The sequence below is a fragment of the Cibotium barometz genome, chromosome 54, assembly GCF_041138505.1.
Source record: "Cibotium barometz isolate CiBa-2024 chromosome 54, ASM4113850v1, whole genome shotgun sequence".
Taxonomy (NCBI): domain Eukaryota; kingdom Viridiplantae; phylum Streptophyta; class Polypodiopsida; order Cyatheales; family Cibotiaceae; genus Cibotium; species Cibotium barometz.
Window position 1 is genome coordinate 15,813,983 of NC_141099.1, and position 72,089 is coordinate 15,886,071.

At 39.3% G+C, this 72,089-nt stretch overlaps 1 protein-coding gene across 2 annotated transcripts; it reads left to right on the forward strand.

Annotated features, from left to right (window-relative positions):
- Window positions 1-27,205: 27,205 nt before the first annotated feature.
- LOC147607890 (putative glucan endo-1,3-beta-glucosidase A6) lies at window positions 27,206-30,784 on the forward strand. Of its 2 annotated transcripts, none has more exons than XM_086789920.1 (3): window positions 27,206-27,462; window positions 29,025-30,317; window positions 30,425-30,784. In XM_086789920.1, the coding sequence occupies exons 1-3, from the start codon at window positions 27,318-27,320 to the stop codon at window positions 30,460-30,462; spliced, it is 1,476 nt and encodes a 491-aa protein (XP_086646046.1). In that variant the 5' UTR covers window positions 27,206-27,317; the 3' UTR covers window positions 30,463-30,784. The 2 variants fall into 2 exon arrangements, with proteins under 2 accessions (XP_086646046.1, XP_086646047.1); XM_086789921.1 differs by having other exon boundaries at window positions 27,406-27,572.
- Window positions 30,785-72,089: the final 41,305 nt, after the last annotated feature.

A 72,089-nucleotide genomic window follows, 5' to 3' on the forward strand; every position in this document is an offset into this window, starting at 1 on the left:
GGATGTGTATGTATGGATGTGGATGTGTATGTGAAAGAATGGATATGGATGTGTATGTGAAAGAATGGATGTGGATGTGTATGTGAAAGGATGTGATATCGATGTGACTGAATAAATGAGATGTGATGTGATGTGAATCGGGATGTGAATGAATGAGATGTGATGTAAATGTATGATATGGGATGTGAATGGATGAGATGTGAATCGGGATAAGAATGAATGAGATGAGATGTGAAATGAATGAGATGAGATGTGATGTAAATTGAGATAGATGTGAAATGAATGAGGTGTTATGGGTTGTTAATGGGTTGATGCGAGTGGATGAGATGTGATGAGAATAAATGAGGAAAGATGTGATGAGATGGAAAATAATGTGATTGGATGAGAATGGGTATACATATGAATTGGATATGGATTAAGTAATGTGGACGGATATAAAACAATGTGAAAGACGAGAGTTCATTATAGGAACTTTACTTATAACTTGTTTTTAAATGACTGTTTTATGTCAAAAATGCTGGGGAAGCATTTTGACTGTCTTGTGAATGAGGTCGTGGTGACCTAACTGATAAAGTTACAATAGCTGACGGAGAGTCAACGGAGGACATCTCGCGTAGCAAGGTCGACCAAGGTCTTGACTAGCCTCGGTTTGATTTAAATGGTGAGCTTTCGGTACGGTGGATGAGGGACCAAGGAAGCGACCTATGAGTGAAGCGCTAGGTCACTTACTACGAAGGATCCTAGAGGGTGTTGACCATACGGTGCTCGGGCTCTAGGTCGCCGAAGATACCCACACGTGCATCGGGGAAGGTATTGGAACAAGGAGTAAGAGTTGTTTTCTGAAACCGGGCATGGATTTGACATTGTTGGTCCTCAACGGATGAATCCATGGCTCTTTTATATGGAGCTATTGGTTGATCTTGCTGATCTTCAACGAAGATTCTATCTTGATTTTTATAAGTGATTATATTGTCGGGTGCTATGAGCTACGAACTATTGAAAAGGCCCTGAGGGACAGGTGGTGAGCGTTCTGGTTGCCAATGATGCCATAGATGCACCGATGAAGGAATTGGAAATTAGGATTCAACCGGATATTTTGGAGGATTATGATCAGTGACACTATGGTTTCATTAAATGATTGTTTTAAAGATAACTGAATCTGTGAAAAAGGCAATTTCATATTGGTTGTGTAAGTGGTGTGACTGGCATTAAATTTGCATGAATATCCGGCTAGGGGGCCTGGGAACTCTTTTCCCTGGTACCCAGGACAAAACCTAACCAAATTCCTAATTGGATCCCATCACTACAGTGGTTGGGCGGTTGGCTAACCCATGGGACTGTAGGCTGGACTGATGGTGGATCCGTAAAATGAGACTCAATTCTGTTATAGTACGATAGATGAAGTAAATCCCAGATAGTAATTGTTCTATGGAAAAAGAATCAACGGCTGTGCCTCTCGATGGGGAAAAAAGCGTTGGTTTCTATGATCCAAGTGCAAGCTTCTTCCTTGATCTGACCAAGAGACTCACAGGTTTGGTCGGATTAGTTTGGCCAGTAATGACCCTGACTACGTTAGAGTAAAAATATCCTAGAGGAATCGCCCGTGCTTTCTGGGCGAGGGAAGTTTTTTCGGGTTTGATTTTTGAAGAATCGAGGGATTAGCCTCTTGTCTAGATATCCGTGGTGGGCGAGGCCCTGAGTGAGGGATCTTGCCCCACACAAGGAGTGCTACTTCTGCCGATAGCACCCCCGAATCGGTTGCGCGGAGGGGGCAGGGGTCTTTCATCCACCTGCTTACAACATACTACGAGAGAGGCAACCTCCTGCTCACCATTCGTCGGTGTGCGCATGGTCGCCAGACTACTCCGCCTGAATCGCACATGCCCTCACTCATGCCACAAGCTAGGCCTCATCCACAAGGACATAAAATCGCAAAATGTGTTTCTGTGTGACGACGACTGCGACGACTGAAGGAAGGAGGGGAGGATGAGGAGTTCCTGTCGTATTTTGGCCTCACCACGTACATCCTTCTAGGGTAGAGCCTCAACGACCCTATAGGAACCTATTGCTCTACAAGGCCTCTAGGTCACTACGACCAACGCGCCAATATCTGGAGCCTTTATGAAGAAACAACACTTTTTCCAGCCCTAAAAAGGGATTTTTTTGGATATCTTATATCTTATATTTTTGGAGGTTTTTTTGTCTTGGTTGTTGGCCTACAGCTTTATGGTGATCGACCAACACCCCACTTCACTATATATAGCATTGCCTATACCTCATCATTCATGTACCACTTCATCACCATATCAGGTACCATCTGGCCGCCTATATAGCAGGGGCTCATATCTGCATTTTCCTCTGCTGGTTCAGGCCGCCTTTTGTAGGGCTCACATCCCAACCTTACATCAGGCTATTTCATGGCGCTTACATCAGGCCTTCTTCTGCTCCACATCTGTGTTTTACTTCAGCATATGTTAGTGCCTACATCAGAGCATACATCACGTTACATCACCGCTTTGCTTCAGCAGTCATCTATGTTTTGCTACAACATACATCAACACTATACATCAATCCACATCTGCGCTTACATCAGGCTTATGTTAGGGTTTATATCAGCGTTTACGCCAGCCTTCTTCAGTGCATACATCAGGGCTCACATCTGTGCTTACCTTCAACATATCTTGTGCGTCTTGGCACAACCCTCGAGACAGCAGCCCTCTCTACTACATCGGGATAGCAACCCTCTCTGCTACATCGGGATAGCAACCCTCTCTGTTACTTCGGGACAACACCCTCTCTGCTACATCAGGACAGCAGCCCTCTCTGTTACTTCGGGACAGCAGCCCTCTCTGTTACATCGGGACAATAGCCCTCTTTGCTATACATCGGGACGACAACCCTCTCTACTACATCGGGATGACATCCGTCTTTGCTACCTCAAGACAGTAGCCCTCTCTATTACATCGGGACGGCAACCCTCTCTACTTCAGGTATGCAGCACCCGTGTCATCAGAGCTAGCTCCACTCAGGATGTCAACCCTCTCTGCCTTCAGGTACGTAGCACCCATGTCATCAAAGACTACACCACCATCATTGTCATCGATGTTACCTTTTTCCGCTACCACTATCACCTTGGAGTGCTTTGCCTCACATTGACGACGCAAGCCTTTGTCATTGACCGTGCTTTAGCTTTGACGTCTTCTCTGCTTCAACACTGGTCTTCTTTTTGCTCAGAGTCACCTCTCATATGAGGGCTCTTGTACATATCTGCACTCACCCTTTTATATATATTCACTCACATATTTCATGCTATGTGGCTTTACTATGATCTCTCGTATATCTAGTCCTTCCGTCCTTTTTCCCTCACATCCTCGACATTGCCCCTCACCTCCTTCTCACCAGCTTGCTACCTTTCGTACACATGTTGAAGAAAACCGCACCACGGAAGGCAATGTCTACAAGGCCATCCTCCATAATGGCCTCCACCTTGACTCATTCATCTTCTCTCCTGGAACCTGTAACATCCTCACAGGTATGCTCTGCAAGGACCTTGCATGAAGGCTCACCCTAAAGAAAATCTTGTAACATCCATGGGTTGTGTGAACATTGCTAACCAATTCTGCCTCAAGTTCAACAACTTCCCCGATATCGTCGTCTTTTGTCCTTGTGTTCACCTTAACACTTATCATGTCGCCCAAGAGCTCGCCGATATTGTGCCATGTTGGATCATGCCGTAAAACTACCTCGCCCACTGTAGATCTATATCATCAAGCTCAAAAGCGTTGCCCATTCTAGATCCGAATGATACTAGGGCTCAAGCACCGCGATTATGCTGGGCAAAGATAGATCCACCTGTACCACCTTGATGCTCTACTTGTGAAGCTGTTCCATGCCCCCTCTTCTGTGCCCCACACTCTAAGTCATCATAGTGTTGCGAGCCACCATCTATGCCTTTCGTCATTGTGGGCGGCATGCCCACAGCACCACGTGCCCAGGCGCTCAGATCTACTAGTTTGAATTATCTCGGCAATATTCATGAAATTCTGGGAATACATTAAGGCGCGGAAGCTCAAGGTACTTCTCTCTCTTTCTCTGTCACTCTTGCTCAAGCCCTTTGGATTTGTTAACCTTACAAAATGATTTTGCCTAGAACTACTATTGCTGGTTCTGTGCCGATGAACTGCTGTGTTTATGTATCCCCATAGTGGCCATCCTGGTGGAACGCATGTTGTGAAGGGTACGACTATACCATTATGAAGCCACAGCCGTACCCTTCTCAACAGATTAAAAAAATGGCAATGCTTGAAATACTAGAATGAACATGAATTTGAAAGCATACTTGGAAACAATTCTAGACTGACATTTGTAATCAATGAGCTTGAAGCCTATTCTTATGTTTGATGGGGATTCAAAAGTACCTCACAAATTAGAAAATTACAACTTCTTTACCATATTTCAAAATGAGTTTTGTCTCATGAATCAATACATAGGACTAATGGCCACCTTCAACACTGAAGGTGTTTTGGTCCACTTTCGATATTGAAAGTGTCATTTGGGAAACGGAGGAAGGGCACGTTCTCCTATGTTTATAAAATTTCAGAGAGGATTGTGCCAACTCTTCATCATACTTTATGTATGGTTTTTTTTAACTTCACTCACACAAACGAGCACGAAAATCCTATGACTTGATGAATGACGTGTAACTCAGATTCAAACGTGGTAATGAATTTGGAATTATCAACCTTAAGATGTACCCGAAGATCTCTATCGATGTCCATCCTCGATGTCCATCCAATCCTCATGTCAAATATAATCATAGTCTTGATGTTCATGCTCGTTCGAGCTCTATAAGTTGTTCATAAAAAATTGAGAAAGACACACATACGAAGAGGACATGTTGTAGAAATGGTATGGGTTGTAGTGTCCATATTCATTAAAGCAATTCAAGATGTTTATACGTGAACGGAAGGACACATATACGTGAATGGAAAGACACACGTTCTTTCAAAGTATGTTGACAACACAGAGGTGCAAGCAATCAAGAGGATAAGGGTACCCAAGCATTCTAGTTGATTGATATATGCATCCAACAAGTATAGATATTATTTGTTGGGCATTTCCTCAGTTTCTGAGTCTTCTACAGAGCTTATTTCCTCATCCTCTTCCTCTGATGTATTGCTATCCTGAAATAGGTCCCTTCCCTTGGCCATATCATACCTAATCTGCCTCCTTACATGCTAGTCTAGCCCCAAGACCAAGTGTCCTCTCCACCTGTCCTATCGTGCCCTCATAGCAATCAACCATGGCCTCCCAAAGGATGAGTGGGTAAGCCTCTAACTTGTTGGCTGGCATCACATGTACATCAGACTCAACCTCTTGTCCTAGTACATTCACCTATAGATCCTTCACAATCCCTAGGTATCTGACCTTTGCATTGTTGGCCATTTTGACTCTAAATTCAGAGGGTGCAGCTATCTTCAATCTCAAGGCTTCCATTGTCTACTTTGTCATCACACATACCTGTGCACTAGCATCTATATACACTTTTGGGACTCTGTGGTGATTGACCCAAGCATCCATGATTGGCAAATAATCTTTATCCCCTTTCACTTTCACCACATTAATCTAGCTCTCTTCCTTCCTCTCTTTCCTAGAGCTTCTAGTGCTGACCAACTTACTCCAAATTCTCCTAAGTTTGGGGCATAACTGTAAGAATTGGGGGGAGGTCAAAGTGGGTCCTTTTTGTTGAAGATCCATTGTCAAATCATAAGGCTCCTCATGAGCACCTAAGGGGAAGTCATGCATGCCAATATGTCTCTTGGATCTGGCCTTTCTCTTACCCTCCTTTGGATGATCTTCTACCTGCCTCCCCTTCTTCCTTCTGGAAGGTCCTGGCTCACCCTTAACCATTGCCCCTCTAGTCCTCTTATTGGCTAAGATATCCACCTTTTTATCCACCCCAATCAGATTCATCTCTCGCTATCTAGGACCATTCCGTAGCTATTGTGGAGCTTGTGGTACATGGTTTGGCATCTCCTCCTCCCTCCTGACATCCTTTCTTTCCTCTCTCCTAGGTGGCATAGGGTAGATGTCACCTCCCATCCTCCTGAGATAAGAGCAGTGAGTGAGGAGAAATATGGTCTCTCTCTATGCAGTTGAAGCACTGCACATTCATATTAGGTCCTCCTCTTCCCCTATCTCTCCACCCATGTCCCCTATCCTAGGAGCATTCCTGCCCCCTTGCATAAGATTCAAATTTAGGTTCTCTATCTGCTGAGTCAAATAGGTGATTCCTTGCATGAGTTGATATGGCTACTGGAACCACTAGAACAACTCTCCCTTCTTCTGATCTTCTCTCCTTGGGCATGGCTGGTCTTCCTTTAGCCCTTTTCTTCTGAGCCATCCTCTGTAACTTCAATTCTTTCTCCCTGGCAGATTTCAAAGCTTCTTCAAAAGACCCTGGCCTCATTAGTTCTACATTCTCCCTCAGGTCTACATGGAGAGAGTGGATGAACATGTCCTTCTTTAAGGAGAGCTAGTAGATGCTCTGCTCCCATGGAGTTTGTCCCACCTACCCCACAAATCTTCAAAGTGATCTACAAGCCTGTCAAAAACATCAAACATGTTATGCTTTAAGTTTTGAATTTCCTGCCATAAAGCATCAGGGGATTCACTCTACTTGTAGTACTGCACCAAAGCGACCTTGATATCCTCATATGTCTGCCCCTGGGTTGGCTGGGCTCTCCATGCTTGAAACCATCTTTTAGCATCACCTTTCAACAACATAGCCAACAAAGTCATCTTATCATCATCCCCCTCCTTTACGAAGGGTGAAGGCTATAAGTTCCAAGAATTCTTCTAGGTCTTCACCAGCATGGCCATGAAACACTGGATATGTCATCATAGCAGCCATCTCAAGTGGTGGGAATTTCTCTAAGCCTACAAGTAATCTGAAGGATACTTTCAAAGCCCTCCTCGGTGGGGGCACCAAGACAATGATAAGACTAGGAAATCTGCCTCTGTAGCCCCTATCCACTCTTCTAAGGGAACCACAACTAAGAAAAACCCCTATTGAGACACTTTTCTAGACTCCAAGATCTAACTCCAAACAGTCCAGCCCTCTTCTATACCCAAATTCCAAAACAAATCCACCACCAAAAATAGCTTAAAAGTCCTTGTTTTCAGCCCTATTGTTGACACTCCTCCCAAATCCCAAGTGGCCCAATCTCCCAATGGAAGCAAGTACTTGGTGGGGGCTTCAAATCTGTACCACCCTCACCTAAAGACTCCTTCTCAGCTTTGAGTAGAAGGTGCCAGAAGATGGCCCTAGACTCTAGGTGCACTCAGCCCAAAACTGTTAAAATAGCATGCAGGCCTATTTTCAAGCTGGTTGTTAACCCTTCTTCTAGACTCCAAACCCAGAGCAAAATCACTTCTAGTACTTACCTTGGTCTAGCCTTAGGCCCAAGGTCACCTCACCAGACCCCGAATACCCCTAGCTACATCATCCCTTGAGAAAATGGCTGCTGCTGCTCTGCTGCTGCAGATTGCAAAGCAGTATGAGTAAAATGAAAGCAACTCTACTTCCAAACTCTTGCAAACACCCTTTTAGTGATTAAAACATTTGAGCTTCTGTTCAGGCATCAAGACAAATCACAATAAACAATGCAATAGATACACAATGGAGAGAATTTAAAATTCTTATTTCACCAAAGAGGTATAAGTGATGGTGTTGTCCACCCTTGCGCTCTCAAGTAGAGCTTAGATGGCAATCTAGATAGACTCTGGATGGAGTATATGTACAAAGTGTAGAAGGGGGTGGATACTCACAAGCATTGGATACCTTAGCTCATGGCAACCATATCCATATATAGCAATGTAGGCGATGTGGTAGACGCGTATACAACGAGGGCGGTTACACTGCATAGACACGGTCACCGCCTGTGTATCGCCTGTGTATCAAGAACGCAGCCCACCGACGGTGGTGACCACCGCCCACTAATGATGGACCTAGTATCCGAGGGAATATTTTAGGAAATATTCCTCATACAGACGCCAACTAACACTCGTACCCCTGACCATCTTCGATGGTCCTCACAATAATGACCCCATCGGCATCTAAGCCGAGGTTCCCACTAAAGACATATGCACCATGGCTACTCCTCATAATGGGGGCCTATAAAATGTGCATTAGACATCAAAGTGAGATACATGCTGAGAGGCGGGCATTGAGTGTATACTAACATCCCCCTTCAATGTCCATGCAAAGATGAACTAGGTTTTTGGCCCAACGCCAAGTCGATGAAGATGATAAGTGAGCTGGTCCTTCCTAAGAGCCTTGGCGTAGTTTTTCTCTATAGAGAAATACTCAAGCTCCACTATCTCATCCTGTATTAGCTCCCGCACTTAATGATACCGAATCTCAATGTGCTTCGTGCGAGCATGAAACGCAAGGTTCTTGGAGATAGCCATGCAACTCTGATTGTCGCCCCACAAGACTGTGTAGCCTCCCTGATCTGAACTCCCATGTCAACCAAGATTCTCCTCAGCCATACTACCTCACACGTAACAAAGCAAGCTACCTTATACTCAGCCTCTGTGTGGTGGAAGAAAGTGCCACTGTAGGTTGCTTTTTGCTGGTCCAAGAGAAAGCACTAGAACCAAGCGAAAAACAATATCTAAAAACTGATTTCCTAGAATCATAATCTCATGCTCAATCTGAGTCACAATAACTTGTCAGAGTGTCGCCCATGCTGTAAGTAATGCCATAATCAAGAGTACCTATGTGATGTACCTTAGTACCCTCATCCCTTCCTTCCAATGTGTTACCCATGCTGTAAGTAATGACATACTCAAGAGTACCTGTGATGTACCTAAGTACCCTCATCCCTTCCTTCTAATGACTCTCGTGGCTTGTTGGAAAACCTGCTCAACACACCAACTGTGAAGCTGATATCAGGTCTAGTGTTAGTGAGAAAAATCAAACTCCCCACCAACTTCTGTACTTCCTGATGTCAACAAGTGATGAAGAATCCTCTGCAGAAAGCTTCATGTTCACTTCCATTGGCGTAGACACAGGCTTGCAATTTATCATCCCAAATGCTTTGAGAATCTCCCAGGCATACTTTTGCTACAAAATGAAGATTTTACCTGACTCTTTCTAGACCTCAATCCCCAAACAAAAATGCAAAAGACCCAAGTCTGTCATCTCAAACTCATGGCTTAGCATATCCATTGTATTCTGGATCATCTCTCTTCATTCTCACCCGAAATGTTTAAGTCATCTACATACAAGACAACCAAAAAAAAATCTCTCCATGCCTTTTTAGAACATACAAGTTAGCATCAGACATAAGCACTTCTTATAAACCCAATTTTTTTGGAAAATTGGTCTATCCTGTCATACCATGCCCTTGGGGCCTATTTCAACCCGTACAATGCCTTCTTTAGCTTACAAAATTTGTTTTCTGATCTGGGCATCTCAAAACTTGGTAGCTGAGCTACATGTACCTCCTTCTTGAGATGGCCATTTAGAAATGATGATTTGACATCCACGTGAAAGACTGGCCACTTTTTGTGAGCAACCAAGGCAAGTACCGTCCTGATAGTTGTCATACGAGCTCTGGGAGCAAAGGTTTCATCAAACTCGAAACCCTCTACATGTGCAAATCCCTATGCAACCAACCTAGCTCTGTATTTTTCAAGTGAGTCATCAGCCTCATACTTAGCTTTCTAAACCCATTTGGTACCAATTACCTTTCTGTTTGGTGGTTGGTCAACTAGCTCCCAGGTGTTGTTCTTTATGATGCTATCATACTACTCAAACTGCCTTGCAGCTTTCCACTTTGGATTTGCTAAGACTTCATCCAAGGTGGCTCAATCCTTCACTGTTCCCATTATCTCAGCCCCATCAAGGCCATATTGACAATGAGATCAGATGCTCCTCTATTCTCCTTGATCTGCGTGGTCCATCTGCAGAAGATTCTGGCTTCTCAAGTACTGGATTACACTCATCAAAGAGCTGTTGTGCCCACTCTGGAAGTGGCTTTCCTTTTGGTGCAGCAGCAAGCTATTGTGATGTGTGAGAGTCTTCATCCTCTAAAAACTCCTCCTTGAGAGGAAATCTGACTGGTGGGTTGGTGGACTATTTCTCTGGCTGATGATAGAGTGGATGGACCTCCTTCCTCCACTGAATGTGGTTGTTTTGCAAATACCACATCTCGGCTGGCCACAATCTTCTTTGCCTCTGTATCATAGAGCTGATATGTCTTCGACTCTTGACTATATCCAAGAAAGATACACTTCTTGATTTTGGCATCTAGCTTGCTCCTTGATGCATTTGGAATATGCACATAACATTCACAACCAAATGTTCTGAAATAAGAAACAGAAGGTTTCTTACCAGTGTAGGCCTCTTGAGGTGTAACATCCTTGAGTGCAATTGACTGATTTAGCCCAAAATGTATTGGGAAAACCCTTTTCCTTCAACATGCATCGAGCCATCTCCATGATAGTTTGATTGTGACATTTTACAACACCATTTTGCTGAGGTGTGTGAGCAGTGGGGTGAGTTGGCACTTGATGCCATTATCCTTGCAGTAGCTGTCAAATTCCTTAAAAGGAATTCTCCTCCTTGATCTGTACGAAACTTCTTCACCTTCTTTCCTGCCTCATTTTCCACAAAATTATACCACTGTTTGAACTTGCCACCAAAAGCTTCAGCCTAGGGAAATAAACCCACATCTTCCTACTGTAATCGTCGACTAACAGCATAAAGTAAGAAGATCACCCAATTGCAGTAGTAGACATTTTACCACAAAGATTAGCATGTACCAGCTCTAGAGGAGTCTTTGCTCGATTGCTACTTTCCTGTGGAAATCGGCAAATCCATTGTGACCAAATCGCTCGTGCCAAAGCTTGCTTGTGCTCTTATCTGCAGACACTATAAGGGCACTTAGCTTGTAGAGATTGTTGTGCCTTACTCCTTTGCTGAGACTACCTTGCCAACAGCATCTAGAATTTCTGCTTCAGTTTTCTTGAAGCGTACTTCAAGCCCACAATCTATCATCGCAGCACCAGAAACTAATAGTAGATTTCTCTTTATCTAGGGTACATAGAGTACACCTGACAGCTTCTTCTCTTGACCTGTAGAGCTGCCACAAAAGATATGGTTCCAGACCCTTCAGCTGGACATTTAGCATTATTCCCAATAACAACACTGATGGGTTCTTGTAGAGGCTTCCATGAACTATATCAGCCCTTCTTACTGGCCATGTGTCGGGCTGCTCCACTATCCAAAATCCATGAATCATCAAAAATGGAGCCTGCAAAGATGAACATACCTCTTCAATGGTGACCCAAAGTTCAAGCTCGGTCTCGACATTGTTGATTGACTCCTTTCCCTTCCATGAAGACTTCAAGGTGTCGTTCTTCTCGTTAGCCTTCTTCTTTCTACAGTCTTTAACAATGTGACCCTTCTTGTTTACAGTAATAACAACTCCCTGAAACTTCTTCTTCTTTGGCTTCTTCTTCTTCTCATCAGAAGATGTCACGCCTTTTCCTTTAGCATTGGCCAAAAATGCAACATCACGACTATCGCGGATCTTCTACCGCATCTCCTCCTCAAGTAGCATAGCACTAAATTCTTCAAATAATAAAGATGGTACTCTAACTTGAGTGTTTAGTGATGTAGCCAAGCCATTATACTTCTGTGGAAGAATTCGAATGCATCTCTAGGCCAACTCCTCACTAGTGTGTGTAATCTGTGCAGTAGCCAGATGACAAGACTATCTTCTTCTCAAAAAAACCTACCTACTACCACAAAAGGAGAGGACAACAACGATGATGAAGATGATGATGATGATGATAAAGACCCCTCCCCCAATGGTGCCACCCAACCCCAGGGACCTAGCCCCCTCGGCACCCTTATCAAGTTCTCGCTCACACAACCATAGAGACTCCACTGCTCAACCACCCACCACCGCCAAACCCACCAACATCTACTTGACAACCCCACCCTCCACGCTAAACTTACCTCTGGCATTAGCTTTCCACCCCAAGCCTCCTCCTCGACCACCCTTCCTCTCTTTCCTTCACCACATGCCACCCCTCCTCACCTACCCTCACCACTATAAAGAAGAATGTAATCTCTATAGCTATGGTGATCTTTAGAGAGAGAGAGAGAGGCTATGGAGGAAAGGAGTGTGTGTGTGTGTGTGTGTGTGAGAGAGAGAGAGAGAGAGAGAGAGAGGGAAGGAGTGTGTGTGTGTGTGTGTGTGTGTGTGTGTGTGTATGTGTGTGTGTGTGTGTGAGAGAGAGAGAGAGAGGGAGGGAGAGAGGGAGGGAGATATGGAGGGAAGGAGTGTGTATCATTCATTGTTGATTAGCTAGGTTGTAAGATAGGGAAAGAACCACGAGTCAGTAAGATGTGGACTAGAAAAAAATGATATTTTCTTTCATTAACACAAGACTTTTAATATAGGCTTCATACATCAATATCCTTTACAATCATTGGTGCCACTTGGCCATTAGTTTGCTCCTATTGGACCCTTCAATTCCCAACAAATGCTATTAGACCCTTTTAGACAACCATTCCATTTCCTCTCATTCCACTCGTGCTCTAGTGGTCATTAGCACCTCTAGGTATGCCTACATCACTATTTCAACACCCCCATTTGATGTAAGCATGGTCAACCATACTTTGAGAGATGAAAGTATTCCCCTTATTGACCACTTGGGCCTTGCACTATGGTGTCACTTTTGGGTGTAAGATTCTTACAACATAAGATGATTACAAAGATAGACTGATAAGTCTTAAGCTGTCTTGGCGTACATCAATTACATCATTGGGTTGAACATTCACATAATTTGTAGACCAACAATTAGATTCATCCATGACCAAATTTGTTACATTTCTTATATTGAGGCGGTAAAATTTCTCTATGTGGCCTTGAATGCCACAAAAGTCACAAGTGCTTCTTGATGTTGCATTTACTCATCCTTGTCCTTTTCATTTTATGTTGCTAGATGCTCTACCTCCTCTTGAAATAGAAGGCCCACTCAACATTTGATGTAGAAGTTTCACCTGCATTCTTTAGTTTGGCTTCTTTGTCAAGAAGAGAAGCCTCTATGTCATGCATTGAGAGGTTATCCATGTTTAGTAGATATTACACAAGGTCACTATACCCTTCAATGTCACAATTGGCTAGGAGAATGGCTTTGGATTCATCTTCTTCAAGCTTTTTATCTATGGAAGTAAGCTGTTGCTTAATACTCCTACTTATTTATGTGACTCATCATATTATCATTAGATTTAAGATTAAGATTGTATAGTTATATAAGTAGCTTAGCCTTAGAGTGCTTAGATGTAGTGCCAAAAATCATCTCTAGTTCATCCCATGCCTCCTTAGCATCAGTAATACCTGCAATGTTATGTATTACTTCATCCCCTAATTATGAAGCTATGTATTACTTCATCCCATGCCTCCTTAGCATTAGTAATACCTGCAATGTTATGTATTACTTCATCCCCTAATTCCAAAGCTATGGTGCTTAAGTCTTTCTCATTTCTCTCAACCCAAAGTTCTCCCATATTTTCCTTGGTTTGTCTCCCTTTGACTAATCCCCATAGGTTTTTTCTCATAAGTAGTACATAAGCTTAGATTGCCAAGTGTAGAATCCGAAGCTGTTGAACTTATCAACCTCAATAGTAGGTGCCATAGGTTACAATGTTCTAATGGTTGAGAAAGGAGTTTAACCAAGGTTAATGTAGTGTTTATGCTATTTAGTCTTGAAATTAAAGGAAGAATTAATGAGGCAATGTAAGGTAGCTTGCTAAATAAGAAAAAGAGAAGGTATGGTACCTTTTGAAGACTTGCCAATCATTGGTATAGTGCAACCTAATTTGTGCTAATCTCGTGCACCACTACCTTGGGATTGGAGGGTTTGGACACGATTCCTTGATTAAACCTATCACTATGCACGAAAGCTACTGCTATAAGTAGAATCCAATGCTATCTTCAATGCTGCAACAACAACAAATTGATATCTGAGATTAAGGTCGCCTCAGCTTATCTTCAGCACAATAGCAACAACAAATGGAGGCCTAAGATTAAGGTCACCCCAGCTTCATAGTCTATAGGTGAGTGTGAAGTTGAGGGCAAATGAAATGAAGGGAAAGTGACGAAGAAATGCTATGGAACTAGGCTCTAATACCATGTAAAGAAGAATGCAAGCTCTATAGATATGGTGAGATTGAGTGTGTGTGTGTGTGTGTGTGTGTGTGTGTGTGTGTGTGTGTGTGTGTGTGTGTGTGTGTGTGTGTGTGTGTGTGAGAGAGAGAGAGAGAGAGAGAGAGAGAGAGAGAGAGAGATAGAGAAGCTATGGGGAGGGAAGGAGTGTGTACTATTCATTATTAATTAGCTAGGTTGTAAGATAGGGAAAGAATCACGAGTGAGTAAGATGTGGACCAAGAAAAAATGATATTTTCTTTCATTAACACAAGCCTTTTAATATAGGCTTCATATATCAATCTCCTATACAATCATTGGTGCCACTTGGTCATTAGCTTGATCCTATTAGACCCTTCCATTCCCAACAAATGCTTTTGGAACCCTTTAGAACAACCATTCCATTTTCCTCTCATTCTACTCATTCTCTAGTGCTCATTAGCACCTCTAGGCATACCAACATCCCTATTCTCTAATACCACCCTCACCCCCTGTTTATATTGGCTTGGGCCCATCAGCCGTTCCCCCATGACAAACCCTCTTTGTCAACATGCCCACCCACCCTCCTTGATGCCTTGCTTGGCACCAAAACATCTACCTTGATAATCCCTCCCCATCAGGAACCCCCAGCCTCCCTAATCCCAATCAATATTCCCATGAAGGAAGGTGAAATTCCCCCCATTCACCATAGGACCACGATGAGGTGGATCCCCCACTCAATCCCCTCAATTGGCACCGAGTTCAAATAGGCCATCTGCATCCTGCTTGGCTGCTCACTTCACCAAGTGGTTCTTACCAAGGTCACCTATCATATGGACATCCATGTCCTCAAACTTTACATTGATTCCAAGTAGGATGCCTGGAAAAGGCAGCACCCACATGGCCCAACCAAGACAACTGGCCCATCACTTTTAATCTTATGGGTGAAAAACCTCGATTCAGTGGCGCCCCTTCCTTCTCTGAAGCCTCACATCTGGGCTAAGTACTATAAAGCCCCATGGCACATCTACCGCATACCTCCCCATCCAGTACTGGTGGGCATGGGAACTGTTCTGCCAAGAACAAAAGTAGAACCCAAAGATCCAATTCAACTCCCCATGGTTTAGCCCCCCCCCCCCCCCCCCCCCCCTTCCGACAATTCGAAGAAATCATGATCTCTTGGATGATAGCCTTCAATGCCAAATATGAGTAGGTGCCTGATCTAGCCATCATCACCACCATCCGCTTATTTAACCTTATCATCACCTTATTGGCCAAGTTCCCTACATGGAATCACTATGATGAAGGAGCCCAAGGCCTCACATTCGACATCAACAAAGGCCCTACACTCAAGAAACTCTTTGGGTATTACGAGTGAATACAGTGGATGCCAGCTTTCCATTTCTCTCCCCAATACCCCATTTGTGGTATGATTTCGTTTGCACCTACCCCCTCTACTACCCCCACTAAGCTTCATTGATGGTTTCAAGGATGTACCCAAATTAGGGAGGGGAGTATATTAACCACAATGGTTAACATTACTCCTACTATTTTTGATCAACAAGGTGGAAGCACTTCATGTAACTCATTTTTATGTAAAAACTGCGCTAAGTGCTTCATGTAAAAAGATATGGGATGACCAAGATTACAACATGTGTAATGTCGACCATGAGCTAGAAAGGGCCTAGATGTACGTAGAGTTAGATAACTAGTTTTGGGGCCCAATTGTCAAATGGGTAGCTGACCATTCTAAAAATTGAGCTCTTGTATAGAAGTGACTTGAAGAAATATGAAAAGGATACAATGCCATTATCACATTTGAGCCTTCTTCTTATTCCCTCTTTCTCCCTTGTGTAGGGATGGTGGTGAGCTTGTGTGTTGATGCATGCTTGCTTTCTTGATTGTATGTGTGGTTTTGTAGGTGATTCTCTCTATCTTCTCTCCATTCCCTTCTTCTCTATCTCTCTCTCTCTCTCACCCTCCTTGCACACATGAAGGCATTGGCGTAGAGGCTAATTTTTCCATTGCTCCTTCCCTCTTTACTCTCTACCTAGCACATGGAAGCTCCACTTGGGTCACACAAGTGGTGGTGAAGTGAGCCCCTAGCAGCTTCACATTACGGAGTTGACCCTTTTAGGGTTCGCTAAGTGTATGTTCTTAAACCAACTCTTAAATGTTCTCATGTCTCCTTGTCCCCTCATGCAAGATGAATGTTCATTTTGGTGAACATTCAAGATGAATGTTCACCAACTCTTAAATGTTCTCATGTCTCCTTGTCCCCTCATGCAAGATGAATGTTCATTTTGGTGAACAGGAATACTTGCATGGGAAGGCAAAAGGGATTGAGGCCCTATCAAAAATTAATGATGAAGAGGAAGGTTAATTTACATCTTTTTGGCACAACCATTGGGTATATAATAAACTTAAAGGATTTAAGATGGCCTACCTTTTATACTGAATGTAAGGGATAACATGTAAAATAAAGCAAACAATGTTTTGGAAATGGACGAAAGAAAAATGAGATTATATTAGAAGAGGAGTTTTTACAAGCAAGTTACATGGTATGGTGTATGGGATTAGAGTTTGAGATTAAGGTGGTTGAGTGATTTGCTAGATTGTGTTTTTTGTAGGATTGTTGGAGGGTGATGCATAGGCTTACAAGAAGTGGTGAAGGGGGAGGGGGGGGAAGTTGCTGGGGGCGATGAATGGCAAGTTGAATCGAGTGCATTAGGATGAAGTTTACAAGGAGGGTGCTGATTCCTTTGGTGTGAGCATGTAGAGAATTGAATGACCTAACCAATAACAGTAATTGGTTCCAAATTTTGCATTGATGCTCTTATTATTTGTCCATATGTGGTCTATAGCTGATTGGTGCATTGTGGTTGGTAAAGTGATGTGTTGTGATATGTTGTGAGGAGCCAAGAAAGATGTGAGAGATGCATATGTTTTATGTGAGAGATGCATATGTTTTTGTCAATGTTGAAATCGCCAATGAGGTTAATTTGGTGTTGTGTGTTGAATCGTTGGAGAATGAGTTGCAGTAGTCGATGAAGAGCACGATGAAGAGCACGAGGAGATGATGTTGGTGATCGGTAAATTGTTGCTATTTGGAGTGATTATTGGTGTAGTCAATGAAATGAGAAGAAATTGTTGTGATGTTATCTTGTTCTTGGCTATGCGATGATTTCACTTTCAAAACTGGATCGTAATAAATTGCAAGACCGTGGCCATTGCTTGAGGTGATGATATTGAAATTTCCTAGCTTGATGTTTTCACCTGCATGCAATCTTGTTTCTTGGAAGCATAGAATAATGATTTATCGCAAAGTATGTTGTCTTTGTGTTGTCTTAAGGACATTGTGTTTAAGGATTGGATGATTATGTGTGAGTGTTTGCAAAGGTCCAACTGATTCTAGAAGCATTCCCATTTTCGTGCATGTTTTTGTATGGCGATGAGTTTGTGCCTCACGAAGGTCCTCTAGAAGGTCATCAAAGTTTGTGCTTATGTATTTATCAACAAAAAGTGCAATTGCTTGGTTTGTGTCCTTATTCAAAATTGGAGAATTTTTAATCCATAGTAGGCCATGATCATGTTGGCTTCCCGTGCTTTGGAATTCTATGACAAAGAAGTGATCTTGTAGTCTACCAATAATGGTTTCTTTAGATGCCGAGTTTTTTCATTGCTTCGAAGCGATGGACATAGTAACGTGCACATGTAATGGGATCAGATTGGATGAGTCGTCGTTCGTAATGTGCCAACTATCTCATCAATTTCTCGATTGGGTTCAAAACTTGCAGACAATCAATCAGATCTCTCCATAGTCTCTCAGCTGTAGAAAAAGTCACTAAGATTTTTCTTGAGCTTCTCTTTGAAGTCAAGAGAAGTACGCAATGTCACAAAGTCTCTATAGTCTATCTTAGAGGCTAGAATTTTCTCTATAAATTGGTGTCACGAATGACATCTCTTGTGAGGCTAGAACCTTTCAATTTGTCTTTGCGTAGCCAAACCCAAATTGATGACAATACTTTGCTAACCATGACTTTCACAATTTTGAAGAATAAATTTTCAATGTTTAAAGCAAACCGTCTATCACTATGCGTCAATTCCCATTTCGCTCTGTCGGTTGGTAGTTTTTCATTGCGTACTGATGGTATTTTCTTTCTTGGCCAAAGAACAATGTTGGGAAGCATAGTTCTTCACAATGTGTATCCTTGAATAGACTCAAAGGTGGAAAGCCTTCACATGGCTCAATGTGAATCATTAAGTTGTTCATGTCTACCACTTAATGTGAAGAGCAGAGTCCGCGGACAATGTAATCAAAAAAGGGCTCATCATCCTATCCATCGATGTACTCATCATCATTGTGAAGTTCGTTATTTTCAAGACTTCGTTGAATGAATGTTATGTGTGCCAACCAATTATTGTTGAGAGAAAAGTTATTCGCACGATAAAGAGGTGTAAGGAGTAATGCATTCAAGGCTGACATTTTTCTAAGAGGGCAAACATAGCCACTCATGTATGAATGATTGTCGGATAACTTCCTCTTTATTCCAATCAAAATGGATGCTTCAAACTCAAGAAAACGTGGAAGGACACATTGAGCTCTCTCTAGATCAGCCCCATCACATTGACTATTGTGCCACATAAGCCAAGTTGTCCGTTGGGTGTGTGAGCTCACAAATGTACGCAAAAGGTATTCTAATCGATATCAAACACGCCTCAATTTGATTCAAGTTTTTGACACTTTCAATAGATGTATTAAAACCTTGAGTCGCAAGTGAAGTGAAAGAAGAGATCGTATTCTTTTTCAAGCTCTTTGCACAGAATTTGCAAATTCCCAATGAGTCTTTGTTAGAGTGACCATTTGTCTTGCTTTCCACCAGCATAAAATTGAAGGGCACATAGCAAAGTTATTTAGCAAATGCAAGATGCAGACAAGAAGAACATTTATGTGAGGGTGTATCTTGTATGGCTTGTAAATAGGTTTTAAGGGAATGCTTCATTTCCATGAGGTAGCTTCTTTAGCTTGTAAACTTTATTTGCAATAGAGCTTAAGCTATGCAATGAAGAGGGATGCATTCCCAAGAAAATGTTAGATATCGCATTTGTAGTGTTTTCAATGTTGGCAATGATCAAACGTACAAGCAAGTCTTCTTCCTCCTTTGACCATAGAATTTGTTTTTGTTTATCTTTATTTTCTTTCACTCCAACAAAGCCATAAATTTTATCATGCAATTGAAGAAGTATCAAGTGGTGCGTTTTCGCTGCCTTTGTTTTTTTTTTTTTGCTGAGATTGATCAAGTTTGGCTCACTACGCACAGAAAAGTATAAGGCTATGTGCAAGCTTACTTTAAGGTTACACGCAAAGACTTCCAAGACACTCATTACTAGAGCCAAAGAATTTGTCATTGTGTGCACAAGTGAATGAATTTGAAACAGTAAAAATGGATAAATTTTCATTGTTTCACAATGCAACAAAGAAGAGAGGGTTGAAAAAACAGTCAAATCTTTCTCCACATAAGCTTGAGACAACCATTGGACCGCAAGGCTTTTGAACTCTTCAAGACACAATCTTGACTTCACTATAAAGTGAAGTGCATTGAAAAGACATGTATTCAATGGAAACTTTGAGTAAAAGTGAAAATCAATAGATATAAGTCGTAAAAAATTTAAGTCTATTTCACAATCATCCATTTGAAGTCAATATTAGGTAATTTGGGAAAAATCTCACATTTTGGGAATCAATTACTCCATATAGTTTTGGACATATCTTAAACATACTAACTCCAAATTTGTCGGAGATCATAGATTTAGATTCTACTCTTCAAGATCTTTCCGATGATATGTCACATGAGGGGGTTTTGACAAACTTTTGGACAAGTTCACCGTGCTCCCATTTTTCAAATAGGAATGGGATTTTTCCCAAATTATCTAATATGGTGTTTTTGGGAAGTACAAAAATTAAAGAGCTGATTATACCACTACAATAGTACAACGGTGATAGATAGCTATGGAACAAAAAGATTGTATTTCAAGGCATCTAGGATGTAGAAGGAGTCGAGCTAAAACCAATTACACAACCTTGATTGTCAACCAAAAATGAACCCACTGGAGTAATTTTAGATAGTAACACCCTAGTTAGAATAGCATTTTTCTAGTAAAGATTCACAAGAGAATCTTCAAGCCTAAACACTTTATCAACACTCTCACCAATCAAGGTCACATCAGTAGCTAGTCCACTAGGTAACAATTCGAGCTTGAAGAGAAGCCACTTCAGAAATATCCACAGCTTTGCCACATTCGAAGCAATAGCCACCATCCGAGAGCTTGTTTAGCTTTGTTTGCTTGTAGATTGCACACTTATTTAAAATGAAAACTCCATTGAAGTTTTTATCTCCAAAGTTTCAAACACCTAATGAAAACGCCAAGTAAGATATATACACATAGAATTTTCATTCCATGTATTTAAGCACTGACTTTTACCTCTTTGCCATATCCCATCTCAAATATTTGAACATGAAAGGCAGCCTCAAGCTTGCGTTTGCATCTATCTGCAAAAACAGGTGTCAAATGTCAATATTTCGAGCGACAAACATGACAATTTCACCTCTTTAAAACTGGTCAACCATTTGATGGTAAACATTTTTCCTTTTGTTCACGAAGGTAAGCTGCAATGCAAGCTTCTTGTGAGACATTTACAAAAAAACTACATAAATATTAAGCATTGAAGAGACTTACAGTTGCCAAATCCATTGAGGTTAGACCATCTGCAATGGTTAATTGCTCAAAGTTACCAATACCTCTACTCTTTTGAACTTTTTCAATTTGAATGACAACAAAGCCAATGGTAGCTTTCAAGGTAGGATCACTTTGGGCTTTAAGAAAATAGTTACGAATTTGTATTTCAGGCACAAATACTAAAAATAATTCAAAGGGCTTAGCCTTGATTATGAAAGTAGTAGCGTCAACACACAAAGAAAAAGCAACACTACCCCCATCATTGGCATTTTTAGGAACAACAGTTGCACCTTCTATGCGTATACATGCATTTTCTTCTATTTTGTCCATAAATTTTTTAATAAACCCTTCACTAATCACTAAGGTTATAGTGCTAAAGCCCTCCCTATCAGCGAGATTAGCTTTTAAGTATTTCTTATAATCTTTCATTGCCTTAAATGTACCATAAACATTCATCACCCTACCCTCAAAAGCAAAACGAAGGCTACTATTAGTAATTTGTGAGATACTAAGAAATGGAAGAGATAGAGAAGACTTGGCAGAGATGTGAGGAAGAATTGAAATCAACTTTGATTTGCTTAGCTCCTCACTAGCTTTGCACACTGCAACACAAAGTATAAATCATCATTTGGTTTCGTAAGGATTATGTGAGAATGAGGAGAAAGAGACTTTACCTTTCTTTCGTTTACCACAAATAGTTCCCTATTTACTTTACGCTTAGAATATTGATCTCTCTCTTCCTGAGAGCTTTTGAAAACAATTCCTTCGATTTGTGGACAAGAAAGCTGGGGAACTTCCAAGCACACACAATCAGACTTCAGACACCATTCACAAGTTAATAATGTCGAGGGAGAATGCACACTATGTTCATCTTGCTCAATAGCTTTGGAAGAAGAAGTGGCAGAACTGTATTCTAAACAAAGAAAAAAAAGCTAAGCTTTTTCACATAATAGCCTAAGATTCAAATATGTTTCAAAGACTAAGTAAATTTACCATTGTCACAATCCATTTTTGAGAGCTCCATGCTTGTTCGAATAGGCAAAATACCCACAAGCATGAGACACTTCTTTATATAGTAGTTGGGCACATGTCCTTTAACTTATTTACAAAATAAAAAAGATAATATTAATATTAATGATGCTCACCCTCAGATTTATAAATCAACTTCAGAAATCACACATTCACTAATTAAATCAGCCGATCACGAAAATCTGCGCCCACTCTCTACGTTTACTCACACACACAGTCTCATTCAAAACGTCTTTGCCATAGAAGAAACAACATTACTCCGGAAAAAACAATATTACACCGGAATAAGAAGCAACATTACACCGAAATAAAAAGCAACATTAGATCACAAAAATAATTAAAACCGATTGCTGAGAGTGAAGGTGATGGACAATGATCCAAGAAATCTACATGAAATATCTAGAAAGACATTCGAAAAATTTTGGTTTGCAAGGGGTCCCCGTGTGATGGACGGTACAAGATGAGGGAGCACTCGTTTGTGCTATGCATTACAAGAGAAGAAGAGCTAGGCGCTGTCTTTCAGATTTTTCTATTTAAATAACAAAAAGCTTAAAGTTAGATTGCTTTTTTTCATAAATTTATGTTTTTCAATTTGACATTAAATATATATCCTATTTTCTAAAAAGAAAAACTAGCTACTCGTTCCGTAATTTATAAACAACGAAAGATTTATGGACGGTATTGATGGCTAAGCACATCTAAAAATCTTCAAAAATAACAAAAAATCAATCTAAAAATCCATCTAATATACTATGTGCTCTCTCTCTCTCTCTCACTTTGCGCAAAATGAGTAGCAAAATTAAATTGATAGCATCATAGCCACCGAATTAAAAGCGTCATAGGCACCAAGGCCTCAGCAAGACAAACGCCCCAGCATGCAAGAAAAAAAAATTAATGTAATAAAAAGCTATTGGAACTCTGCTCTCTCTCTCTCTCTCTCTCTCTCTCTCTCTCTCTCTCTCTCTCTCTCTCTCTCTCTCTCTCTCTCTCTCTCTCTCTCTCTCTCAGTTTGCACAAACTGATGAGTACCAATAGTTTAAAAGCATCTAACACAAGCACGTCAACTCTGCGGACTCTCTCTCTCTCTCTTAGTTTCTCCGAAATCAATAGGAGCCAAAACGTCAACTCTGTGTACTCTCTCTTCTCTCAGTTTCTCTGAAATGAGTAGGAGCAATGAAGTAAATCAACCGCCCCTAACACGGATGCGTCATCGGCATGAATGTGTCAGCACTCAGCATTAGCCTACCCCTAATAGAGATGCGTGCCCATCAGCTTTCTTGATTCGCATCACAAATAGAGGCCAAGTCTGGCTAGATGCATAACATCACAGAGAGAGGCACAAGGGGGCGCGACCCCAACTGTGGCTGGAGCATAACATCACAGAGAGAGACACAAGCACACGCGACCCAAGTGTGGGTGGAGGAGCCGTGACGCTATGTAAAGCCTCCAACAACCTCCAAGCGGTCTAATCTAATAAAGCCTCCAACATTTTTCACTGTGCACGTTGGGCTCGAAAATAAAGAGTGATCTTCGCGATCAATAAAAGAAAGCCCAATAAATAACCCACAAAAACCCATGATTAAAAAAAGCATGATGAACATAAAGGGCCCACTAGTTCTTATCATTTTTTTTCCTTAGCCAAAAAAAAAAGGAACCCATCACAAAAGGGTCTTTGACCATTGGTTAAAGCATCTTATTCACCACGTTTCCTAAACGGCTTTTTAAAACCACCTCAAGCTCCCAAAACCACCTTTCATCTCTCTTCACCTCCTTCGAGATGAAGGCTTATGGATATGATCAACAGGGTTTCAGCACGGGAGTTCTAATCTCAGATTTAGAGGAGCTTCCAGATTGAGTAAATTGGTATTTCAACAGTGTGGGAAGGATTCTTTAATTCACTAATTTTATTTTATTTTTTCGAAAAAAAATCACACTTCTTTTCTCTAGTCGCCTGAGATTGTTTATTTTTTTAATCTCTCTCTCTCTCTCTCTCTCTCTCTCTCTCTCTCTCTCTCTCTCTCTCTCTCTCTCTCTCTCTCTCTCTCTCTCTCTACTGATTCTTTGTTTTTGCTTTGTCCTCTCTCCCCCCTATTTTGCCATCGGCTCTCTCTTCCTTTGCAAATAGAAACACAAATAGGTCATAGCCATGTTTAGGGCTCATTGGGGGCATAAACATTACATACAGCCAGATGTCTTGCCTCTACTAGGACAAAGGCACCATCCCTGTCTGAATACATTCTACCCCTCCCATTTGTCTATCATATAAATGGATTTGCCACCACTCTTGGCATGGGGGACCTTAATAAATACAACCAATAGTTCTACCCTCGTCTCGAGAGACGTAGCTGTGTATCATTGCTAGTTTTTAATTCTTGCAAACATATAAAGTGAGTCATATTTATACCACCACATAAAGTGAGTCATATTTATACCACCATAGCCTACAGCATTCCTTTGATAAAAGGCCTCACACACTTTAGGAGAGGATTTTACATGTTTCATAAGGCATGAGTCTAATGAAGAGATTACACAACAGGGGTTATCGTCTAGACTAGGGGTTCACCCGAGTCGAGGTTCTCAAGAACTGCATATTGATTTGAGACTTCCAAGGTTCAGGACCTAGCCTTCTTCTTGGGGGAACCTCTACCCGAGCTAGAGCTTCCCAAGAGGGAAATTTCTTTTACAGTAGGAGGGGTTTTGGGGAGATAGGGGTCTTACCTTCAGAACTTGAGCGAGACTCCTCTCTGTCAGGTGAGCGCTCCTGCTTATGGGATGATTCTACCTCCATGGCCATGGCAGTGTCTCAAAGCGGAATGTCTTCTTATTAGAGGAGGGGATAGCATCGGCAAAGGATTTTGCGCTTGGGGTTGGACAGTTCATTTGTGATTGCTTGTGGGAGCTCACGCATGGTATTCTTGTCCATGGACCCTAGTATAAGCTTGTCAGCATATGAGTGACAATGAGTGGGAGATTCTAAAGTACATAAAGCCAAGGGCTCCATGCAAACATCATGTGTGATTGTCTATTGATATTTCTATATTGTTCTAAATATGGCCGACTTACACTGTGTTTTGCCATAATATAGAGCTATGCTTAGTCACATAAATTTGGTTAATATAGAGCTATGCTTAGTCACATAAATTTGGTTAATTCAAGATTTCCATAAAGAAGAGGAGTGTGTAGATTTGAAGAGGAGTGTGTAGATTTGAGATAGGGGGTGGTAAATCATATGAATTTTTATTTTTATTTTTTTTGTTTTCATAAGCGCGGTGAATTGAATTAGAATAGAACAAAAATTACATCAGCTGGAGCATGGAGAGCATCCAAGGAGAAACCATAGTACCAGACAGGGGTGAATCTATACAACCAGGATACAACCAACCAGGAAAAATCATATGATTGGCTTCTTAATGTTTTCACATGCATTCATGACAACTTTCTTACGAGGGTTGTAAATGCCTTAAAGCTACGTACACACACTTTTATGAACATAACATAGAGATAAGCATCATATTGTTGTATTATGTTAGGGAGATTACCTTACACATATTTATATGTATGAATGAAATATTCATTGTTGTACTATGCTAGGGGGATTAATAGCCTTACATGTATTCATGTATATGATTACAAGGTTCATATACACACATTTTGGCTAAAAAGAAACAGTATTTTTCAATATAAGACTTATGGACACAAATTGGCTAAGGAATAATGAAATTCCTACCTTGTCAACATGCTTTAATAATGATTAGCATATCATCACATGTCAAATCCCAAAACCTTTACTCCATATTTAAGTGAGTTTATGTCCAATATAGTTTTTATCATGCAACCAATGGTCTTATTTTAAAAAAAAGAAACTTTTATTTGGCCTTTCATCATGAGGGAACCAAACTTTTAGATAGGTTGGACAAAATATAACACACTTTAATTGAATCACCTTTTGAACTTTGTGAGTATATGCATCTTGAAGACCTCTCAAAAATGTCTACAAAAATGTACACGTACAAAAAAATATTAAAACGCTTGGTCATCTCAGTTGTTTCCTCTACGTTGTTTCCTTAAGAGCAACTAATCAAGACAAACTTGATTTCTTAGGTTTTCTTATGTTAAACAAATGCAAACTTATGTATGTTTGTAATTTCAAAATAAACTTTCATTACTTATGTTTCTTTAAACTAATGTGCTACCAAATATATGTATATATATTCTCCCAAAAAAAATTTGACAATGCTTTGGGGTTGCTCACATTTGGAATGTTTGTGGTCTTGTTTATGTAACATAAGCTTTTAATATTTGGTTAGATTGCTCCCCATTCCTTGCCCCCTTTTTCCTCCCCTTCAATTCAAGAGTTGCCAGTGCAAATTTTTCTTTGAGTGTCGTATAAATATACATTCTTTCAAGGCTCACTTGATATGTGTGGGGTGCGTGCATGCATGTGCACGCACACACACAAGCCATCTATACACTTAAAATATCAGCTTGAAGGTGGATGTGTGTGCACACAGACACATATCAATTCCCATCCTCTCATGCTCATTCTCGTTGTTTTTAGAATTTCCAAGTAAATCATAATTGTTCATAAGCATATGTTCATTGAAGTTGACCAACACATGCTCACGTTTCAATCTTTCCCTTTGAATCCTTATTTAGATCTCGTGTGCATTGAACTATGCTCTCTCTCTCTCTCTCTCTCTCTCTCTCTCTCTCTCTATATATATATATATATATATATATATATATATATATATATGTATGTATACATATGTATACATATATATGTATATATATTTATATACATATACACACATACTTACATATATACATATGTATATATGTAACACACATACATGTATATATGTATGTATTCTCACACACACACACATATATGTATATATATATATATATACACACACATTATTATATATATATGTATATATATATATATATACATATACACACATACATACATATATACATATGTATATATGTATGTATTCTCACACACTTTTTTTTTTGTAATATGTATGTATATTCTCTCACACACACACACATATACATATATATATATACACACACATTATTATATATTTATGTATGTTTTTATATATGTCGCAATACCGCCTTTAGGCTAGCAAACGCGCCTTTCCTTTCTGGGCGGCAGTTTCTTGATAAGGAGTAATAATCAATGCACATAGGTTTTGAAGGTGAAAGGGCAGCGGACATCAAAGTCGTGGAGCGTGGCAGGGGAAACAGCCCTCCAGCTCATCTGATTCTCACGAGCCACACTTCTCCTTCCGCTCACGTCAACGCGTAGCTCCCTCTTTTACTCGCCCTTGAATGAATGCAGAATTGTTATCAGAGACGCCATCGCTTCTCCATCTTCAATTTTCTGTATATTTTGTGGGTGCTGAGATGAGGCATCTCCACAGCATCTCCAACCTCTTGCTTCTCCTGCTCTTCTCGGCCTTTGCTCCAAACACAGGTTTGCCTAAACCCTTACACCCTTTCTTCAAGGCATTGCAATAAAGGATCATCATTCCTGCAAGAATCTTGCACTGTTTGATCAAATGCCTGAAGAACAAGATACAGAAGGTGAGGAGAATCAAAGTCAGGTTAACTTTGCTCTTTCATCTTTCCCTCAAGAACCAGAGAAAAGCCATTGCTTGGTTTCTGTCCTCTTGCTTTCAGAATACAGCATTAGCTTAGCAAAAACAAGACAAAGAGAACCACAAGAAGAACCATAGCCTTTAAGGACTGAAAGAACAGACTAGTTAAGAAACTACACACAAAAAACAGACATTCTTTTTAATTTATTTTATTTTGAGAGTAGTGCAACATCGTGTCCTCATTTTTATTTTTCACTTTTGTTTTTTTCCTGATAGTGTAACTTAGTTATTTAGTGCCAGGCAGCATTGCTTTCCCATTTTATTTTATTTTTTCCTTTTCTTTAAAGCACTAAAAAGAATAGGCGTTCTAATAGAGTGTAACGTATTTATTTAGTGATAGGCAACATCGCGTCCCTTTTTTTTCTCTGAGAGTCTAATTGTTTAGGCACGTAATCCAGCTGTCCGCACCTGATTTATCCAAGTGGCACTTTCTTTTTTTCTGAGGATGCGTTGTAGAATCCATGTGTCAGCACCTGATTTATCCAAGTGGCACCTTTTTTTTTTTTTTCCTGAGAGTGTATTGTAGTGGGGACCAGCTGCTGCTTCTCGGCAACTGCTGCAGCAGTCTGTCCCCCCTTTACAGTCCTGCCACATGGCAAAATGAGATGGCCACAGAGAGTGATGGAGTAGGGAAAGGCTACCGATGGCCTTTGCCGGCCGTCATGGTCTTGGGGGCTCATAATCCTGAGATTGATGGTGACACCAAAGAGAATAGAAATGTGACACATCAGATTCCCAGATGTGACTGTCAACGCAACTGTACAGCTACATATCAGCAATTTTGGGAATGAGAATGATCGTGACTGCTCAAATTCAGAGATTCGAATTCTGCTGGAGAAAGTGTGTCAATTCGAGGGCCCAGATTTCAATTCTGAGCCCCTACAACCATGACATGTGGGTGAATACTGTGGCAAGGGCAAGAATAGTGAGAATAGTAGTGTAGAGATTTAGTCATAGGCTCTCCAATTGCTAGAACCTACTGGGTTTGAACTCAGGCTCCTACCTTGAGATTCAAACCCCTCACCAAATCCAGCTCCCGGCCCATCCCACAGGCAGCAACCAGCTGCAAGAAGCAGGATCTAAGCAGCAGCAAACAGGTCAAGACTGGTGTATTAGCTATCTCATACAGGCCATGTCCATTGTTTGCAAGAAGTAGGGTGTTAAAGCTATCAAAAATGGGCCATATCCATGGTGCAAGAAGTCTGCTGCTGGACCTACTCCATACATACATATGGGTGTGCTTGCAAGAAGCAGGGAGTAGGAGTTGTTTGGAAGTGGTCAACACTCGTATCAATGCATTTATGTAGCAGGTTGTAAGCTTGCTTCACCATGTGTAGTGCTTGCAATGCTCATTTTTGTGTCATCTTATGTAAAGCAGATGCAAGGTATAGCATTGGAGTGGACTATGGCCAGCTAGGGGATAACCTACCCCCTCCTTACAAAGCAGTGGAGCTCATCAAGCACATGAACATAGGCAAAGTGAAGATCTACGATGCCAACCCGGCCATCCTCAAAGAGCTCGAAAACACCGACATCAAGGTCTGTGTGATGCTGCCAAATGAGCAAATCATCGCCGTAGCGACCAACAAGACCCTAGCAGATGTCTTCGTCCATACCAACATATCTTCTTTTTACCCCAACACCAAAATCCGCACCCTGCTGGTCGGCAATGAGATACTGTCTGCATCTAATCAGACATGGCCTTACCTGGTCCCAGCCATGATCAATCTACACAAAGCTCTTCGAAGGCACAAGCTGAGAAAGGTAAAGGTGAGCACCCCTTTGGCTATGGACCTGCTGCAGGGGTCTCTGTTTCCCCCTTCAAATGCCTCCTTCCGCACAGACATAGCAGAGTCTGTGATGAAGCCGATGTTAAGCTTTCTACACCATACGAGGTCTCCCCTGTTTTTGGATGTGTACCCTTTCTTTGCAAGGGAGGATGATGCAGCCAACATCTCTCTGGATTTTGCTCTCTTTGCTCCAGGTGCTGCAGTGTACAAGGACAAGAATGGTTTAGAGTATCACAACCTTCTCGATTTACAGCTTGATGCTGTGGTGGCTGCCATGGCCAAGGCAGGTTACCCTAACGTAGAGCTCACAATCAGTGAAACAGGATGGCCTACTCGAGAAGATCTAGATGAAAGGGGGGCAAACATACACAATGCAGCACTTTACAACAGGAGGCTTGTGAAGAAAGTGCTGGCGAAGCCGCCTGTAGGAACCCCTCGACGGCAAGGAGTAGTCATGGATACCTACATTTTTGCCTTGTTCAATGAAGACCTCAAAACAGGGCCTACAACGGAGCGCAACTGGGGGCTTCTGTACCCTAATGGAACCCATGTGTATGACATTGACCTCACAGGCTATCTCAATGAGTCACAGTACAAGCCGTTACCTCCTGCACCGCCTGAAGTAGCCCCCGGAAAGCTCAAACTGTGGTGTATAGCCAACCCGAAAGCCAATGCTGCAGCATTGGGAGGAGCTCTGAGCTATGCATGTGGACAGGGCTCTGCTGATTGCAAACCCATCCAACCAGGACAAGCCTGCTTCTACCCCAACAATACTCTCTCCCATGCCTCATATGCCTTCAATGACTACTACAACAAGTTTCAGAAGATTGGGGGAACATGTGTCTTTGGTGGTGCTGCAAACCTCACCACACAAGATCCAAGTGAGTTTCATGTTGCCTGTAAAATATCAAAAGCTTTTTGGGGTCTTAGGTTTCATTGCACTTTTTCACATTTCACCACTCATGTGTTTTGCCATTTTTGACTGCAGGCCATGGAGCTTGCAAATACCCACCCACCTTTGTATAAGAAGCGGCTAACGGCCATTGCGTTTCTCCATGCCTGTGGCGAAACCCTTTGATTTTGGAACGATCCGTACTAGCCGAGATGGACTCGCTGCCTGTTTCCCCTTCTGTTGAGATGCATTTAATAATGGTTTGCCTGCTCGGTAGATTAACCTGTCTGTGAGAGGTCAAAAGGATCATCCCCAACTATTTATTTAGATTCAAACCGTACCATCATCATTCTTATATGTCCACTGTTGATGGAGGAAGTTGTTCAGCCATATGAGACCTGTCATTAATGTACTTTCTTAGGAACGGCATGCAATTCTAGCCCTCTATTTTGTGTTCTTCTGCGTTGAGGAAACAAGTCTCTCTCTCTCTCTCTCTCTCTCTCTCTCTCTCTCTCTCTCTTATTTGGTGACAGGTACAGCGGTCCACAGCAAGATGGCCTCCGCTCCTAAACCACCTCTTTGGAGTCGCAGATGGCCTTGCCAATCACAACAAAGCTTTGAATAGCTGAAATTTTCGGTGCAGACACGTGTCACTTTTTGTGGCCATCTCATTTTGCCAGGTTGTAGGAGTGTACAAGAGAGAACAAACTGTCGCAACACTAGTACCTATAAGGTATAGATGATATATTAAGGCCCTTTTACACACAGCATGGGCAGCCGTCCATGCATGACCAAGCTGTGGCCAGCAGGACAAGGAGATATGGGGTGCCTCCTTCTTGCTGGCTTAATATTGTTGCTATTTTTTTAACTGCCATAATTAGGACTACTAGTTTCTCATAATAAATAAAACAGTGTTTGAAACCAACATCATATTGGCCGAAACAAGGGCGATGGACATAGTGTGAACTTCTATACATGTTTTTATGTGTGTGGGGAGAGAGAGAGAGAGAACTTTTCAAGTTAAGATAAAAGCTCATTGTGGGCTTCAAATATCCAAACATAAATTCTTTTGTTAAAGAGATGATTACAAGTATACTCATAAAAGTAGGGAAAAAAACTTTTGAGGGTCCTAAGGGAAAGCCTATGGTGAACATGCTTTTAGAAAAAAAAGCATATTTCTCCTATATTTGCCTACGAAGAATCGTTGGCTTATTATTCATGCAACATTGTCGCTATTTTTTTAACTACCATCTAGTTTCTCATAATTAAAAAAAACTAGCATCTTTTGAGGAAACAGAGCTTTCCATGTAAAAAGAAAAAGAATTTTATTAAGAGAATAAATGTTTTGACCGTCCGCTTTCTCTCTCTTTAATCTCTCTCTCTCATATAGCCTATAAAAATTCCAACAATCAGAGCTACCACCGACCTAGTCCAATTTCAACGCACAGAGGAGCCAACCTTTTCACAACATGTACTCACTCACAAGCGCTTTAGCTTTTATCATCATCATTGCGTAGCTGTTTGAGAGACAAAGAGAGAGAGAGAGAGAGAGAGAGAGAGAGAGAGAATGTGTGTGTGTGTGTGTGTGGTGTACAACATAGAATTGTCCTCTCAAAAACGAGTGCATAAATGTAGCAACACACACGCACATGCAACAACAAAGATATGCATTGACACAATCGATCAATCAATAAGCATACATATGGTATAACAAACACAGATCTCATCAAACACAAAGGCAGAGAAAAGTGCTCTTTAAGCGTCCAGACATACCTCGTTGCATCATCATCTCTCTTAATTGCTATCTCACATGCTCCTAACGGGTCTCTCTCTCTCTCTCTCTCTCTCTCTCTCTCTCTCTCTCTCTCTCTTCTCCTTGTGCACAAGTAAGACCCAAACCTCCCACCTTTGATCAAGCACTTTTTTTTTTTTTGCAAATGCCACCCTTTGGCCAAAATGCAAAGAATTAATTAATTTCACACTAAATAGAAAACACACAACCCAATGCTTAAAAAGGACTCTACCAATGGAGTGGACTTTCTTAACGTTAGTAAATCATCCACAAAAAAGTGTTCATCAAAACAGTTTCTCTGAATAAGCAGGATTGAACTACTTTTTAAGTGAAAGATTCTACGAAGGAAATGGTAAAGAGAATTCTTAACTCAAATAGTAGAAAGGTCAAAAGAGGATTCTTAGCTCAAATAGTAGAAAGGTCAAAAGAGAAATGTGCGAAACTTTGAACAGATGAGATTGGTGGGGCGTAATGTGTGCATAAATGTATGTCCATGTGCACACCCACACTACCATTCTCCAAATTCAATAAAGCAAATATCTTCTTGTTTAATTCAAAAACTTGGTAATTCTTTAAACACCCTTTGTATATGCCAAATTTTGACTTTAAGTTCATTGATGGATGCCATCAATGGAACTAATGCATGACGACATTTAATACATTGATGGATGCCATCAATGGAACTAATGCATGACGACATTTAATACAACATCTGCACCTTTCAATCGGTTCAACACTTTGTAAGGTTCATTCATAGGAACTGACTACCTCATCAAGAAGCTACGACCTAGCCGAACAACACTAGACACCTGGAAGTTTCTTACCTAGCCACTACCATTGTGTAACATGGGTGCTTATGGAAGCATGTTTATGAATTGATTAATTATGAGTAGCACCTAATCAGAGACTTAAACCCATGTACAAACTACTTCTTCTTCATGCTCAATACAAAGTAGAGAGAGAGAGCCTAATCTACCATGTATTACTAACATGATATATATACAATGTTGAATAGAGATACTCAATGGTGGCATTGCTCCTAAGTTCTCAATGACAATACAATGCTTAGTAATGAAATGCTGATGTACTACTAACATGATATATATACAATGCTGAATAGAGATAGTCAATGGTAGCACTGCTCCTAAGTTCTCAATGACTCAATGATGTGACTGAGCCTGATCAATGAAGAAGAAGAAACTTGAGGAAGGTTCCAAGTATGATATAAAAAAATAGACAATCGACATGATGCTAAGCTCATGAACAAATGGGAGGGTCCTTACGGAATTGTGCATGCTCACCATAATGGTGTACCTAGAGAACCTAGATGGTACTCCACTTAAGCATGTGGTCAATGGTCACAAACTTAAAGCCTATTATTCTCAGCCATAGTGTCAACGAGGAACTTTACCCCGTTGCCTAGAGGGGGCTAAATGAGGGTTTTCTGTTTAACACTTGAAATGCTTTTGCCAATGTAAATAGTTTTGATTTCCAAAGTTTGTTGATACACGGTTTACAAGGTGTTACAAGAAAAGGCACATATTAGAATGTCAGTAAACTACTTCATCACTGGACAAGTTGAAGTTTTTCTTCAAGAGGGGGATGGACAAGTCACACGATACCAGAATGTAGTTGTTGATGGTCACAAGGGATTTGGGAATCAGGCAACTCTTCCACCAACTTCTATTTGTCCATGTTCTTGTTTATACTACTTTTTGTACAAGAGGGGAAGGTTATTCACGTTGAGGTTGACTTGGAAGAGGTTTTTTGGGGTCTTTTATGGTTTAGTTTTCTCAAATATTGTTTCACATGTAGTAAAGTCACCTTGTTGATGAGCTTTGGTAATAGTGCACGAGTGTGGTGCTTAGGAGTTTCTTTTAACATGTGTGAGCAGGGTTTTAGAGCTTTTTTTCTTTTTCAACTTCGGAATTTTGGATGGGAAAGTATATGAGTTTTTTCCTTTGTGATGAGATAAAGAAGTTGGGTCAAATTTTCATTAAAGTTGACTTCTTCAAGGTGGGAAAAGGAAGTCCATGTTCATGTTATAACATAATCATGCACATGAAGGGCTTGAAGGGAACATATGCACTAACACACAAATAGTTATTAGAGGAAGATTGAGATATTCTAGGGGCCCTTTAAGAGGTGTCATTAGGAATTTTAAGTATTTTGCTTTAAGTGTTAAATCACTTTGACTCTTCTCCTTCTCTTCATTCTCTCCTCCCTTCCTCCTTCCTCCTTACTCCTTCCTCCCTCCTCCCCTAGCTGCCCTCAAATTTCATATTTCAAACTTTTGATCCGTTTCACCTTCTTTCTTCTCCCTTCTCCTTCTCTTCCTCCCTCCTCCCTTCCTCCTCCCTCCCTCCTCCCCTAGCTATCCCTCGTCCTCCTTCCTCCCTTGGCTGCCCCTCCTCCTCCACTTGCCGTGCCTCCTATATTGCTCCTTTCCCACTCCTCTCCCTCATGCATGCTCTCACCCACTACTACATCTATGCCCCTCCTCCACTTGCCTCCCCTCCTCTATTGATCCTTTTTCACCCCTCTCCCCCTCGTGCATGCTCTCACCCACTGCTACACCTATACCTCTCCTCTTATCTGCATCACCTATATCACTGACCAAGGCTTCACTACTCACCAATGCCCCTCCTCTTATCTCCATCACCTATATCACTCACCTAGGCTTCACCACTCACCAAGGCTTCACCACTCACCAAGGAAATTCCTCATGTCACTTCTTTTCCTTTCAATCTACACACTTTCATGAAGCTTTTTCTTATGTGATTCCTCTCCTCCTTGTTCTTTGCACATCACCTACATCACTCATTTAGGGCTTTTCCTCGCACCGCTTCTATTCCTTGCAATCTGCATACTCCCCTGATAGTTTTAATTATATCATTTTCCTTCCAAGTATTCTTCTCTCCCTTACTTTCCAAGACATCCCTAAAAAACATCTTAAATTTAGGTCGCATGTAGATCTTCACCCCATGACTAAGCAAATTTTTGGATTACTAGAGAAGGTCAGAATTACACAGATGTCGACTTGGAAAGCATGTAGACACATAATAGGAATAGCATTAATCTTTGGACATATGGTAGAATTTTCCCAAGGGATCCTCTATTGCATGCTCCACCCCCCTTTCAAAATGTAACTACGTTTCTATGTTTTTTGGGTGATGGACTCAATGGCCTTCTTGGATATTGTAGAAGGCTACACTTATAGCTCTAGTTAAAGCACAAAGAAGGTTATAAATAGAGAATTTTATTCTATTGAGTCAACAAACAATCAAATGGATGTAAGAACAAGTTAATAAGCTAATTGCTAAGATAAAGGCATTGGAAGGAAAACGTACTATCATGGAGAAAGACATTAGAGTAGTGGAAGCTGATAAAGTTAAGTTACATAACAACACTTTCACTGCAAAAAGGATCGCTCAAAATATTTAAAAACACCTTGCAAACATAAAGAATATGCCCATGGGATTTAGAGAATGAAAAAGTAAGCCGTAAGTGGTGGACTCATTAGTTGAATGCAGTGGTGTAAGAAAAAGAAGTGATCAAGGGTGACAAGCTGGAGAGGGTAAGCTTGACATTGATGAATAGAGCACTAAGGGGTAAAGAGACATGTACAAATAAACTTGTGATACCATTGGATCCTAACTAAGGTGAATTACTTTAAGAGATGCCAATTGATGATGGAAGTGCATCAAGTAATGTATAAAAGAAAAACAATTGGTGTGCAATCCGAGAAAAATATTTGCTAGCTAGCTACATTTGAGGTGCCAATAGAATCACACAATACAATCAAATGGTATTTTAAAAGGAATTCAATCCTTAATGTGATTAAACAATAATCTATAGGGATAAATCTAGCATCGGCACATTTATCACATTGAGTGGCACACTTGGCGGTGATTTGAAGACATTGAAGTGCATGCATGGATGTAAACATGGGGTAAACTCAAAAATCATATACCTATTTGCTGCCACACTAGAGTTGAATGTGAGAAAGGAATTAATGTAAAGAAAAATAAAAATAAAGGAAGGAATGTAAAGCAGATTGCCAAGAAAGAGGGAAACACAAAGCGAGAAGGAGAAGGAAAAAAACCCACCAAATGGGCCAACGGGATCAAGAGTTATGATCAAAGTCTTTCCACCACAAATCGGCATCAAATTGATAAAGACTAGGACACCCAATTCTTGATATCCCTCATCGTCATATCCATCCATCTACCCTACATGCAAGGCTTAGTGACATTAGACAACGTTCTCATGTTGCACGTCAACTATGCATGGACCATGGAGTGGAACAGAGACGTGCTGAGTCTATTGTCAAACTAGAGGAGATTTTGTCAAAAGTGGTCTTGCATGAAGGATCAATAAAATCACAAAACATCTAGGCAAACATAAGATCTACCTAGTAAAATTTGCATGGGTGGCTCAAAGGTAAGGCATCTTCTATCCAACCATCCAAATGTTGAAAGACATACAAAGTTTGAGGTGTGGAGGAAAATATTTGACTATGCGACACATAGAGGAAAATATTTGACTATGCGACACAAATGTTGAAAGACATACAAAGTTTGAGGTGTGGAGGAAAATATTTGACTATGCGACACATAGAGGAAATGAGGCTAAAATGGGATTGAAGTGTGAAAAGGTATAGGTTTACCTTAACACTATTATTCCTCTACTTGAGAAAGAAACATTAACAAAGAAAGGTGAGCACCTTCAAGAAGAGAATGACAAGCTTATTATTACGGCCTTGGTCATGGTGGGAGAAACACATATTACACATTACATGGTAAGAAAGATCTTGCTAACATGTCCATGGTCTCTTTTTTCTCAATGAATTTGGGTCACTAGCCCTCTAGAGCACAGGAATGGAGAGATTCCATTACCTCATGAAAGCATTGTTCTTCAAGAACACTAGCCATGGTGGGGGGGGGAGGAAGAGCAACACCCTCCATGAGAAGTTCATTTGGTTCTTTAGAAGTTTGGGTGGGAGGAAGCACATGCAATCCCAAAAACAAAAGCCCCCTACATTATATCATCAAAAAGGTCGTCCTAAGTACGTGAAGAAGCTCTGCATGGGTAGCCTTACGTGCATGGGAAGGGCAGCAGTGCGATGGTTTACAACACCTCGTTACAGTAAGAAGTGGTTGGCCATTAAACTCCACGGTCTAAACTTTTGTCAAGGGATATGGAGAGGTACTTTTAAAAACTTATCAATAGGTCTATTTATAAATAGATCTCACTTATAAAGTGGTCACTTCCTATAAATAGGTCTGTCTTCTTTTATTCATTGTATGGCAAGGACAAAACAAATTGCACCATGTTGATGCATTACAAAGGCAACTCTAGTAAGGCGTGCACGTTCACGTAGACAACATAGGTACGTATCCAACTCAGAAATCTCATTTGCAATCGTGAGGTCAAACCCTGATAACCCAGCAACCTTCATCCTCAACAGGAGACAAGTTTCTTGTACACGAGATCTTGATCCCTTTGAAGCCAACCCCAACCCCGTCAACGCACCCGCTTAAAAACCCTCTAGTCAACCTCCCCATCAGCATAGTAACTTCTAACCCCCCCTACCCTCGTTACCTTGCAACTCTCCACCCTAACCTTATCATTCATGGCCTGGAGCCCAATACTCACACTGCAAGATGGAGCTAGTTGGGTCTAATATATTGCTTACCCAACTTGCATACATTCAAATCATTTCTATCCAGTGAAACCTTGAGGGAACCACATGAAGCTAGAAAAGCAAGGAAGAAGAAAAAGAAAGAAAAAAATAAGTTAGAAGAAACAACATGCCAATCAGGGGAAGAAACCCACCAAGCAAGGAAAGTATCAGCCCACCAAGCACAGAAAGAAATAGCCCACCAAGCACAAGAAGAAGAAAACCCCACTAGCAAGAGCAGAGATGAAAGTAGGAGGAGATGTATGAAATTTCAGAATGATCTTTCCCCATTGGCCAATTAGTCAAGGCCACCCCCACCACCAATCATTCTACCAAGATCATGGAGAAGGTGAAGACGCCCTAAGGTTAAAGCGCTCTAGGAGATTTGAGAATATTAAAAGAGATAGATGTATTAATAAGGCATCTTTTACTAGAATTGTGAAGGAGGTCATGGACAAGATTGGCTTTGAAGATCACAAATCCAAGCAGCTACAGTTATGGCTCTACAAGAGGCCTCCAAAGAGATTTTGGTCGGGCTATTTGAGGACTCCGTCTTGTGCCACATCCATGCCAAGTGAGTCACTCTAATGCCCAAGGATCTACATCCAGCTAGGTGGCTACGAGCCGACAAGTCTTTGAATCCGAATTATGTAAATTTTTTCTCTTTTTGGTTATAATACACATATTTTCCATGCTCAATGACATTTGTAATCGCTTTTTCGAATGGAAAAAATAATATTTTTGTTCTCATATCTTGTCTAAAATTTATCTTGTACTTTACATTTTATTGAATGCCTATGAGTGAAGGAAAATCAATATTTTTGTTGTCCTATCTTGTCTAGTATTATTGGCCCATGTACGTCGTACCTACATATAGAATCTTGATGCATGTACTCAATCCATCCCATGTACGTAATCCTACCAACATATAGAATCCTAATTCATGTGCTCAATCCATCCCATGTACACAATCATGCCTTCATATAGTTTCATGACGCATGTACTCAATCCATCCCATATATGCAATCCTACATACATATAGAATCTTGATGTACATACCAGCCTATGTATACATCCCTAGGTTGTGCACATTTCTAAAATGTATTGTTTTTAAATGGGAATGTCTAGCAAATTCCACGGCTTAATCGTGCGTGCATGCAATGCCAAATGCATTTGCCAGGACGACCCAGGGAACCAAATACAATTTTTTGCTCAAACCAAGCCCTAATTTTGATCAATTTGACCCCAATAGGCACCTCATGTGCAATTAGGAGCCACCAAGAGCTAGGGCATGACTTCTACAAAAATGTTATGTATATAAATAGGAGTACAAATTCATTACATGTAGATCTTGTACACAACCTTATGCATACTTGATTGAGATAACATGGGGAGGCCGTAAGTCAATGCAAGCTACCGATTTGTTTACACTTCTTTGTATCTCCACCACAAAAGTGAAGATACCATCTAGCCCAAAATGTAAAACCATAGGTACTCTCTCATGTTTGACAAGTCCAATCATCATTTTCTATAATATGGTTCATTTTTATGCACCATGATTGGAAGCTCAACTTCTTGCTTAGTGATGATATTGGAATCTAAGGGCTCCATTCATTCCTAGCACCATCTGTATACGGGAACACCATTGTGAGTTTTTGCTCGCCTATGTGAAACCTTACAGTGGTCTTCTCCTTAACAACCCACTGAACATTTAATCAAGTCCCCTTGATGTTCAACCACCTTCATGTCCCAACCTTTGGGAAGCAACATATCAAGTGCCTTGCTAGCATTCTGCTTGCAAAAATACATAGTGGGTGTTATATGCACTCCACACCCAAGGGAAATAAAAATAAAAACATTGTGGCATTCTCCTTGCAAACATATGTAGTGGGTGTCCTATGCACTCCACACCTAAGGAAAATAAAAACAAAAACAAAAACATGAAGTGGCATGAACCAAGCTAAACTAGCTCTATGTGAGTCATATGTGCACTTCACGGAGGCATGGATGTCGACATGTAGGCAATGTCAAAAACTCTAAAAGGTGAAGTTTTCAAGGAGAGGCCATTCTTGCCTGTTTTAGGGATGGAAGAGGAGAGGTTCAAGTCTCGCATAGCCATATTATGATGAAAGGATAATGTAAGAGGCATTGTAGTAGAAAACATCACCAACAAGCATAGACACTTTCTTCATTGCATATAAGATCTCTCCAAAGTTTGAATAAAGTGCTTTGAAAGACCTTGCTAACTAAAAATTCTAGGGGCTTCCACTTGACACAATTTGAGGGAAAAATGTATGCGACAAATATAAAAAGCCCAACACCAAAAATATCAAACACAACCAATAACCACTCAAGAAAGCCTTGTGATTATAGCCAACAAGTTTTTGTACTAATAGTTTGCTCCAAAACTTATACGTTGTGTTGGCTCCACATTCAATAGTGATGGCGGATAGACATGTTGAACTTTCAAAGATATTTACTTTACTTATTGAATTGAAAACCAAGGACTCTGCCTATCCAATGGTGTCTAAGAGATGAGATGAACCTTCTTGGAATCTTATGAGCCCGCTTCATAAACAATTGCATGGTAACTCACATAAGCTTGTTTTATAGAGTAGAAATCTATTGTCCTCATTACCTTGGCACACATTTCTTGAGCTCATGGACTCAATGATGGCTTTTGATATTCTTCTAGCTCATGGACTCAATGATGGCTTTTGCTCTTCTTTTGGTAGGAGAACCCATTGTGCAAGCTTCTATGAAGGAGATACAAGGAAGATGTGACACACGAAGGAAGAAAATACACTGTATGAGTGTTGCATATCTACAAGGGGTGGATGAAGGATGCTACAATGCCTAGGATGTGATACAAAAGCTTAAAGAAGATTTGGATGTGGTGGATGATGGTAAAGAGAGGGGAAAGAAGGAAAATAGCAGAGGAAGAGCTTGGAGAGGTGAGGAATGAAGCAAAGGAGAAATTAGATGGGAGGAGGAGAGGTAGGGAGGATGGCTATGGGAGGAGGTATGAGGGAGAAGGGAGGGAAGGAGGAGAGAGGGAGGGTTCTTAAAAACTATGGAGTCCTTCAAAAGTTGAAAACAACGCAACTTCAATCTTCATCACAATAGGATTTAACCTTTATCATTGCCAAACACTGGGGACCATTGCTACTCCATATCTTTACAAGATTCATGGCTTTCTTGGTTACAATGGGAATCAATTAGGGTTTATGTACAGAAACCCTAAATTCTTGGAAATGGTCATTTCTCTCATGCCATTCATGCTCTATGGATGCCATTTCATGTATTAATGAGTGACCACATTCAAGCACATGATTCCAATTGATGTAAAAGGCAAACCCTAGGCATCATATTTTGGTCAATTCTTAGAAATTGCTTGCCATTGTGGATTTCCATAGATCTTACCATGCTAATAGAGTCTCTATGTACTTTCCCACATGCTAATGGAGTCTCTATGTACTTTCCCACATGCCATATAAATGTCATAGGTGCTGTACATAGCCATTACATTGCTATGGGATGTCATATGACATGTGTGGGTATGCTATGAGTTGACATGAGCTTACATTAATGGTTCATATGATATGTGGACATACTTTAGATGTCTCTTGGTTTGTTTTTTGTGTTGGAGCTACGTGGATGGGGAGAATAGAATGAGTACATGCTTAAGTGGTAAAAGTGATGTATAAAAGGGCATGATTACATGCTAAGCTCATTGTAAGTGCACCCTATCCATCCCTTTGAAAGCTACACGTTCACAACCCACACATAATCATTCCTCACTTCAATTTATTAGAATTGAGTATGTGTGAGGGTACCATGAGTGTTTGGAGTGCAGAGACCCGGGGTGAGAATGGCTTAAACTCACCATGCCATGAGTGCCTTTGTAAAGCACTATGATGGGGGATTAGGTACATGGAGGTGAAAACTTGGCCCCAGTCCTTGCCATTGGATCATAAACTTTAGTAATAAGGAGGCAGGAAGACTTGGCCAGGAGATCGACAAGTAGCACGTCATCAACATCCATTTGGTATTGGCCTGGTTTCCATTTGGTATTGGCCTGGTTTCAATTTGGTATTGGCTTGGTTTCGATTTGGCAATGAATTGGCAAGGCAAGGCAATGCAATGGTATTTTCATAGTTTTCATGTTGCAAAAACAAAGGAGACTATGGAGGTAAACTTTTCTCAAAAGTCCATGGCTACACTTGATGGGGAAGGCTTAATGCATTAAAGCTTTAAAGCATTGTTGAGTAATGGATTAATGCCAAACAATGTTAACCATGTCATTGGAGGTGTCCAAGCTATTGCCTATGCATTTGGGACGATTAAATAGCCATTTTGGGCATTTTTCTCAAAACTCCATGGCTACACTTGATGGGCAAGGCTTAATGCATTAAAGATTTAATGCATTGTTGAGCATTGGATTAATGCATGCCAAATGATGTTAAACATGTCATTAGAGGTGTGCAAGTTATTTCCTATGCATTTGGGATGATTGGATAGCCATTTTGGGCATTTGGGCAGTTGGGATGATTTGATAACCGATTTAGGCATTATTTGACCACAATCCAAAACCCTAATTCAGTTCAGTACTAAATCAAAGGGATTTGCATATCTTGATAGAACTATCTAAGGGCTAGGTTTCAAGCTATTAAGCTTTCAATTCGGCTACCGTTTTGTTCGGTCAACTTGGCATAGTTTGACCAGGTGAAAACCCTAATTCAGTCATAAAGGGTGTAAACTATTTTGAAGATGATTACATGGCTCAAAATCACTCTCTCTAAGCTCTCTATCAAGCTAAGAAGTGTGTGTGATTTGGACATCATTCGGGTGGTCAATCGGCATAGTTGACGTTTCATAAAAGTCAAAACGGAGAGTACTTGTCCTTTGATTGAAGTCAAACCTTTCATAGAGTTGTTAGTACTCCTCAAGAGCTTCCCATTGAGCTATAAATCTTTCCATTTGGATCACTTGTTGGGGATTTATGGTCATTTCTCTATTTTCAGCTCTATAAATCAAAAAAGTCAAAACACGGAGCACTTTCACTTTGATCGGGCACAAAGCAAGTTGAAATTTGGTAAGTGCATCTCAAGTGCTTTCCCCAAAAAGCCTTAGTTCACTTGATTCCAATATTTCTATCATACGGTGTCCCATTTGAGAAGCCATGGAAGATTATGCTTCTCATGATGAGAGCTATGACTATGAGGGTGACTCTCATGATGATGATGCAAGCTATAACTATGAGCATGATTGCTATAGCACCGGCAATGGTAGTTGCATAGATGAGGAAGAAGATTGCATGGGTTCTAACATTGAGGATTACACTCCCAATGGGGATGGTGGCAATCTTAAAGACTCCACATGCATGTGGATAGTGACAATGAAGATGTAGGCTTTGATGCTTATGCCTATGATGACCAAGGTGATGTAGATTAAGTTTATGACCCTCTAGGTCATATGGAAGATGTGGACTTGATGAGTATGCCTATGATGGAAGATGTGGATTTGATGACTATGCCTATGATGAGCATGCTAGTTATGATTCTTCTCATGATGTCACTTATGGCAATGTGGATTAGATCAATGGAAGTGAAGGCGGATCCCAACTCAACACCTATGAGGGTAACAATGGTAGTGATCTTGTGGACACATGTGATGAGGATGATGATGAAGAGGTCGATGAGGGTAACAATGGTAGTGATCTTGTGGACACATGTGGTGAGGATGATGATGAAGAGGTCGATGAGGGTTTTGATGCAAAGCAAGCAAGAGCCGATGGTTTTGATGCTATGCAAGCAAGAGGCATTGGTTTGGATGCAATGCAAGCAAGTAGCAATAATTCTTTTGTTAAGAATCAACTTGAGCTAAGCCTTCTAAAGTTGTCATTATGCCAAGATTGGACTCAACCTTTGATAACATAATGAAGTTCTTTGAAAGCCTTAGATATGGTCAAGGTGAGTTATTCAAACAATGGAAGAAGCAACTACATTCTTTACCTTGGCCTATCAATTAGTCATATGGTCAAATGCCTTCTTCTTCACAAGACATGGATGGAGGAAATCAATGTGCAAAGTTCCATGGTGTAGCCACTACAAGTGAAGGCAAGATAATAATGATCAATACATGTGAATTGTTGGTACCATCTCTTGGTTTACCTCTTTCTTTGAGCAGGGATGGGAGAGATATTATGCACTCAATTTTTCAAGACGTTGGTTCTACAAAGGACAAATGAGGATCTCCATTCACTCTTGCATTTGTTCAATGCATGGATTATGGCTATGTGGGTCTTTGTGAGTTCATTATGGGAGTTGAAGTGGACAAGACACTTGTTGTAATTTTCGTATAGCAAGATGAGAAGCCATATACACATCGATGCAAAGTTTTGGATTTCATCTTGAGTCCTTATGAACCCTACATTGGTGGATTACTCATGTGTTGATTCCATGGAGGATGTCTTAGTATTAGCAATGAAAATTCATGCATTGATTTGGATGGTGGTAGAGCTTTGGATGTATATTTTGAGCACTTACATGCTATGGATCAGGCCTATGTGGTTCTAGGTGATAGATGCTTTGCTTTGGGTGATTTGTAAAATTCCCATGATGTTGATGGTTTGTCCTTGCTTATACCTTGGCATGATTCAAATTTGTAGGCATTTAGTTTCGATGTCCATAGATGCTCTTATGAGGCCATATATCATATCCATGAGGCATTTGTGTTTGTTCATAGTGGATGTTTTCTTGACACTATAGGCTCAATCTATGAAACATTCACATTTGGATATACTTGGGATGCTACAGATGTCATGGTTATGCATACTCATGATGGTGGTTATACACATGTAGATCTTGTCGTCTAGAGAGACATTGATATAGTTGACGATGCCTTGGATCATTTAGGGGATGATATATATGCTGAGGGTGTCAGTTCACTTATGATTGTGTATGATTCCACCTATGAGACATGTTCATTTGGCCTTTGTGGATGTCATCATGATTTTATGGTCTATAGAGCTAAGTAATTCACTTTTAGATACATCACATGTGCATGGTTTTTTATCATGGGGCAAGCCACATTTGCCTTTATGGGGTTACTTGTTGACCAAGGATGGGCATATAATCTTTCCCTTAGATCCTAGCATAATTGGTGACCACTTTATTGATCATTGTAGATGCTATTATGATTCTCATGACTATGAGACATTGACGTTGGGGATGGTGACTTTCATGGAGTTCCCTTTGATCCAGCCAGTCATTTGGATCATCATCTTGGTGGATCATTGGATGGAGCTTCCTTTAGTACATGTGGACCAATTCTTGGGACTTCCATTTAACCCAAGAGATTGTGTGATGATTGAGGATGCATGTTTACATCATCTTTTTTACCCAGGCGACATCATATTTTATAGCTTGAGAGTTGGTCCATGGGGTTTTTCATTTGATCCAAGAGGCTACGAGGGCCTTTTGATGTTTTGATGTTTTAATGTTATTTGTTCATCATCGACATTTGTGGTTTCCCATTTGATCCTGGCGGCAACTTGGTTTATTATATGGGATCATGAACTGTTGAGTTCTTACTATGGTCTATGACTCAATATGTTGTGATTCGATTTTGGCTTACAACAAGCGCCATTAATTCATTTCATGCATACCATCCATATTTCACGATGTACATATTTTTGGGACATGTGAAAGCTCCCTTGTATATATTTGATTTTCAAGATATGTACACATTTCTATGGTTTTAGGTTCACATCTATTTTTGAAGTAGATAAGCTTCCACGCCCAGTAAAGCAAACTATTTTTAAAGTAAGATATTTTTCAAGAAGTTGACATATTTGTAAAAGGACACTATTTTGAGCCCCACAAATTAATTCAAGAAATATATTTAAGTACACCAAGAGGAAGCATGGGCTCACTTGTGTGGGGGAAAATTGGACCCAATCTTATGTCTTAAGCAATTATTTTTTATATTTTATGCTTGCTATTTAATATTTTGCAATCAATTCATTGGGTTCATGTCAACCTCCCATAGCAGTGTCAATTTAAGGATTAAATGGATGACAAAAGGAAATGTCTAAGATGATATCACTAGTGTCTTGAGCAATTATTCATTCTATTTTATGCTTGGTATTTAATATTTGCAATCAATTCATTGGGTTCATGTCAACCTCCCATACTAGTATTAATTTAAGGATTAAATGGCTGAAAAAAGGGCATGTCTAAGATGACATCACTAGTGTGCAATGGTGCTATTAAGAAATATATTTTCTCTTTATTATAAAGACCATTGTAATAACAATATCTTTTCTCTTTATAAGGACCAATAACAATCTCTAATTGCCTGATTTCTTTAGTTCCATTGTAATATATACCTTAGAATGCTCATTTAACCTTATAAAGTGATGGGTGTTTTTCTAATTAATAACACGCTCACAAATAAAATCATGTGTACATCGTCATGCAACACAATGATATCATGACCAATAATTTTACCCTTCATTTTAAGTTATGAATAAAATAGGGTTACCTAGCACATCACTTTGGTCGGGGTTACCATCATCATGTAGCATGTCTTCGAACCAATCTAGATCATAGTCACCATCGTCTTGTTGGGTACCTCTTCAATATTGTGAAGTCGAGAGGTTAGTAGCTTGGTAGTCTTCCAACGTTGAGAATCAAAGTGGCCTGGTTGGTTGCACTTGTAACATGTAGGTCGAGGTTTCTTTTTACAGTATTAGTGTTGTTGCTAATAAGCTTGGGTTGAGTTACATTGCTTTTATCATTAATAGTCTTTACATTTTGATTGGAATTCGTGCATGCATTAGTAGGTGTTACCCAAGGCTTTCTATTTGCATTAAAATTGTTAAAAGAATGTGGCCTAGTAGGAGCACCATAATGATGAGGAAAGAGTTGTCAATCGTTTGTTAAAGCCTGAGGATTGTCAATTATTGGATAAAGGAGTATCAACTTGACGAGGGAGTTTGTGCAAGCCTCTTTTTGTATTCCGCATCATGAGCTAAAGAAATAGCTTCATCAAGTGAACTTGGTTTGAACATGTTTACCGGCTAGAAGAGTCTCTTTGAGTCCTAGTTCATGACAACATTGAATTGTATCTTTAGGTACTTCTTCAAGCATGCGGAGTTGAAGTAGAGTTTGCCAAAATTTCTTCGTGAATTGGGGTATTATCACGCAACAGTCGGCGGACATAGTCAAAGTGTCCCATGCACGACATGCCTTGAGAGTAAATTGAGGTGACAAAAAGCTTGACTTCACTTTACGTTGAAATTATACCCAAGTAATTGGTTTGTTACAAAGAAAATTCCACCAAAATAATGCACGGTCAACCATGTGGTTGGCAGCACATTTTATCTCATCCCTTTCTGAAAGGTCTCCTCAGAAAAATAATCATCCAATTGACTTAACCATGAAAGCACAAGATGAGTATCCTTCTCGCCATCAAATTTAATAAAAGAGAAAGTATAACAGTTAATCTTATTATCCCTTTTTGTTTTTTGAGCATCAAATGTAGCCTTGATGATCTTGGTGATGTGTGCGTCTTTAGAAGGAGGAGTAAAGACTTCATTACCATCAAGTCATTACTCGAGGACGAGGAATTTATGTTACTCATCTTGAAGTAGTTTCTAAAGAAGTTGAATAAGATCTTCAAAAGTCAGTTATGGAAGTGGAGAATTAGAAAATCCACCATCTCGAGCATTATCATCTCCATTAGTGGTGTTGTCAGTGATGGGTTATTTGAAATCGGCACACCCGAATCCATTGATTTAAGTTGAAGAGGCTTGAATCAGTTGGGTTAGGTGGCTGGAAATCTACTCAATTTCTCTTTGGAATTTTTTTAGAATTTCTAGGAAGCTTTTGGGATCTAAAAGAGGAATTTTGGGTTAAAATATTGATTTTGGAAGGTTAAAAAACTCTTTGGATTTTTTTTGAAAATTTCATATAAGAGTGGAAAAATATGTAGGGTTGTGATTAGGCTGTATAGGCAGTAGGGAGTTTTAAAAATTTTAGAATTGAAAAGGGCTTGGAAGCTTTTCAAAAGAGCTATAGGAAGCTTATAAAAGATTAAGCTTTTAATAAGCTTAAAAGCTTTTGTCTTAGCTTTAAAGTTTTTTTTTTTGGTGGATATAGTTTTTATATTCTAATAAAACTTATAAAAGAAAACTTCTAGGCGGCGAATCGCATAAAGTAATTTAGGAAGAAAAGATTGCGCCCGATGCCATCCAAAGCTAAAGTGAAGTTAGAAATCAAAACAAGAGTGGTTTTGAGGCCTAAAAGATGAAGGAAAAGAACTTGTGGTGTCGGATCGGGAAGAGGGAAGGAATTTAACAAATCGACTTCAGATTTTGTGGGTGGTTTTGAAGAGTGGTTTCCACCTTTCTTTAACTCATGGGTAAAAGAAATATGGATAGAATCATGCTTCTCGTTTAACCTTTGAGTTTGCTTGCAATTGATAAATGAAAATTGCCTCCTTTTGATTTCCAAGGCTTATGTCTTGTGGTTGTTCACCTCCACTTTTAATTTTTGCAATCAACCTTGGCTTTCATAGCACTATTATGGGAGGTTAACATTGACCCAATGAATTGATTGCAAAATATTGAATATAAAGCACAAAATAGAATAAACAATTTCTCAAGACACAAGATTGGGTCCAATTTGCCTCCACACAAGAGTGAGTCCATGCTTCCTCTTAGTGTACTTAAATATATTTCTCGAAATAACTTGTGGGGATCAAAATAGTGTCATTATACAAATATACGGACTTCTTTAAAAATTGTTTGCTTCAAAAATAGCTTGCTTTATCAGGCATGAAAGCTAATCTACTTCAAAAATAGATGTGAATATAAAACTATATAAGTGTGTACATATCTTTAAAAATCAAATATACACAAGGGAGCTTTCATATGTCCTAAATAATATATACATCGTCAATAAATATGAATGGTGCGTCCAAAATGCATTAATGACATTGTCACAATATCAAATAATATTTTTCAACACTCAAAATCTATTATCTTAAAATATTCTTGACCACCACCAGCTGGCCTCCATTATCCAATCCAATACATCAACTATGCCAATCATTTAATCAATTAATTGATTAAAAATACAAATAACCGTACGAAACTCATAACATCAAGATGATGCAACCAAAATAAAGTGATTGATTAAAAATATAAATAACCATACAAAACTCATAACATCAAGACGATGCAACCAATACTCCCACGCATGTATGGATTCACCCATGTACAGTAAGCTACAATCACCTTGATTTAGAAAGGCATCCTAATATAAACCCATTTAAGATAATTTTATAAAAATGGAAAACATGGGAATATATATTCCATGAATTAAAAATATAAATAACCATACAAAACTCATAACATCAAGACGATGCAACCAATACTCCCACGCATGTATGGATTCACCCATGTACACGTAAAGTAAGCTACAATCACCTTGATTTAGAAAGGCATCCTAATCTAAACCCATTTAAGATAATTTTATAAAAATGGAAAACATGGGAATATATATTCCATGAATTAACTCCATTTCATTTTAATAATGAGAAATGTGGGAATATATATTTTGTGAATTAACTCCTCATAACAGCTATAATTAAAGTTTACAAGCAGTATTATTTTTTATCTCTGCAATTCAATGCTTTATATTATGAAGATTCTTCTTTTGCTATTTTATTTTTTATATGGTATCAGAGCTTAGGCTCTAAACAAAGTTTGTTTCCAGTAGTTTATTTGAAGGTAGATTTTGAAACTCATAGCATCAAGATGATGCAACCAATACCCACACACATGTATAGATTCACCCACATACGTGTAAAGTAAGCTACGATCACCCTGATTTAGAAAGGCATGCCAATCTAAACCCATCTAAGAGAATTTATAAAAATGGGAAACATGGGAATATATATTCCATGAATTAACTCCAATTCATAAATAATGAGAAATGTGGGAATATATATTCCATAAATTAACTCCTCATAACAATTGTAATCAAAGTTTACAAACAGTATTATTTTTTCTCTTTGCAATTCAATGCTTTATATTATGAAGGTTCTTCTTTCACTATTATGTTTTTTACACGGTACCAGAGCTTAGGATCTAGACAAAGTTTGTTTCACTAGTTTATTTGAGGGTAGATTTGGAGATATGGCCAACACTTGCAAATAGCATAGCCATTCCTCATGGAAAGTTAGATGGGATGAATTACACTCTTTAAAAGTTCAAGATTAAGTCCATTCTTGGTTCATATAAGTCTTGGGATAATTTGGTGACCTCACTGAATATAGAGATGCACAATCTACCTCTTACTTTTAAGGTATTTCAATGTTCAATGTAATGCTGGGTGGTGGAGGAGGAGATGTGTTTTAAAGCCAGAGATGGTAGTGGCACTACATTCTCCACAAATTTAAAGAAAGGAAAGGGTAAGACTCTAGGTAACTCCAATTCTTTTAAGAAGAATAAGAAACTAAAGGCAAAGTGTTTCTACTATAATAAGCCTAGTCATGTGATAAATCATGTAGATTGAAGAAAGAAGATAAGACTAACAACACTTTAAAGCCTTTGAAGAAGGAGTCTGAGAATAGTGCTTTTGAGAAGAAGAAGAAACTAAAGGCAAAGTGTTTCTACTATATGAAAAGCCTAGTCATGTGATGAATCATGTAGACTAAAGAAAGAAGATAAGAAGAATGGCACTTTAAAGCCTTTAAAGGAGTCTCAGAATAGTGTTGATGAAGAGGAATTGGAAGTTTCTTAGCAAAAAATCAAAGAAATCTGTGCAAAGGCATAACATTTCTCTCCACTCGATGGTTCATGGATCATCGAGACAATGGAGCATTTTGACATATGACCTATCAAAAGGGTTAGTATAGCTCTTTCAAGGCTGTGGGAGAGTCCATCCTAGTAATATTCAGGATTGATGCCAAATGCCTAGCCATGGGAATAGGTACCATTTCTTTTGCCCATAGAAATGGTGATACTAAGAAGTTATTTGATGTCCTTTATATGTCAAACATCAAGGGAGGAATCTATTATTTGTTACAGTTATAGTTGATGATGACCATGACTTGAAGGTTCTCTTTGATAAGTCTATGTAGTCACCATAGATGCTAAGCGACAATGTTGTAGGGAGAGGAATCCAACACATGCTTATATAAACTATCGGATTTAATAGCCCAAGCCGATGTCAAGACAAGCAAACTATGGCATGAAAGATTTGGGCACCTAGAGTTTTATAGTCTTAAAAGAGATGCAAAAGACTAGATTGTGGCACATTTACTAGTATTTTTTGAGATGTCAAATGTATGTAAAGCTTGTATGATGGGCAAGTAGCATCAACGTGCATTTCCACAAGAAACCGAGAATCATGCAAAGGCTTCTCTAGAGCATGTATGATGGGCAAGCAAAACCCGCATGCATTTCCACAAGAAAGTAATAATTTTGCAAAGTCTCCTCTAGAGCTTATCCATGTAAAATCTTTATAGTAAAATACCAACCATTTCATTGGATGGTTCTTCTTATTTTTTGTTACTGATCGATGACTTTAGTAAGAAGATGTGGGTGTATTTTCTTCATGATAAGTTTGGAAGTTTTTAGAAAATTTAAAATAATGCATATCATGGTAGAGAAAGAGATAGGAAATAAATTGAAAATATTTTGAACAATTTGAGGAGGAGAATTCACATCGAGTGAATTTAATGCCTATATTGCAAGGAGCATGGGATCAAGAGAGATTTGACAGTTGGTCATACCCCGCAAAATAGTGTTGCAAAGTGTAAGAATCACACAATTGTGGAAATGGCAAGAGTATTCTTTAAGGGAAAGGAAATGCATAATTCTTTTTTATCCAAGAGGTAGTCTTAACACTACAGTAGTGCATATCCTTAACGAGAGTTACACAGGCAATGAATGGTGTTCCACCTCAAGAAGCTTATCTTGATAAGAAACCTTCATTCACATATTTCAAGACATTTGATTGTGACCATTTTGTGCATGTTCTAGACTCATCCACAGAACCAAGTGGGATTCCAAGAGTAGGAAGTGTATCTTCTTTGGGTACAATATGAAATCAAAGGGTTACCAACTATATGACCAAGGGGTAATAAAAATAATTGTCAACCATGATGTATTATTTGAGTAACAATCTCATCAAGTGGAGGGAGGCTCCGTCCACACTATCCTTCAATGAAGAAGTATCATCCCAGCCAATGTCAGTGTAAAAAATCCACAAAAGAGGTGGACTCAAGGGATGATGTAGATAAGCCTTCAATACCACAGAAGGGCCATATCCTAAATCGATAAAGTAGTTCTTGAATGGGAAATGCCTACAATCATAGAAGATCTAGCAATTATTTACAAATCCAAGAGAATAGAAGGGAAGAAGAGGGCCTCTGCTCACATTGTCAAAATGGCCTTGATGGTGGTTGCTGAGATAATGAAAGTACAAGAGCCAGCTAGCTTGGAGGAAGCATTAGTAGCTGATCCAAATTGGTGGGCCACACGTTCAAAGTATGACTCAATTATGAGAAGCCACACTTGGGATCTTATGGATCATCCTTAAAAAAATGAAAAGCTATTGGCACAATCAAGTGGGTTTGGAAGCCCAAGTATAAGTATGATAGTACACTAGATAAGGTAAGGCTCGTGTCGAAGGGATTTGCACAGGTTGAAGGGTTCAACTTTCAAAATACATTCACCCCCACAACTACATTGGTCATTATTTATAATACAATACTAGACTTGGCCATTCCTGGAGAAAGTGACCGATAGTGCAAATGGATGTGAACTCAACGTTTCTAAATGGCCATTTCAAGGAGGTGGTTTATGTGGCATAGTCACTCGAATTTGAGATATCTATTTAGAAAACAAAGTGTGTAGACTTTAAAAGACTTTGTACATGTTAAAACATACCCTTGTGCATGGTACTAGCAGATAGATACTTTCTTTATAAGTATTGGTCTTTCTAAAAGCTTGTCTAATGCAAATTTATATATTTTCTCTAAGAAAGACAAGTACATGATCATTGTCCTATATGTGACAACCTCATTATGATGATGAGAAACTATGAAGAGAAGATCGAGCAGACATAGGAGATGTTAAGTTCATAGTTTGAAATAAAAAACCTTGAGCTTATGAATTTCTTTATAGTAGGAATTAAGGTGGTATGACAGGAGAGTCAATTAGAATCTTCATTTCTCAGAGCAAAAGTATGTAGGAGAAATTGTAAAGTCATTTGGCATGGTTGAGTGCAATGGTTACCCTAATGGAGGGGTTGCTAGAAGATGCTTCTCCACTGTAGATATGGAGTGTAGGAAGTTGGTGGGAAGTTTAATCTTTCTATACAATACATAGCTTAACATCAACTTTATAATTAGTGTCCTTAGTAGGTTCTCAAATAAGACCTGAGAGAACCATTGTAGAAGGTATGGATATGGGTGTTAAAGTACATCAAAGATACCATTAGGTATGGCATCACTTACACATTGGGCAATACATGGCTTGACATTAGCTTTGGTGTTTTTAGTAGTAGGTACTCAAATAAGAGCTGAGAGAGCCACTGTAGAAGGTAGGGATGCATGTGTTAAAGTACATCAAATATACCATTGGGTATGGCATCACTTACATATCGGGCAATACCTTGACTGGATTTTGTGACTCGAATTGGGCAGGAGATTATGATAGTAAAAAATCTATTTATGGTTAATATTTTTTTATTGGGTCTATAATTACACCTTAGATCAGCAAGAAGCAACCTACAGTGGCACTTTATTCTAAGGAGGTTGAGTATAAGGCATTATGCTTTGCTTCATGTGATGTAGTCTTGTTGACAAGGATTTTAGAAGATATGGGTGTTGCTCAAAAGGGAGCAATAGTAGTGTTGTTGTGCAACAATGAGAGCTGCATGAGGATTTGCCAAGAACTCAAATTATGTTTTATACTTGTACAAAGCACATTGAGATACAATATCATTATGTGTATGAGCTGAACATGGATGGAGAGGTGGAGCTTGTCTACTGCCCAAGTGTGTACATATTTTCACAAAGGCTCTTGGGAGAGATTTACTGGAGTGCCATCTTCATGTAGCAGCACATAGGAGGGATGCTTGCATATTTTCACGTCATATGGTGGTTAGCCTCTTCTCAGCATCCTCTACTTTAGATGTAACATTTCACCTACTTTGTCCACAAATCCAACAAACTCTCCTTTTAAGTTCATTAATCAGTCCAAATGTTGCTTTAAATCCCTCTTTAGTAGAAAATGTTATGGCTTTCTACCTCAAGGAGATGAATGTCACCATGTGAAGTGGTGGATGGTGGGAGATCCTCCAATGAAACACCAATATCAAAACTTTTAAGTGATGGTATGGCATCACTTACACATCGAGCAGCACATGGCTTGACATCAGCTTTATAGTTGGTGTTTTTAAGTGATGGTATGGCAACACATGGCTTGACATTATAGTTGGTGTTTTTAGTAGTAGGTTCTCAAATAAGAGCTGAGAGAGCCACTGTAGAAGGTAGGGATGCATGTGTTAAAGTACATCAAATATACCATTGGGTATGGCATCACTTACATATCGGGAAATACCTTGGCTAGATTTTGTGACTCGGATTAGGCAGGAGATTATGATAGTAAAAAATCTATTTATGGTTACTATTTTTTTATTGGGTCTATAATTACACCTTAGATCAACAAGAAGCAACCTACAGTGGCACTTTCTTCTAAGGAGGTTGAGTATAAGGCATTATGCTTTGCTTCATGTGATGTAGTCTTGTTGACAAGGATTTTAGAAGACATGGGTGCTCAAAAGGGAGCAATAGTAGTGTTGTTGTGCAACAATGAGAGTTGCATGATGATTGTCAAGAACTCAAATTATGTTTTATGCTCGTACAAAGCACATTGAGATACAATATCATTATGTGCATGAGCTGGAACATGGATGGAGAGGTGGAGCTTGTCTACTACCCAATGACATAGAATTGTTGTGTAGATATTTTCACAAAGGGTCTTGGGAGAGATTTACTGGAGTGCCATCTTCGTGCAGAAACACATGTATAGGAGGGATGCTTACGTATTATCACTTCATATGGTGGTTAGCCACTTCTCAACACCCTCTGGGCTTTAGATGTAACATTTCACCTACTTTGTACACAAATCCAACAAACTCTACTTTTAAGTTCATTAATCAGCCCAAATGTTTTCTTAAATCCCTCTTTAGTAGTAGAAAACATTATGGCTTTCTACATCAAAGAGGTGAGTGTCACCATGTGAAGTGGTGAATGGTGGGAGATCCTCCAATGAAACACCAGTATCAAAACCTGCATAAAAACCTACATGAAAAAGCTTTCATGTTTTACCAATTTTCACAAGGAGGTGCCCTTTGCTATGAGCCATACATCAATAACATTAGGGGGTGGATATGAAACTAGCATATGAATCTTCCACCTATGTCTTACATCAATATTGTAGAAATAATACATCTTATCTTTTATCTATTGAGTGACAATTTACAGTTGCTTAAAAAACAAGGAGATACATCCCCACCTTGTAGTTCAGCAGAGCTACATATTGATGACCCGATACGTACTTCACCATTCTTGTTTTTGGAATGGATTTATTTTTTCATTACTACTACTTTCTCATCTCCATCATGCTCGAAGTTCATCGCTACATCCTTTGCCTTTACAGAGTCCACTCAGTTTACTATCATAAAACTGAGTCCACTCAGTTTAGAGAGTCCACTCAGTTTACTATCATAAACATATATTATGGTCTATGACTACAATTACCAACATTTTTCTCTAATGGCCTCATTGCTCAAATAGTTTTCTTCTCCTCCTTGAATTTTATCATGTCTATAAACATTGGAGTTCCCATCACCACATCATTGACTATTTGTGAAGTGGCACCAGTAGTCTTCTATTTGTGAAGTGGCACCAGTAGTCTTCTATTTGTGAAATGGCTATGATAGTCTTCTTCTCCCTTGTTAATTTTATCATTTTTATAAACATTGGAGTTTCCATCATCGCGTCATCAATTATTTGTGAAGGATCCATTATTCTTCTACCTTGACAAAGTTATGTCTATTAGAATTTAAAGAGATTAGGTCCACTACCAATGTATTTAAAGAGATTAGGTCCACTACCAATGTATTTCCCCTCCATAAAAGCTAGTTGCCTACCCGAAGGATTCACTCACCAATAAAGGGGGACATCACTTGCATGCATGACCTCAAGAAAGCCCCCTATATACGATTCTCATAAGATGATAACACCCCCCTATTTAAGCTTATAAGGATACCTTTAAAAATGACTATGTCACCCCCCTTACTTACATCTATGATTTTTCTCTAGCATTTACACACCCCCTCTCCTTAGATTGAAGTATGTTACTTTGAACCTTATTGAGTGAACATAAGTACTTCATGCATGTTACTTTGAACCTTAGATTAAAGTATGTTACTTTGAACCTTATTGAGTGAACATAAGTAAGGAGTGTGGTAAATAGAATATGTCTCTTCATCTTCCTCCTTGAACTCACAGTGGCACTTGTTAAGCTCTCTTGGACACTATAAGGAAAATATTGTGGAGTGAAAAGTGCAAATATATGTGTATTCATAACAAATTAAAAATCAATTGGAAAAGTACTCACAAGGGTTCATACATATGTGCAGCCATCATATGGCAATTCTATGAATGTGATCAAAGCAAACCCAATAGTATCACAAATCACCATCTCTGTAAACCATCCATGACAATGTCTATCACACTGAGCTTGGTCCCATTATCGACATTTTAAATATGAAACATCTCTCATTTGGATTTTGAGCTTGTAAGGGGAAATGGCTACTGCCATGGAAATGACTTTTTCTCTTAAGTTCTAAGATTGCTTCTAACCATTCACCAAGTGACCATTCGGTTTAGCCTGCATGAGAAATATCCATATAACACACCAAGTTCTGAAATTTCCATCTACAATACATGAAAAAAGTTTAAACCACTTACTAAACTTTAACAAACCTTGAAGCTCTTATGACATCAAAAAAGTTATTTCTTAGACATGTATTCCCCCATCTTTATTATCACCCCTTTTTTTATTGACTCTCCATGGGCCTCTAGTGGAAATAATTATTTCCTTTTCTCAACCTTCACCTTTTCATAGTAGTCAAAGAAGGAGCGATTCTTTTGAGACCACCAAGAACGTCCGCAAAATATTTAAACACAACCAATTCTCTGTGCAATATTTTTTATTATCTCTCGTTGAAGCCAACTACAAAACCAAAACATAGTTTTATATTGTGTAGCAAGAGACATCTCAAGCATACAATTTAAGGAAGGCATAAGAAATTATAATAGGTTGCCTAATGGATAGCCAAAATGTAAAAAAACACTATAGCTTATTGTCTACAAATATGGTCCCCCACGAGTAAGGTTGAACATTGTTTTTGTGGCCTTGTTAGCTTCTATCAAAGACAATCAGTATATTTTTTACTCAATGGTGGGTAGACATCATAAAGGGCAAGTAGATTTAATTTCTCCAAAGTAGCATAGCTATTTTCTCCCCATTTGAGTGCCCATACTCTAGACCACCAATCATCACCAATTTTGGATCAATAATGTTAAAAATCTACACCAAAGTAGCAAGATGATAGACGCATATAGAAATCAAAAAAAGTATCCATACTACTTTAGTAACCTCAACACATAATATACCATGCTATGAACAAAAGAATTCTAACAACATCTTAAGCAAGAAATACTATGAAATGAGTAAGAAGGTAGAGAACACATCTCTTTTACTTTACCATTGAGCCCCAAATATTAGTAAAGATGAGAATCTTGCAATTGCTAGTAGAATGCAGTAGATCAACTTACATTGTAGACTAGCTTTCCCAAATATCTCCATGTAAGAGGGTACCAAGGCTCAGTCCCTTTAGTGTACTTCTTTCTTATTTGAGATATTAACTTTTTCAGGCAGATCTTTCACTTCACTCGAAAAGTGTGGTAGAGAGATAAGGGAGACCTTAAATGATTAGATTTTTTTTCAGCCTGTCAACAACTCTGCGTATATGGGATAATTAACACACAAGTGGGATCAGCTTTCTTCCAACACCCTTCTGCAAGGTGGGGTGACCTTATCTTTTTTCTATATGACATTTCTTCCAATGAGGAGGGTGACCTTATCTTTTTTCTATATGACTCAAAGGCACAACCAATGAATCAGCTCAAAGGTCTAGGGTTGACATGACCAAACTCTATGTCCAAGGCATGCTATGTCCTCCCTTAATGTCATTGCCACCATCTTGTCTAGCATTAATGGCTTGGTCGACTAAGCAAGGAGTGCACACCATCTAGTTGAAGAGGGAGAGAGAGCATGGCTACTCTAATACCACTGTAATCACAGGCACCAAAGACCACTATAATACCATGGCTTGGTCGACTAAGCAAGGAGTGCACACCATCTAGTTGAAGAGGGAGAGAGAGCATGGCTACTCTAATACCACTGTAATCACAGGCACCAAAGACCACTATAATAGCATTAATGGCTTGGTCGACTAAGCGAGGAGTGCACACCATCTAGTTGAAGAGGGAGAGGGAGCATGGCTACTCTAATACCACTATAATCACAAGCACCAAAGACCTGAGCATGACCGTCTCAGATGCGACAAAGAAGGCCCCCTCCATCACCTCCAATCCTTGCATCCACTTCACTTGAAAAGGGTGGTAGAGGGATAGGGGAGGCCTTAGATGATTATATATATACATATATATATAATATTTTTAGCTGCTCTCAACTCCATGTATATGGGATAATCAACACACAAGTGGGATAATCCAAGTAAAGATGACAACGTTTCTTCCAATAGCCATTTGCTCAAAACAAATATGGCCAAGGGAGGCCGTGCTGGTGTGGCCTCCCTTGGCCATATTGTTTTTTAGCAAAGCATGTGCAACCTCCCTATGGTATCAATGCGGTTACACTCCCTCTCCGTCTTCAGATGCCAAAGACCATAGTACGTCCATCTCGGATGTGACGGAGAAGGCCCCTCGTCACCTCAAAGCATTCACTTCACCCAAAAAGGGTGGTAGAGGGATACATGAGGCCTTAGATGATTATATGTATATAAATAATTATATTTTCAGCTATCAAATTTGCATATATGGAATAATCAACACATAAACGGGATCAACCAGGTAGACATGATGATGTTTTTACCAATAGCCATTTGCTCAAAAAATGTATGGCCAAGGGAGGCCGCACCGGCACGGCCTCCCTTGGCCATAATTTGTTTTATGATGATAGGCAAATGCTACAAAAAAAAAAAAATTGGCCAAGATTGAATTACTTACATGAGGTGCAGTAGACATCGATAGTTAGCTGATTATTTCTTTCTGATTATCATTGACTACTAACTTGTCATTTTGCCTCCTAAATCTAAAATATGAGGTGCAGTAGACATCGATAGTTAGCTGATTATTTCTTTCTGATTATCATTGACTACTAACTTGTCATTTTGCCATCTAAATCTAAAATATGGGAGAGTATTGAGTAATCAAATCCCAGAGGAAGGGTGACCGAGTGGCAGATTTAATTAAAGGTTGGCCATTTTTTAAAACCATTTACCTAAGTAAGTAAAGCTTGGCCATTTTTTAAGCCATTTTTTAACCACTTGGTCATTTTTTAATCATTTTCCTATCATCACAAAAAAACAATATGGCCAAGGGAGGCCATGCCCATGCGGCCTCCCTTGGACATATTTTTTTCTTGTGATGATAGGAAAATGGTTTAAAGAGCTTGGCCATTTTTTTAAACCATTTACCTTAGTAATTAAAGCTTCGCCATGCCATTGTTTTAAACTATTTGCCTTAGTAATTAAAGCTTGGCCATTTTGTTGAAACCATTTGCCTATCATCACAAAAAAAAAAACCTCCGTTGGCCATATTTTTTATGTGATGATAGGTTTTTAAAAAATGGCCAAGCTTTCATTACTAAAATTGGGTACCATGGAGGGCATTAAGCAGATTATCACATAAATATCCTTTGAGCTATGGACAATGCAAACGTGTGCTTTGGCTATTTTATGTTTGCCAATATGTGGCTAAAAGTGAGGTGAGACCATGCAAGAATGTCTCATGAGTCATGTATCTTGTGTGTGCGCGCACACACATGTTGGGAGAGAGAGAGAGAGAGAGAGAGAGAGAGAGAGAGAGTTGAGCTCCTCTATGATTGCAGGGCTTTAACAGTACTGGAGTTTATGGAAATTTTGCATGAAAAAATCTTTAGACTCATGTCCACCAAGAACACTATTACGGGCAAAATAGGTAACTGACGAGATTTACCTAAAAAGATTCCCTCCAAAAATGCATGAAAGCTTTAAAATAGCTTAAAAACACACTTTTTTTTAAAGCACATCTAGAATTCCATGTGTAAAAACTACATGAATTTTGACACTTTTTTCAAGAGAGAACATGTGGTGACCTCCTTAAATTTATAAACTAATAATGCTTGACATAAAAACAACTTGACTTTTAAATGGGATAGAAGAAGTCCCCACAACTTAAAGAAATTCCAAAAAATTTTAAATTAAAAATTATTTTATAAATTTCATGAATGAAATAGACCTTTTTTAATGAACTTTCTTGGAACAAAGTTTACCACTATACATAAATATACACATTATTTGACAAGTGATAAAAATGATTAGAGTAGATAACATCATAAGCTCTATAGTTCATAAAAAACCCTACAATCAGGCTTGAATGTATCTATAGCACCCTTTACACGCATAGGAATAAGGGCTGCTTGGATCTCATCCTTTTCAACTGCAATGCAGTTTCTCTTTCTCTTAACTGCACATGTCACAGTTGTACCTGTAGTTTTAAAAAATGAATATAAGAACTAACACACAATCAATAATAAGAAATTATATATTTAAATATGATTTTTTAAAGTAAAAATAAGTGTATACAAGTCAAGTATCCAATCATCCAGCGTAGAAAATAGATCGATCACATCAAACAATTAATCAAGCACTGAGACTTCTGGTAGGGATTCACAAAGGCTTTGGACTCAGTCACATGCCTTAGTTTTCTAGTTAGTACGGAAAAAGAAAGCACATTGGAGCATCCAAACTCATTGACATGTGCTTTAACACGTCTTTGCTCAATGGACCCTACAATCAAATTTTAATGAAACATAAATTTGAAGTGTTTGAATAATAATGAAAAGAAACTAAAAACATAAGTTCTTGAAACCATACCAAACAAGAGACTCCAGACCATGTGTTTCTTTTCTCAAAGCTGCAGTTATTACTGATGTAGCTTGGCTAGTGCTATGAAAGATCACAAATCTCTACATATTCGATGTAGTTACCACTTTACAATTTTGTAGCATCTTTTGAATTTCTTGATAGGTATATGCTCTCTCATCATTTGTAGAACCACTCATATTAAAACCATATGGGATATCAGCAAAATAACAAGACTGTAATCTTTTTTGATATTCTAAAGATTATTTACATCCCCACAGATCACTTTATAGGATGCTGCTTTACTTTCCTGTCCAGGAAGAAAAAACTCTTCTAGTTCATCTCCTTCAGTTGGAGCAGCATTTTGTAGAAGGCATCTTGCTTTCTCTTGACAAGCTCTTTCAAGGTGCACAAGAAAGTTTTGTGGACACTCTAATTCTTCTTGAAAGAGTGACTTTTTGCCTTTTTTAGTTGGAGGCTTCTGTTGTTAGTAGAAAGTTAATATACAAGAATATAATATTTAGTGGCTGGTTTCTTAAGACATAACAACAATACTAGCATACCATCACATTTGAATCTTTAATACAAAAACAAAAGAATATTACCCAATCTTGGAAGGACAAGAAAAAATCTTTCAAACTGCCTAAGAGCTAGACTGGGGATACTCTGCACGTACATCATCCCAAGTGGTGTAGTTTAATTTTTTTATCATAACCTCTTGCATCTTTATATAAACTTTATGGCTGTAAGACACATGTAAAGACAATATAAATACTTCATTTACAGTTTAATTATCTCCCTTATTTTATTTTGTTGAGTTAGGAGTGCACCTATGCCAAGCTCACCACCATGAGTGATGATGTCAAGCTCCTCATTATCATTTGAAGATACAAAATCCTCCTCGCTTGACAAATTGAGTGAGATGTCCTCTCATCTCGAGAGCTTGTAGACATAGAAGTCCTTTTAACTTCTCTCTGTTTCCCTCCTTTCCCATGAGAGTCAAGTGCAGAAGACCTTGGAGGCTCTTGAGGGGTGACCTCTAAGCTAGCAACATTAGAGGTTGCAGTAGTCGGAGTCAAGAAAGGTCCTAATCTCACTAATAAGTTGTCTTTTTTTTTTCCAATGCACAAGTTAGTTGCATAGGACCACAAAGACCCACTTGAAGATTATTTTGGCTCACTAGAAACTCTCTAATGTTGTTCATATCATCAACAATAAAAGAAACAACATCATCTCTCTCTTCCCCTGTATAATCCACCTTTAACACTTTTCCACAATACTTTTGACCTCTAAGAAGATTACCCTTGCCAGAGTGCCTAGCAATGATAAAAAAGACCACCATCGACCCCAAAAAGACTCCACTCATGTTGAAGATAAGCAAGAGTGTTAACTGATGTACCTCCTGAGAGTTGAGGTCTATCTTTTGGTGCATTTATAAAACCATGAGTTCTTCCTGGGGGTACATAATAAGTTGTTATCGTTGTCCTAGCTCTCACTGGAACAGACATAGGTTCATCCTCCTTCTGATTCTCTTCTTCATCTTCATCAACAGAGGATGGTGATGAACCTATAAATCTCTTTTGGGTGAAGGCTTCAGTCGTCATCGCAGTACCTCAAGGAGGAAAAGTGGCAATGGTCCCAAAACCTCGTCGAGTTTGAGTTTGTACTTCTTTCTCTGCAATAGCATCCACATTGTGTTGGTATGCTTGACACCTGCAGCACCATCTCTCTTCTCATGTTGTTGTGAAGCATCCACTTATTTGGAAGAGGGATCTTTTCCCAGGTAAAGTAGTAGCTTGGGCTTCCTTTGTAATTTTTTAAGAACGTTCCTTTCTTGCCTTCTTTGTAACTTGTATTTGAGGAGGTGAATCAAATTTTGGAGCCTCAATGGCGGGCCTCTTAGAGGACTTATTCATCTCGTCACCCCTACTTTATAGATAAAAAGAAATATATTTAGCAAAATAATTATTAGTTGGTTCAATCAATCAAATCCAAAAAAATCAATAAGGTGGAGCTAACCATTAAAGTGAGCAACAACAAGGCTATCACAAGTAGATCAAAACAAAAATATGCAAGAAATAGAGCAAAACAAGCTTCTATAAGACAAGAAAAGGAAATCAGAAGACATTAAAAGTACAACAAAAATTATTCTACTTCTATATGATAAAAAAGGAAGAATTTAAGAATGAATTAAGAAATAAACTAATTTTTATAGAAAAAAGACAACAAGCAGGAGAACATTAAAAGAGAACTTACATTGTTGTAAAGTGGTATGGAAAACTAACAAGAGAGATGAGAAGGGATGAACTTGTGGGCCTAGATTTTGATGCAGCACATCGATATGGTTGCCAGATCATTGAGGGCAAAGGAGAAGGAATAAGAATAATTGTCGAGATGCACGGTAGAGATAAATCCTTTTAGGAGAATATTGAGTGTAGATTGTTCTCAACCTTCAGAGTTTACATGCAAACTCGATGCACTGCATAGAGTTCATGGGGAATTGGATGCATTATAACGGAATCAAATAAAAGAAAAACTAAAAAAGTTTGAATAGAGAAGAAGATCTCACCTTAGATGAAGGTCGCCTTCTCTTCTGTCCACCATATTTGTGTCAACAAATTTCAGTAGTCACAGTGTGGTATAGAAAACGTAGAGAAGTGGCGTAGCATGAATTCAAGCAAAGATATTGCCCGATATGTAGAAAAAGGGATAGCAAGAAGATATGCGCAAGCGATAAAGTGCCCAAGGAGAAAGTGATGGTTTTTTTGGGCTGAAGTGCTTTTAGGGCGATTTTACTAGTTAAAAAAAGAGACTTTTGAATTATTATATATCATGCTTACTATTTTTGGCTTGCTTATGTAAGCAAAGTTGATGCACCGCATCAACTTCTCCACACAAACTCGATGTCGTGCATCAATTTTGTGGTAAACTCGATGCATAACATTGAGTTTTCATGGAGAAGTTGATGCAGTGCATCAACTTTATGTAAGAAACTATGCTTTTTTAGGCCTAAAACAATAATTGACTCACACAGCCACAATGCATGCTTTTTTGGGCTCGCAGCAATCACTATATGAGTACTAATTACACTTTCAAAAAGGTGGAAAAAATCAATGAGGTTATTCTGTAATGCCCCACCCCCAGGACCCCCTAAGAAGGGGGCGTGTCCCCTCCCTTCACCCCCTGGCTATGCACCCTATCGGGTGTCTATAAGTTGTTGGTCTAACTACACACCAGGTGACAATGCCTCTAGATATAGCTCTTCTATGGTTAGGTTTAGAAATAACTTACTGCACATACATGTAACCTAACTAACATTATGATAGCTTAATCAAAAACCATCTCATATGAATTCCCTAAAAAATAAAGAGTTCTTACATTGCATCAACTTCTCCACATAAACTTGATGTTGTGCATCAACTCGATGCACAACATCAAGTTTGTGTGAAAAGTTTATACAACTTTACATAATGGGTTTAAAGTTGATGCACTACATCAACTTTTGATGTTGTTCATCAACTCTATGCATAACATCAAGTTTGTGTGAAAAAGTTGATACAGTGCATCAACTTTGTTGTTGATGCAATGCACCAACTTTGCATACACAAAAAAAATTTCAAAAGTGGATGCATGTCATCAAATTTTCCACACCAACTACATGTTGTGTATCAACTCTATGCATAGCATCAAGTCTATGTGGAAAAGTTGATGCAATGCATCCACTTTTAAAAGCTTTGTTTATGTATGCAAAATTGATGCATTGCATCAACTTTGCCACACAAACTAGATATTTTGCATCACGTTGATTCACAAAATCAAGTTTGTATGGCAAAGTTAATGAAATGCAACATCTTTGTACACACAAACAAAATTTCTTAAAGTTGATACATTGCATCAACTTTGCTACATAAACTTGCTGTTCTGTATCAACTCAATAGAAAACATCAAGTTTGCATGGAAAAATTGATACAATGCATCAACTTTGCATACATTGTTTTCTTAACAAAGTTGATGAAATGCATTAACTTTGCATTAATAAACAAAACTTCTTAAAATTGATGCATTGCATCAACTTTGCAAGGTCACCTTAATGTTGTGCATCTTCTTAAACTTGATACATTGCATCAAGTTTATGAAGCCACCTTGATGTTGTGCATCTTCTTAAAGTTGGTACATTGCATCAACTTTGTCAAGCCACCTTGATGTTGTGCATCAACTTGATACAAAACATCAACTAATGCAATGCATTAACTTTTATACAGAAATAATTTTTTTAAAAGTTGATACATTACATCAACTTTGCATACACAAACAGAGTCAACTTGATGTTGTGCGTATCAACTCATGCACAGCATCAAGATTCTATGCCAAAGTTGATGCAATGTATCAACTTTGTGTACACAAACAATTTTTAAAAATTGTAAGCTACTCTCCTAATACATAGAAAACACTAAAACTGTGTCCATTCTTTGTGTGAACTTTCTTTTAAGAAAAATACTTTAGAAACTTTATTTATCTTTTAAGATTTATTTCAAACTAGTTGTTGTTATTAAAATTTTGTTCATCAGTAGATATAAGTACATTCTATAATAGTTTTTCTAACATCTAAGTTAAAACATCCTATAGACAAATATTAAGAATGTTAGGTTTCCAAAAATAAAGCTTTTAAGTAATAAGAAGAAAAAGGAATCTTTATGGAATCTTTCTAAGGATCAAGATTTTGTGTACCTTGCCATGGTTGGACTTGAAAGTGCAATTTGCTCTCCTTGTTGCTTTGCTTCTTGTGTGCCCAAATAGTGCCCTCTCTCTTTCTTTATATCTCTCTCTCTCACAATGCGAGGTGACCAAATGAGCCTCTCAACTTCTTATGTAGCCTCATAGTTCCAAAATAGTAGTTATTTAGTGTTTTAATTCTAGGCTTTCTTAATCAAGTGCCACCTTAATTATGTATTAAGTTTAATGACTTTCTATATGATGGCCACATGGGCTATTAGGTTCTCATTTCTCATTTGTTAGCCAAGGAGAAAGACATGAGGAGAGACATTCCCCTACACAAGTGGGTGGGAGCTCATCCACCACTGCATTACATTCAAAGGGAATCTCATTCTCATCCTATTCCTTGTCTCCTAGGGTTTAAAAAATCAAAAATAGAGATAGAGAAGTGGACACTCCAAGCCATGGATAGTTAGTCTTCTACATAGATTAGTAGTCTTTAATCATTAGTTACTCTTTAGTTTAGTTAGTCTTCTACATAGATTAGTAGTCTCACTTAGTACATTAGTTAGTCTTTTCTCCTCCCTCCCCTTACTCCCTCCCACCAATGTCTTATTCACTGAAACCCTAAACCCTTAATCCTCCATACCCTCCCTTACTCCTCCACTCTCCATCTTCTTTGCCCATTTTTTTGCCCATCAAAGGGCAAATATGGCTGGTCTCTCACAACTTTGAAGAGCCATAAAAAACAAGCAAATGGGGGCTCCCAGGAGGCCACGATATCGCAGCCTCCCGAGAGCCCCCTTTGCTTGTTTTTTATGGCTCTTCAAAGTTTTGAGAGCCCCCCCCCCAAACAGTCCCATGAAATGCTCTTCTTGGCTTCAATGATGGTAGCGGGTTGCAGGGTCACAGTCGCATTCAAGGTCGCAGTCAGCAAAAGCGCCGTTGGGTCGCATCACATCAAGGGTCGAGGGTCACATGACAGTTCACAGCACATCTAGGGTCGAGGGTTGCCAAGCATCCATGTTGGTCTATGAAGCGTCTTTTTCTTCATTCTAATGTCCCAAAAAAAGGACAGAGAGGGCTCCTCGGCGGAGGCCGCGATATTGTGGCCTTCTGGGAGCCCTCTTTGCCCATTTTTTTTGCCCACCAAAGGGCATCTTAATGGCTTCCTTTTTCTTCTTTGAATGGTGGCCATCAAAAATGAGGAAAGGGGGCTCTTGGGAGCCCCCTTTGCTCATTTTTTATGGCACTTCAAAGTGTTGAGAGACCAACCATCAGTGCCATGAAGTGATGGCCATATCTATGACAAGAGATTGATGATATGATAAAGCTGACATTGATCAATGTCATGGAAAAATGTCTTTGTTGATGGTAAGTGTGGTGAAGACTAGTAAAGGAGAACAAACCTCTTTTGCATTTTGGCATTATGAATGCTTTAGTTTTTTGGTTGACGAATATTTTGATTTTGGAAATGACTTTATGCTGCTCAATCATCAACACAAAGCCTCATAAGTAATCCAAGTTATGTGGCTACATCATAAGTAATCCAAGTTATGTGGCTATATTCTCTCCAATTTATTTAACATCATTTATTCCTATTATGAGCTTGTGCCTCCTAATCTATAATAAAAATTTAGATATCATCAATGTGAAATCCAAATAATGTTGGAGAGAGTGGGCATGCTTGTTTAACCTGAATGATGCTACTGGTCTCATGTGAAAAGATTCAAATGCTTGGATCTAGCCCATCATGATTCATAGAATGCCATTACACCCCACATAACCTATGTTGTAAAATGAAGTTTCTATCTTTATCTAAATTTCACCCTAATTCTAAGGCCCAATATAAATATCTCCTAAAACATTCACCCATTTAATTTGGGAGCACTCTCTACCCATTTAATTTGGGAGCCCTTCAAAGCCGTTAGAGCCTTGGCAACCGTGGCTTCTCTCAGCCCCTTTGCAACCTTCAAATAGGCTAACATAAGATTTTTTTTCATATGTAATTCTTTTGTACAAATGGATATGGGTGAAAGTACAACTCTTCCTTTAAAGACTAGAGGGAAGGGCAAAGACAAAGCCTCAACTCCTCCAAAGAAGATTGGGAGAAAGAGAAAGCCTCCAATTCGTGCAGACACTGAGGAGGGTGACCATGGTGGGGATATATCCGGAGATGGAGGCTCTACAAGCACAAAGGACACATCTACAAATTTCCATGATTTAAGGAGAGATGAGACATACTCTTTCATTGAGGACATTATCTTAGATCTTGTGGGAGGGGCTGACATCATTTCTAGATGTAGGCTACTCAGTTTAGACGAGTGCCCTAGAATCCCCTTGTGTAGACTCATTACCTATGCTAGAGTAAGGGGATTGAGAAGTGATGTTGCTGCACTTAAGAGTGTATTCTAGTACGAGGGATACCTCCCAGAAAAGGGTGCATTTATAATTTCTATCTGCACATGCAGTGGGGAGGAGACCCAAGTCACACCAGCACTGAGAGAGTCTTGGTCACCCATGTGGAGGGAGGTGGATGAACAAATCGAGAAGGAGTAAGAAGCTAAGCGGGAGTTCCAGTACCTTTCTTGGAAGATGTTCTATGTGTGGGAGGGCAACCATAGAACCATGGCTTGGATGTCAGCGATTGCAGAGTCGTATAGAGACTCGAGCATGGCATATTCGGGTCATGTGCACTTTGATAGACCCACTGAAGACAAGTGAAATTGCGTTGCGCAAGGCTACAGAGAGGATGAACTCGTAAGCCTTTTTCTCTTTTTCCTTTCTTGTTTGTTTCTACTTTAATTTTGATTCATTTAATTTTGAGATTTATGTTTGTAGATTGAATGAGCATGCGGTTATCAAACCAAGCTTGAGGTATATACTCCACGAATGCTAATAACATTTGTGAGCACGATGCTAAAGTTTTCATGAGCTCCTTGACTCCCCAAGAGCGTCAGGTCATAAACAATGCAAGAACCAGGGAGGTGAAAGGAATTGTGGGCTGGTACCCTTTAAGTAGAGGCTTTAAGTAGAGGGTACTTATCAAGGTTTGTAGGTGAGAGCAACGTCTCTTTTCTTTCGTCTTGTTTGTTTGGGGTATTGACTCATATTTTTTGGACGTACATTCTGTTTGCTTTGTCAATGTGTTGCAAGTTGAGTTTAATGCAGACATCAAGAAAGCACTAGAGAGGATAAATGCTACAATTCCCATGGAGGAGAGAGAAGCTGCAGAGAAGGAGGAGATTGATGTAGTGCAGCGGAAAATATCTGATTGTATGGGCAGGGTATAGTATCTACACATTCATAAGTGGTGTTGAAAGTGAGAAGTTTGAGTCTTCTTACTATTGAGTTAATGTTACGTAGGGCTTAAATTGCCTTGACCCATAACTTGGGGATGTCTGGAAATCAAAATTATTTTCCTTGAATTTTGAAACTGCAGATAAGGTCATCACTCGAGAAAATTAAGTGCATTTCACTTGCTCCCCTTAAGGTGGAGAAAAAAATTGTCTCTCTTTGTTGGAGGATAGTTTTATCATGAGGAATATGTATTACATGCCTTCAATAGATATTACTTATAGAGGGTGAGCTTTGTATTTGGTGTCTTTGTTTAGCATTGATAATACTATTTGTGTTGAATGTAATCTTCTGATGCATTTCTTTATTGCAACTAAAGGTGGTTGGCTAGAGATATTTTTTTGGAAAAGATAGAAAATCATGCCCTCGCATTGCTTGAGGAGCTCTCAAGACTGTAGCAAATATAGAGCGGTTGTTTACTCTACCTCCAAACTTCACTCTCACTGAGCATTATGAAGACATCAAGTTGGAGGGGAGAAAGTATATGTTCACCTCTCTGAAGATAAGAGAGAGTAGTGAACTGAGAGGTGTTGAGAAGGCTAAGAATTTAGCTACTGTGCCGAGAAGACAGAGCTCGATCAGGCAACACATAGGGTTGTCTTTATGTAAGCACTTCATTCATTCTTTTTGCTAATGTCCATTTAAGTTTCATTATCATTGTGCCATGCATAAATTTAATAGTTTTTTTTGGTTAGAATGACCTAGATATCTCACGTACTTAAAGAGTGAAGGCAAGATTGATGACCTTCTCGACATTGCAAGGGGTGGACAGAGATTGCAACCCTTGCAACATCCATGTATCCAATCTCCATGCATGGCCACTCCCGATGGGACTTGGCCAATTGCCCTTGGTGGTTAGATTTTTCTGGTGGAAATGTGCTGACATGAGAGTTTGATCTCTATAAACGGTATTCTACCACCAAGAAGACCGATGATCCTCCCAAGGGTCAAGATACTCTCGGAAGGTCGAGATCAAAGAACAAGGATAAGAAGGACTACAAAGAAGGTTGGTTTTTGTTCAGTGTTTGCAACATGCTACATGGAGTGCAGTATGCCAAAAGAAGTAAGATTATATGGTGTTTAACCTTTCTTTTTTGTTCTTGCTGATAGAGGTGGATGTGGAGCAGACACCATCTTCGCCACGTGGGGATTCCACTCTTGATATTCATGATGGCGGTGATGGTAATTTAACTACTCATTTTATGTCATGAGTTTTGAATTGGATGTGATATGGATAGGTAGTTTGGTAGATGTATATGTTTATTGATGGATTGTGGTGAAGTTTTCATTGAATTCAATTATTGGGTTTTTAATAAGCTAAAAGGGTAGTGAAAGTTGTTACTCCCTTTATCTATTAGTCGCCACCCTCACCAGATAGGACACTGGGCCATGGTGGATTGGCCAGTTTGGATGCTCATTAGGCGACTATATCTCCATGGGTCAAGACTTTTCTCGTGGCAAAACAAATGACATGTATACCAAGATACATAACTTTTTTTTGCTAGCATGTGACCCTACCATGGAGTACAAGAAGAAGAGGAGAGTAGTTCGATGGGCAATAGATTTCATTTTCTTGGACTTTCCCACAAGTTGGGTGTCGGCTCTCCATTACCTCCTTGGAACTTGCTTTCAGAGGACCATGTCAAATACGGTTTAGCCATAACCGCTTCTAGTTTGGGAGATAGTGGATGTCTTTCCATGCTTTGCCCCATTGCAAGTAATGTAGGATATTCATATCCTAATTGAAAAGTGTATGCCTCTTTTCTTGGTTTATATGATGATCTTAAATACTATGCTACATTGCCAGGTCCTTGCTTGACATGGATCGAGAGATACGTCAAAGTCTAGGACCTCCACGTGAAGAGAAGAGTGGTGGTGTTAGATAAGAACAAGTATGGCTTTGTTAAACATTATGGGCAGGACATGCCGGCACGTACATCCAATTCATCTCTATTATTGAAAATGGTTTCTATTGGAATAGATTTCAGTGTTACATGAAGTGTCTGCTCTTGTGCAGCTTCGTACTTCTATGTTGGTGTTTGCATGTCATAGTGGAGCCACGCCACCCATATTCATGGCCGAGAGCCTTTCCCTATTTGAGATGAATTGTGTGCGAGCAAGCAATGACATGTTGACCCACTACATGCCAAAGGCGCAGTAGACTCATGGGGGCTCTCATCTACGAGTGCACCACTTAGGGTGCTAGGGGTGCACTAGACCGCTCATGTGGAGTTGTTTATATGATTTTGAGTTTTCTATGTGTGCTGAGAGGTTTAGTCCTGGAGATGGGTTGCAACACAGGCCCTCTCATGAGGTCATGTCAGGCTAGTGGTAGATCTTGTTATTCATTTGATGTGGATTCACTCATAGTGGATACGCATGTGTTACCACCAATGCAGGCATCCATTGGCAAGAGAACTCATAGGGATGACAAAGAGGTTGGGGAGGATGATTATTCAATAAATCCCACTTCTAATCCCTTCGATGACTAGAGTGAGACACTTTACTTTCATTTTGTAGTACTATGTACATTGTCTAGTGACATGCTTTATTTATGGTGGATTAAAAAATGGCTCTTGTCATGGCATATTTTTCCCCTGAGCTCTCATGTTGATTTTCCTTGTGATTGTGGTATAAGAGACATGGTTAACTTAACATCATTATATTCTTGGTCATTGTATTCCTCGCTTTCTAATATGAACTTATTCTTCTTTGAATTTTGTCGCTTGTAGTGTTTTGCCTGCGTATGCGAAAGGAATGGCTAGAGCCATGGTGAGAGACAAGTGATATGATCAACAGAGCAAGGAATATTCACGCATTCGTAGTCTAATAGTGGATGACAAGTGTAAAAACAGTGGTTGAGGTGTTTTAAGGATGTTTGAATCTTTTAGAATATTGAGTACATGGAAT

Coding starts and splice junctions, on each gene's coding strand:
- LOC147607890 (XM_086789920.1), top strand. CDS start 27,318: ATGAATGCAGAATTGTTATCAGAGACGCCATCGCTTCTCCATCTTCAA. Junction 27,463..29,024: donor GGCCTTTGCTCCAAACACAG/GTTTGCCTAAAC, acceptor TATGTAAAGCAG/ATGCAAGGTATAGCATTGGA. Junction 30,318..30,424: donor CCTCACCACACAAGATCCAA/GTGAGTTTCATG, acceptor TTTTGACTGCAG/GCCATGGAGCTTGCAAATAC.